The 72,089-nt window shown below is 40.4% G+C and overlaps 1 protein-coding gene across 1 annotated transcript; it reads left to right on the forward strand.

Moving 5' to 3' along the window:
* Positions 1-9,745: 9,745 nt before the first annotated feature.
* Positions 9,746-39,529, forward strand: LOC133636389 (potassium channel subfamily K member 9-like). The gene is made up of 2 exons (XM_062030382.1): positions 9,746-10,499; positions 37,679-39,529. Exons 1-2 carry the CDS (start codon positions 9,746-9,748, stop codon positions 38,506-38,508), a joined length of 1,584 nt encoding a protein of 527 aa, XP_061886366.1. The 3' UTR covers positions 38,509-39,529.
* The last annotated feature ends 32,560 nt before the right edge of the window (positions 39,530-72,089 follow it).

Raw genomic sequence — 72,089 nt, forward strand, 5'->3', positions numbered from 1 at the left:
CATGCACTGATAGACATTTTAATTATCAGCAGCATACCATGCACTGATAGACGTTTTAATTATCAGCAGCATACCATGCACTGATAGACGTTTTAATTATCAGCAGCATACCATGCACTGATAGACGTTTTAATTATCAGCAGCATACCATGCACTGATAGACGTTTTAATTATCAGCAGCATACCATGTACTGATAGACGTTTTAATTATCAGCAGCATACCATGCGCTGATAGAGGTTTTAATTATCAGCAGCATACCATGCACTGATAGACATTTTAATTATCAGCAGCATACCATGCACTGATAGACGTTTTAATTATCAGCAGCATACCATGCACTGATAGACGTTTTAATTATCAGCAGCATACCATGCACTGATAGACGTTTTAATTATCAGCAGCATACCATGCGCTGATAGAGGTTTTAATTATCAGCAGCATACCATGCACTGATAGACGTTTTAATTATCAGCAGCATACCATGCGCTGATAGAGGTTTTAATTATCAGCAGCATACCATGCACTGATAGACGTTTTAATTATCAGCAGCATACCATGCACTGATAGACGTTTTAATTTTCAGCAGCATACCATGTACTGATAGACGTTTTAATTATCAGCAGCATACCATGCACTGATAGACATTTTAATTATCAGCAGCATACCATGCACTGATAGACGTTTTAATTATCAGCAGCATACCATGCACTGATAGACGTTTTAATTATCAGCAGCATACCATGCACTGATAGACGTTTTAATTATCAGCAGCATACCATGCACTGATAGACGTTTTAATTATCAGCAGCATACCATGCACTGATAGACGTTTTAATTATCAGCAGCATACCATGCACTGATAGACGTTTTAATTATCAGCAGCATACCATGCACTGATAGACGTTTTAATTATCAGCAGCATACCATGCGCTGATAGAGGTTTTAATTATCAGCAGCATACCATGCACTGATAGACGTTTTAATTATCAGCAGCATACCATGCACTGATAGACGTTTTAATTTTCAGCAGCATACCATGTACTGATAGACGTTTTAATTATCAGCAGCATACCATGCACTGATAGACATTTCAATTATCAGCAGCATACCATGCACTGATAGACGTTTTAATTATCAGCAGCATACCATGCACTGATAGACGTTTTAATTATCAGCAGCATACCATGCACTGATAGACGTTTTAATTATCAGCAGCATACCATGCACTGATAGACGTTTTAATTATCAGCAGCATACCATGTACTGATAGACGTTTTAATTATCAGCAGCATACCATGCGCTGATAGAGGTTTTAATTATCAGCAGCATACCATGCACTGATAGACATTTTAATTATCAGCAGCATACCATGCACTGATAGACGTTTTAATTATCAGCAGCATACCATGCACTGATAGACGTTTTAATTATCAGCAGCATACCATGCACTGATAGACGTTTTAATTATCAGCAGCATACCATGCACTGATAGACGTTTTAATTATCAGCAGCATACCATGCACTGATAGACGTTTTAATTATCAGCAGCATACCATGCACTGATAGACGTTTTAATTATCAGCAGCATACCATGCACTGATAGACGTTTTAATTATCAGCAGCATACCATGCACTGATAGACGTTTTAATTATCAGCAGCATACCATGTACTGATAGACGTTTTAATTATCAGCAGCATACCATGCGCTGATAGAGGTTTTAATTATCAGCAGCATACCATGCACTGATAGACGTTTTAATTATCAGCAGCATACCATGCACTGATAGACGTTTTAATTATCAGCAGCATACCATGCACTGATAGACGTTTTAATTTTCAGCAGCATACCATGTACTGATAGACGTTTTAATTATCAGCAGCATACCATGCACTGATAGACATTTTAATTATCAGCAGCATACCATGCACTGATAGACGTTTTAATTATCAGCAGCATACCATGCACTGATAGACGTTTTAATTATCAGCAGCATACCATGCACTGATAGACGTTTTAATTATCAGCAGCATACCATGCACTGATAGACGTTTTAATTATCAGCAGCATACCATGTACTGATAGACGTTTTAATTATCAGCAGCATACCATGCGCTGATAGAGGTTTTAATTATCAGCAGCATACCATGCACTGATAGACGTTTTAATTATCAGCAGCATACCATGCGCTGATAGAGGTTTTAATTATCAGCAGCATACCATGCACTGATAGACGTTTTAATTATCAGCAGCATACCATGTACTGATAGACGTTTTAATTATCAGCAGCATACCATGCGCTGATAGAGGTTTTAATTATCAGCAGCATACCATGCGCTGATAGACGTTTTAAATATCAGCCGCATACCATGCACTGATAGACGTTTTAATTATCAGCAGCATACCATGCACTGATAGACGTTTTAATTATCAGCAGCATACCATGCACTGATAGACGTTTTAATTATCAGCAGCATACCATGCACTGATAGACGTTTTAATTATCAGCAGCATACCATGCGCTGATAGAGGTTTTAATTATCAGCAGCATACCATGCACTGATAGACGTTTTAATTATCAGCAGCATACCATGCGCTGATAGAGGTTTTAATTATCAGCAGCATACCATGCACTGATAGACGTTTTAATTATCAGCAGCATACCATGCACTGATAGACGTTTTAATTATCAGCAGCATACCATGCACTGATAGACGTTTTAATTATCAGCAGCATACCATGTACTGATAGACTCTTTAAGTATCAGCAGCATACCATGCACTGATAGACGTTTTAATTATCAGCAGCATACCATGCACTGATAGACGTTTTAATTATCAGCAGCATACCATGCACTGATAGACGTTTTAATTATCAGCAGCATACCATGTACTGATAGACGTTTTAATTATCAGCAGCATACCATGCGCTGATAGAGGTTTTAATTATCAGCAGCATACCATGCACTGATAGACGTTTTAAATATCAGCAGCATACCATGCACTGATAGACGTTTTAATTATCAGCAGCATACCATGCACTGATAGACGTTTTAATTATCAGCAGCATACCATGTACTGATAGACGTTTTAATTATCAGCAGCATACCATGCGCTGATAGAGGTTTTAATTATCAGCAGCATACCATGCACTGATAGACATTTTAATTATCAGCAGCATACCATGCACTGATAGACGTTTTAATTATCAGCAGCATACCATGCACTGATAGACGTTTTAATTATCAGCAGCATACCATGCACTGATAGACGTTTTAATTATCAGCAGCATACCATGCACTGATAGACGTTTTAATTATCAGCAGCATACCATGCACTGATAGACGTTTTAATTATCAGCAGCATACCATGCACTGATAGACGTTTTAATTATCAGCAGCATACCATGCACTGATAGACGTTTTAATTATCAGCAGCATACCATGCACTGATAGACGTTTTAATTATCAGCAGCATACCATGTACTGATAGACGTTTTAATTATCAGCAGCATACCATGCGCTGATAGAGGTTTTAATTATCAGCAGCATACCATGCACTGATAGACGTTTTAATTATCAGCAGCATACCATGCACTGATAGACGTTTTAATTATCAGCAGCATACCATGCACTGATAGACGTTTTAATTTTCAGCAGCATACCATGTACTGATAGACGTTTTAATTATCAGCAGCATACCATGCACTGATAGACATTTTAATTATCAGCAGCATACCATGCACTGATAGACGTTTTAATTATCAGCAGCATACCATGCACTGATAGACGTTTTAATTATCAGCAGCATACCATGCACTGATAGACGTTTTAATTATCAGCAGCATACCATGCACTGATAGACGTTTTAATTATCAGCAGCATACCATGTACTGATAGACGTTTTAATTATCAGCAGCATACCATGCGCTGATAGAGGTTTTAATTATCAGCAGCATACCATGCACTGATAGACGTTTTAATTATCAGCAGCATACCATGCGCTGATAGAGGTTTTAATTATCAGCAGCATACCATGCACTGATAGACGTTTTAATTATCAGCAGCATACCATGTACTGATAGACGTTTTAATTATCAGCAGCATACCATGCGCTGATAGAGGTTTTAATTATCAGCAGCATACCATGCGCTGATAGACGTTTTAAATATCAGCCGCATACCATGCACTGATAGACGTTTTAATTATCAGCAGCATACCATGCACTGATAGACGTTTTAATTATCAGCAGCATACCATGCACTGATAGACGTTTTAATTATCAGCAGCATACCATGCACTGATAGACGTTTTAATTATCAGCAGCATACCATGCGCTGATAGAGGTTTTAATTATCAGCAGCATACCATGCACTGATAGACGTTTTAATTATCAGCAGCATACCATGCGCTGATAGAGGTTTTAATTATCAGCAGCATACCATGCACTGATAGACGTTTTAATTATCAGCAGCATACCATGCACTGATAGACGTTTTAATTATCAGCAGCATACCATGCACTGATAGACGTTTTAATTATCAGCAGCATACCATGTACTGATAGACTCTTTAAGTATCAGCAGCATACCATGCACTGATAGACGTTTTAATTATCAGCAGCATACCATGCACTGATAGACGTTTTAATTATCAGCAGCATACCATGCACTGATAGACGTTTTAATTATCAGCAGCATACCATGTACTGATAGACGTTTTAATTATCAGCAGCATACCATGCGCTGATAGAGGTTTTAATTATCAGCAGCATACCATGCACTGATAGACGTTTTAAATATCAGCAGCATACCATGCACTGATAGACGTTTTAATTATCAGCAGCATACCATGCACTGATAGACGTTTTAATTATCAGCAGCATACCATGCGCTGATAGAGGTTTTAATTATCAGCAGCATACCATGCACTGATAGACGTTTTAATTATCAGCAGCATACCATGCGCTGATAGAGGTTTTAATTATCAGCAGCATACCATGCACTGATAGACGTTTTAATTATCAGCAGCATACCATGCACTGATAGACGTTTTAATTATCAGCAGCATACCATGCACTGATAGACGTTTTAATTATCAGCAGCATACCATGTACTGATAGACTCTTTAAGTATCAGCAGCATACCATGCACTGATAGACGTTTTAATTATCAGCAGCATACCATGCACTGATAGACGTTTTAATTATCAGCAGCATACCATGCACTGATAGACGTTTTAATTATCAGCAGCATACCATGTACTGATAGACGTTTTAATTATCAGCAGCATACCATGCGCTGATAGAGGTTTTAATTATCAGCAGCATACCATGCGCTGATAGACGTTTTAAATATCAGCAGCATACCATGCACTGATAGACGTTTTAAATATCAGCAGCATACCATGCACTGATAGACGTTTTAATTATCAGCAGCATACCATGCACTGATAGACGTTTTAATTATCAGCAGCATACCATGCACTGATAGACGTTTTAATTATCAGCAGCATACCATGCGCTGATAGAGGTTTTAATTATCAGCAGCATACCATGCACTGATAGACGTTTTAATTATCAGCAGCATACCATGCGCTGATAGAGGTTTTAATTATCAGCAGCATACCATGCACTGATAGACGTTTTAATTATCAGCAGCATACCATGCACTGATAGACGTTTTAATTATCAGCAGCATACCATGCACTGATAGACGTTTTAATTATCAGCAGCATACCATGTACTGATAGACTCTTTAATTATCAGCAGCATACCATGCACTGATAGACGTTTTAATTATCAGCAGCATACCATGCACTGATAGACTCTTTAATTATCAGCAGCATACCATGCACTGATAGACTCTTTAAATATCAGCAGCATACCATGCACTGATAGTTTTAATTATCAGCAGCATACCATGCACTGATAGACGTTTTAATTATCAGCAGCATACCATGCACTGATAGACGTTTTAATTATCAGCAGCATACCATGCACTGATAGACGTTTTAATTATCAGCAGCATACCATGTACTGATACTCTTTAATTATCAGCAGCATACCATGCACTGATAGACGTTTTAATTATCAGCAGCATACCATGCACTGATAGACTCTTTAATTATCAGCAGCATACCATGCACTGATAGACTCTTTAAATATCAGCAGCATACCATGCACTGATAGTTTTAATTATCAGCAGCATACCATGCACTGATAGACTCTTTAAATATCAGCAGCATACCATGCACTGATAGTTTTAATTATCAGCAGCATACCATGCACTGATAGACGTTTTAATTATCAGCAGCATACCATGTACTGATAGACGTTTTAATTATCAGCAGCATACCATGCACTGATAGACGTTTTAATTGTCAGCAGCATACCATGCACTGATACTCTTTAATTATCAGCAGCATACCATGCACTGATAGACTCTTTAAATATCAGCAGCATACCATGCACTGATAGTTTTAATTATCAGCAGCATACCATGCACTGATAGACTCTTTAAATATCAGCAGCATACCATGCACTGATAGTTTTAATTATCAGCAGCATACCATGCACTGATAGACGTTTTAATTATCAGCAGCATACCATGTACTGATAGACGTTTTAATTATCAGCAGCATACCATGCACTGATAGACGTTTTAATTGTCAGCAGCATACCATGCACTGATACTCTTTAATTATCAGCAGCATACCATGCACTGATACTCTTTAATTATCAGCAGCATACCATGCACTGACAACTGCCTTTCATCTTCTTACGTTTCAGTCCTCTTTGTTGCTCCCTTGCAAGATTTGCACAAGTTTAGCACAACTTCCCATCATTTGTGGGGATGTTGGCACTTCTTTTGCTCAAAACCAATCAGACAATCCTTTCAGGTTTCGGAAAGTTGCATACCATGCACTATCATGAGTATTCCAGCATAGTAGCACAAAAAGTCTTTCATTCTTCTTTTTTCTATTTTTTGTTTTGTTTATTTTGTTTGTCTTTGTGGCCACTTTCAACACTTGCATAGCAGCAAACAGCACAGCATACCATGCCGTGGTATCTTCTTTTGACACGTATCGTCACTCCATGATGAGCCCTCTTAGCCATTTTACTGCCATAGACTTCAACTTTGCGACTGCCTTTGTGATAGTTTTAACACGTGTGTGTGTGTGTGTGTGTGTGTGTGTGTGTGTGTGTGTGTGTGTGTGTGTGTGTGTGTGTGTGTGTGTGTGTGTGTGTGTGTGTGTGTGTGTGTGTGTGTGTGTGTGTGTGTGTGTGTGTGTGTGTGTGTGTGTGTGTGTGTGTGTGTGTGTGTGTGTGTGTGTGTGTGTGTGTGTGTGTGTGTGATGCTGTAATAAACAGCACATGGACTGTAGAGCCACTAAAGGCCGCTAGGATGCATAAACCTGGACCACTTTAGGCTGACTTGATTGTGCTGTAAGCTTCTTGTACATAACGTGCATCTAAGATGTACATAACGTGCATCTAAGATGTACATAACGTGCATCTAAGATGTACATAACGTGCATCTAAGATGTACATAACGTGCATCTAGCACTTCACTATTGTATGTTACATTCCAAAATGGAATACATTCATTGTTATCCTCAAAATTCTACACACAATACCCCGTAAGGACAACGTGAAAACTTTTTTTTTTTTTAATGTTTGCAAATGTAATACAAATACAAATATAATGTGCACAATAGGGATGGTCGATACCACACTTTTAGGATTCGATACGATACCGATACTTTTTCCTTGCATTTTCATCGATACCGATACCGATACCATTAATTTCTTATTGGCAATTTTTGTCAGTCAAAAATATTATTACTATTATTATTTAAGACAAATCACAAGACAAATACAGACCATTTATACCACATGTATTATGGTCAATATATAATAAAAGTACAATTAAAATAAATAACATAAATATGAAAAATAAATTAAATATTATATATAATAATAATTATATATTATATATAATAATAATTAGATATTAGGGCTTTCCAATTAACTGTCAAATCCGAATCGCAAGAAGCTGCAGTTATTTTTTAAAGTTTTGTGATATAATTAGCAATTTATGAAATATGAAATAGGCTAATGTTTTCTAAATGTAAGAAATCATGTTACAGATTAAAACCAAAATCACATTCAATCATATATTTCAAGATTTTCTTGGAAAAAATTAAAACTGTAATGCAAAGATGAAGAATCTCCAAATTGTATCTCTTTCTTATCTTGTTTTAAATACTCAAGACATTTTCAACTAACAGTAAATTCCCCTGTGTGGAAATTATTTGAATTTAGGATAATCATTTAAACAAAAATATTCAGTAAAAAAACTCAAATAAACAATGCCTGACACTGGATATGCCTGGCTGCATCGCTACAGTCGGCTGGCTGTGTGTGTGTGTTGCACGTTGACGACGCTCATTCGCTGTCACCTGTCACGTGACTGGGCCAGCTCGGGTACAGGGGTGTCCCAGCACGTAGTAAGTCATCAAAAACATCTGAAAGTGATGCTTGCACCCCCCACACGCCGTTTTTTGGTTTATATCCATACTTTTTTCAGAAAAGTGATGCCAAATGAGTAGCGTGTGAGTATCGATATATCGATACCACAGGATCGATACGCACATCCCTAGTGCACAAGTATTTTGGCAGCAATTACAGCCTCAGGTTTTTTTGTATAAGATGACAATCCTGTCTCCACAATTACTTCGACTACATTTTTTGTCTATTGTCAACTGTGGGACCTTTTTTATATACGGACAGATGTGTGCCTCTCCAAATCATATCCAACCAACTGAATTTACCACAGGTGGACTCCAATGAAGGTGTATATAACATCTCAAGGATGCACCAGGCTGTGAATACTTATGTACATGTGATTTATTTGATAGATTTGCAAATATTTCAAAATATGTTTTTTCACGTTGTTATTATGGGGGTATTGCATGTAGAATTTTGAGGACAAAAATGAATGTATTCCATTGTGGAATACGGTTGTAACATAAGCAAGGGTGGAAGAAGTGAATAGTTGAAGCTAACATGTGCAGTTGGGGAAAAGAAGAAGGTCTGCATAAGCAGTGAGGAGTCGTCCTTTCACTCACTTGGAACAGCTCGTCCTCGCCGGCCACGGCCACATTTCACTTTGGGGTCTCGATTATTCAGGAGTGAGAGCCTTTTTGATTGAATGATTTATTGGCTCCCTCACATTTGATTTTCTGCGACATAACTCAGCATCTGCTTTAGTCTAATTGAGGCCCCTCGACGTGTTTATGCAATATACTGAAGGGGAGAAGGACGGCAACAACACCCAATGAATGAATTACAAGATGGCAAAAACACTATTTGTGTAGCACAAGGACTCCTGGGAGCACCAGACTTGATATCATGCAAGTTAGAAGCGTTACTTCCTGGTTGATGGGAGGATGAGACACTAATCAGGGACAGGTATTGCCCATCTGGCTCCCTTAATGAAATGCCTCAGCATACCATGCACTGTTGTGACTTCACATCTTCCTAAGATGCACTTTGTCTTTGGATACCTTCTATTCGGATTTTCCGACAAGTGACATGTATGAGATTTTGATGTATTTATTAGGGCGGTGTGAACACCACAATTGTGATATTTCCAAATGGGACCCAGGTCACACTGCAAGGTACCAAGATGCCAGGTCACACTGCAAGGTACCAAGATGCCAGGTCACACTGCAAGGTACCAAGATGCCAGGTCAAACTGCAAGGTACCAAGATGCCAGGTCACACTGCAAGGTACCAGGTCACCCTGCAATTGGGACCCAGGTCACACTGCAAGGTACCAAGATGGCAGGTCACACTGCAAGGTACCAAGATGCCAGGTCACACTGTAAGGTACCAGGTCACCCTGCAATTGGGACCCAGGTCACCCTGCAATTGGGACCCAAGTCACACTGCAAGGTACCAAGATGCCAGGTCGTACTGCAAGATACCAAGATGCCAGGTCACACTGCAAGGTACCAGGTCACCCTGCAATTGGGACCCAGGTCACCCTGCAATTGGGACCCAGGTCACACTGCAAGGTACCAAGATGCCAGGTCGTACTGCAAGATACCAAGATGCCAGGTCACACTGCAAGGTACCAGGTCACCCTGCAATTGGGACCCAGGTCACACTGCAAGGTACCATGATGCCAGGTCACACTGCAAGGTACCAGGTCACCCTGCAATTGGGACCCAGGTCACACTGCAAGGTACCAAGATGCCAGGTCACACTGCAAGGTACCAGGTCACCCTGCGATTGGGACCCAGGTCACACTGCAAGGTACCAAGATGCCAGGTCACACTGCAAGGTACCAAGATGCCAGGTCACACTGTAAGGTACCAGGTCACCCTGCAATTGGGACCCAGGTCACCCTGCAATTGGGACCCAAGTCACACTGCAAGGTACCAAGATGCCAGGTCGTACTGCAAGATACCAAGATGCCAGGTCACACTGCAAGGTACCAGGTCACCCTGCAATTGGGACCCAGGTCACACTGCAAGGTACCAGGTCACCCTGCGATTGGGACCCAGGTCACACTGGAAGGTACCAAGATGACCCCCATCTTTCTATGTAGTTCTTCATATTCCTATAGAAGTGTTACTTGTTAAACTGGGTATAACACATGGCACACTGACAAAGCTTATTAACCTATTGTTACTATAACAATGTACAAGGTTAATGTAGGTTGCTTCTCTTTCTTCCCCTCCATTTTTCTGCATTCTTTTGTATCTCTAGTTATCATGATGTATATGTATTGTTGCATTTGAACAACTGTATTGTTGATATTAGAGGTCAATTATTGGTATTGTTCATTATCAATAGTGATATTTCTATTGGTATTTGTATTGATCTATTTGTAGTGTAATAATGCTCATTGTCATTTTTGTATTATTATTTATTTCACTAACTGCTTATTTGCTATTACTTTTACCATCATATTTGTACTTATCTTATTTGCTGATGTTGCTCTATTGTTGTTGTTGTTATTGTTGTTGTTATTGTTGTCTCTGTCTTATCCCCCTCTTGTCCCCACAATTTCTCTCTCTGTCTTTAGAGATGTCCGATAATGGCTTTTTTGCCGATATTGTCCAACTCTTAATTACCGATTCCAATATCAAGCGATACCGATATATACAGTGGTGGAATGAACACATTGTTATGTCTAAGTTTGTTGTGATGCCCCGCTGGATGCATTAAACAATGTAACTTTACCATGAATTGATTAACGTGGACCTAGACTTAAACAAGTGGAAAAACGTATTGGGGTGTTACCATTTAGTGGTCAATTGTACGGAATATGTACTGTACTGTGCAATCTACTAATAAAAGTTTCAATCAATCAAAAAACAGGTTTTCCAAAATAAATCAACTCCAGTTAAGTAAAAAAGTGCCAACATGGCACTGCCATTTTTATTATTGAAGTCACAAAGTGCATCATTTTTTTTAACATGCCTCAAAAGAGCAGTTTGGAATGTGGGACATGCTCTCCCTGAGATAATCCTGATACCCACTACAACTATGGCAAATACTATACTTTGACTTTAACAAAGTGCATTATTTCTTTTAAACATGCCTCCAAACAACAGCTACAAAAACAAAGAAGGCACACAGCTTCAGTCCAGAGTATACTGGCCTACGTCCGTGTTTTACCCGATATGTACCGCTCCGTACAGCGGCGTTTGAAAAAGTCATTCATTTTACTTTTTGAAACCGATACCGGTAATTTCTGATATTACATTTTAAAGCATTTATCGGACATCTCTATCTGTCTTACTTTTTTTCCTCTTTCTATCCCCTCCTGCTCCGGCCCGGCTGCACCAAATGATAATATAAATACATTTAATCAAGTCAAATACAAATAAGGCAACAAGAGAAGTATCCTACACTTCTCTTTTGGAAAGTCAATGTGAACAACCGATATGGGCATCTACATCTACATCTACATCTACATCAACACCTACACCTACATCTACATCTACATCTACATCTCCATCTCCATCTACATCTACATCTACATCTACATCTCCATCTAGAGGTCTCATTGGATTCCACACACTCTCCTTTTTCTATTGTGGATCACGGATTTGTATTTTAAACCACCTGGGATACTATATCCTCTTGAAAATGAGAGTCGAGAACACGAAATGGACATTCACAGTGACTTTTATCTCCACGACAATACATCGGCGAAGCACTTTAGCTACGGAGCTAACGTGATAGCATCGGGCTCAAATGCAGATAGAAACAAAATTTAAAAAAACCCTGACTGGAAGGATAGACAGAAGATCAACAATACTATTAAACCATGAACATGTAAATACACGGTTAATAATTTCCAGCTTGGCGAAGCTTAACAATTGAAGCTAACTACGGAGCGGCGGCGGCGGCGGGCGTTGTAGCTTTCGACGACACCCCGGCCGCCATCAGAGTCGGCAAGAAACATATATTTCCCCAAAGTTACGTACGTGACATGCACATAGCGACACGCACGTACGGGCAAGCGATCAAATGTTTGGAAGCCAAAGCTGTACTCACGGTAGCACGTCTGCTATCCAACTCAAACACAACACAACCTCCTGATTGTGTTGCTGTAGTCCGCCGCTAATACACCGATCGCACCTACAACTTTCTTCTTTGCAGTCTCCATTGTTCATTAAACAAATTGCAAAAGATTCACCAACACAGATGTCCAGAATACTGTGGAATTGTTCGATGAAAACAGAGCAGTTTGTATGGTGACACATTGGGTACGAATACTTCCGTTGCCGTCGTGACGTCACGCGCATACGTCATCATACATAGACGTTTCCAACCGGAAGTTTAGCGGGAAATGTAAAATGTCACTTTATAAGTTAACCCGGCCGTATTGGCATGTGTTGCAATGTTAAGATTTCATCATTGATATATAAACTATCAGACTGCGTGGTCGCTAGTAGTGGCTTTCAGTAGGCCTTTAAATGATGAGTCTATTCCGCGACCAGTAAGCAGCATACCATGCACTGGCCTGACTATTCCTCCCTCTTGCCCTCAACACCTGATGCTGGAGGCGAGCAGCATACTATCCTCCCACACTTGGTGATCAATGGCGTGCAGCAGGTCAGCCTCCCGTGTTGCCGTTTGTCTTGTGGCGCCAATGAAATCTCACTTTGCCAGTTGATTTATTCCTTAGCACCATTGGCCGTTCTCAGTGTGAGATAAGTGTATGGTATTCTAATATCATAATGGGGTTTGCCCTTCCCGTGCCGTGTCACTTTCAATTCAGCATCAATGACTCAACGTCCAATGTGTGCCTGCATGGCGGTGTGGGAGTGGGAAGATGCTCCAAATAAGTGCTTGTGAAGTGAAGAAGCAGCCAAACAAACCTTGACTCACACAGTCCTTGTGCACGCGTGCAACAGTGGTGTGGACCATAGGGGGCGCTCTCAGATATCTGCTGCAAAATGTTGTTATTTTCTATCAATGTGGAGGCCTGTATCACCACAGATCATAGCATGCCCACTTACTGCACCCTACTATGGATTGTAAGGAATAAAGGTACACTTTAGCACCTTTTTCCACTGCAAGAACTTCCTATTTACCTGAGATGTACTGCTAGCAAGGTGGCCTTCTTTTAAACCCCCATATACACCGATATCGGAGCCTTGAGTGTTGACCAATCCCCATAGTAGTCAGATACGATATCAGCAGGAATCATACGTACTTGTATCATATAGTAGTGTGGAATGTTAGAAAAGGTTTGATCAAGGGAAATGAGTCAAACAGAGAACAATGCTAGGTATGGAAAACGCTAACTGGTTGATAGTGGACGTATGCTGTCTTGAAGCTGAAGTGGGGTGGCAATTGTTTATTTTGGCGACTCCTAGTGGCCACAGTAGTTCTTTAGACAGTAAGTTGAATGATGAGACGTTTGATACTGGATACTTTCTAACACACTTCTGCCTTGGAGACTCTGTATGTGTAAGTAATATGACACGTGTTAATATTCAAGATGCTTTATTATTGTCCATTCTTTAACATGTACAAGACACATAAGAACTGAAATTTAATTTTCGGCACAGTCCCACTAAGAGCAGACTAACGTTACAAGGGGGACAAGACGGGACCGCCAACGGATCAGCCACTTCCGGCGCTCCTTAAAAAAGGTGGGAAAAAGGTGACATTGGGAAAGGGGGAAGAGTAAAAAAAGTATCAGTCTAAGGCTGGACCCTCGGGAGGGGTCCAGACTGAGTCCAAGGAAAAAACCTCACATAGCAAAGCACACATAAACATGATATATGTAATCACAACAACTCGCAACAGAGGGGGGCGTGGGGGATTTGGGGCCCTGGAGGCCGGCTGCCGCTATAAAGCGCTACTCAGCCGTCCACAACCCTTAAGAGGAATTAAGGAGTGGTGAAGGCGTTGATTGGGGAAGGGGCGGGTGCATGCATGTATGCCCAATTAACTTGGGGGAGATGTTGAAATGTTTTTGTGGACTGGGGCCGATCTCAAAGTTCGACACCAGGTGTTATTGAAAAAAAGGAAGGTCAAAAGCGTCCATCGTTGAGGAGTCCTCAGGGGAGTTTTTCAGAACAGCCTGTTCCTGATAGCATCAAGGCCATTCGAGGGAGTCAAATCGTAGATTAAGATGTTTTCTTCGAGCAGTCAAAACAATGACCTGCCTGCTCTGTGTGTCCGTGCTGGATCTCTCAAGTTCAATTTAATTCTTCCTTCTCAGCAAGCTTCTCCAAGATGAGATCCATTTTGCGATTCAAATCAGAAATCGCCACAGTCTGTGTTCCCACAGCCCGACCCAATCCTTCCATTGCGATGAACAACATGACACATGTGTGACGACTATTACGTACGTCTAGCTTGTGTGCTGTTATGCTGTTATGTGCTCAGCAGTTGTGTAGCTGCTAGCTCCTAGTAGCCTATAGCCTAGCATGTTTACCTTTTTTAAATGACTTGACTAAAACAGAGGAAAAGTCCAACCTACAGTAGGAAGGGGATTCACATGGCCCTGTTTGTCACGGTTGACCTGACACAGGAAACGTGACGAATTGTGGCGTGAACTATGGACTTTAGCCGCCAGATGGCAGTAGAGTGTTTAATATCTTAAAATGTGTTCTGCGGCAATTCTAACTTTTACCGCAGCGTCAGTAGCTATGTAGAGTGGCACTTTCCATCATTTTCAGCAGACTGTATTGTAAAATGATTAAACCCCCTCCGCCCCCTTCCTCTCATGCGAGATCCACCCAGGAATGGGGCCATATGAATCACGTCCCTACTGTAGAATCCCCATGCTTTTGTTTGCTGGGATTGGGACATTAATACAAATGACTTAAAACAATCCACTTTATTAATACAGCACTTTAAAATGTAGTTTCACAGAAAGTGAAAACACATTTAGAGGCAGGGTAAAACTAAGGACAACAACCAAACAAACAAACAAAAAACATAATAAATTAAAAATTAACTAAAATAATACATTAAAATGGACTGGTTCAAAAGACAAGGAGTATAAATATGTTTTAAAATGTGATTTAAAAGTCATTAAAGAGGCGGATTGTTTCGGAGCCACAGAAAAAAATCACAATCTCCTCTGGATTTTAAGCGGGTTATTGGGACCACAAGGAGAAATTGATCAGATGACCTCACAGATTCTGAAAAGGTCTGACATACTGTAATTTCCGGACTATAAGCCGCACCTGACTATAAGCCGCACCAGCTAAACTTAGGGGAAAATACAGATTGCTCCATATATAAGCCGCACCCTTGTATAAGCCGCAGGGTTTTGATGTGTAATTACCGTAGTATATAGGGGTTCCTGCTACCACGGAGGGGATTGTCGGGACAGAGATGACTGTTTGGGAACGCAAAGCGTCCCATTTATTAACAATAAATCTTTCAATCATTCAATCAAACTTTCACATCTTTGACATGGCGAACAGCATTCGTGCAGAGTACAAATAATACAACGCTGCAAAGTAATACAAAGTGCTCGCCTGTACGTTATCAAAATAACCAGCCTACCGGTATATGAAAAGTCAGTCTTTAATCATTGTGTCGTCTTCCTCCTGCGTACTAAAACCACCCAAATCCTCTTTGTCGGTGTCGGAGAAGAACAGGCCGTAAATAAGCCGCACCCTTGTATAAGCCGCAGGGACCAGAACGAGGGGGAAAAGTAGCGGCTTATAGTCCGGAAATTACGGTATATTGTGGCGCTAATCCGCTGAGAGGTTTAAAAACAATAACATTTTAGAACAATTTTGCGCTAGTAAATTTGATCTTTGTAATGAAAAATGTTTTTGTTAGTTTCATTCAGATGTCCACAAGAGATAGTTTGCTGGACACTTGGAAGCAACTAAAAGTGACTGTTTTTAATTCAGCTTTGTTGGAGTGTTTGTTGTTTAAAGCACTTTTTATCTACCATTACAAATAGGAATATGTTCCACTTTGTCATCCCCTAATATTTGTAGACGTCGCTGCAGCCATGTCCATGATGTAATGATCCTACATGTCACACACACACACACACACACACGCACACACACACACACACACACACACACACACACACACACACACACACACACAGGCTTCACCAGTGCACACAAAGGGCACAAAAGCACCTGTGTGAAAAAGCAAACACAACACATAATTGAGTCATCACAAGACACCAAATAGATTGCATACAAATATTATACATTCATTTGTAAAAATATAAGGCAAGGCAGCTTTATTTGTAGAGCACTTTTCATACACAAGGCAGACTCAAAGTGCTTCACAGACAACAAAGTGAAATGAAAGAAAATAAAAGCAAAATTCAAATGCAGACAATGAAAATAAAAACAGTGCGGACGTTAAAAGTTAAAAGATTAAAAGATCTAGCTGAAAGCTAAGGTGAACATAAAAGTCTTCAGTCTAGTTTTAAAAGTAGTCAGAGTTGGGGAAAGTCAGGAAGTTTATTCCAGCTATTTGTTGCATAGTGACTGAATGATGCTCTCCCTTGATTGGACTTTACTCTGGGACCCGCTAACAGATTGCTCTCAGAAGATCTTAGTGATCTACAGGGCTTATATAGTGGGAGCATATCAGTGATATACTAGACCATGTAGTGATTTATATGTGAGCAGATCAATTCTCTGGTGTACAGGGAGCCAATGGAAGGATTTAAGAATTGCTGTAATGTGCTCCCATGTTTTGGTCTTTGTTAGAACTCTAGCAGCAGCGTTCTGAACAAGCTGTAGCTGCCTGACACTTTTTTTGGGAAGACCTGCAAGGAGACCATTACAATAGTCTAGCCTACTGGTAATAAAGGCATGTACAAGTTTTTCTAAGTCTTGAGCTGACATGAGCCCTCTAAGTCTTGTTACATTTTTGAGGTGATAGTAGGCCGATTTTGTTACTGATTTGATGTGACTGTTGAAATGTAAATCAGAATCTAAAATAACCCCAAGATTTCTGGCTTTATTTGAGGTTTTCAGGGACAGTGATTGAAGGTGTTGGACGACTTTAAACCTTTCTTTTTTAGCAGCAAAAACAATGATCTCACTTTTATCTTCATTTAGTTGTAGGACATGTTGGCACGTCCAGTGTTTGACTTGCTCAATGCACTGGCACACAAGATCTATGGGGCGATAGTCATTTGGTGATAGCGCTACATAGATTTGGGTGTCATCGGCATAGCAATGATGGTCAATGTTATTATTTTGCATGATTTGTCCTAGTGGGAGCATATAGATGTTAAATAAAGTGGGCCCCAAGATTGAACCTTGGGGGACTCCACACGTTACGTTGGTTGGTCACCAATGGAAACTAAATAGTTCCTATCTTGTAGATATGACTTGAACCAGCTTAAAACTGTGCCTGAGATCCCTACCCAGTTTTCCAACCTGTCCAAAAGTATTGAGTGGTGGACAATGTCAAATGCAGCACTGAGGTCCAAAAGCATTAATACTGAAGTTTTGCCAGAGTCTGTGTTTAGACGGATGTCATTTATAACTTGAAGAAGGGCCGTCTCTGTGCTATGAAGAGGTCGAAATCCTGACTGGAAGTTGTTGTGGCAGCCAAGAAGTGATTTAGTTGTTGGAGGAAAACTTTCTCAATGATTTTACTTATGAATGGTAGATTGTAAATTGGTCTGTAGTTGTTGCTAACAGAGGCACCTAGGCTCTGCTTTTTTAGAAGAGGTTTAATGACTGCAGTTTTGAAAGCCTTCGGGAAATTGCCCGATTGAATAGAATTATGAACTATTTGCAAGACGTCTGTTGATAGGCAGTCAAAAACATTCTTAAAGAAGTTGGTAGGTAAAACATCAAGGCAGCAGGTGGATGACTTTAGAGCTGTCACCGTTTCCACTAGAGTTTTAGAGTCTATGGCATTAAAGCTTGCCATCATTGCTGTGTTACTTTTGCCTAAATGGGGTGGTGATCCAACTTTTTTGCTTGAGATATTGATGGTGCGTCTGATGCCTTCAATTTTATCAGTATAAAAGAATGCAAACTCATTGCATTTCTGCGTGGAATGGAGTTCGGCTGGTATTTGTGTTGGGGGGTTGGTCAGTCTGTCAACGGTTGCGAATAAGGTTTTGCCCTTGTTAGTGTTGCTGTTTATGATATTGGAGAATGTTTCTCTAGCACTTTTTAAAACTAAATTGTATGCCTGGAGGCTCTCTATATAGATGTCATGGTGAATATGAAGTTTGTATTCCGCCAGATTCATTCAGCCTTCCTGCACTCTCTTCTCTGGGCTGTTACAGCAGCAGATTTTCTCCAGGGTGCCTTTTGCTTGTCAGAAATCGTTTTAACTGTAACAGGAGCAATGATATCTATGATATTCACAATTTTGGAATTAAAGTTGCTTACAAGATCATCAGCATGACATGGGTTTAGAGGTGGTAGTGAGGAGATGGCCTTTTTAAAGAGGACATTAGCATGTTCATTTATGTACCGCTTTTTGACATTCTTTGATTCTGTTTGTGTGTCCGGAATTACAGAAATATTCAAGAAAACACTTAAATGATCAGACAATGAAGGATCAATCACAAGAGCATCAGAAACATTGAGACCTTTTGTGATAATCAGGTCCAGAGTGTGTCCCTTACTTCTGTTTCCCCTGAAACATGTTTTTAAATATAGCAGCACCTCTTTTCCCCGATCTACATATATCAATAAAGTTATAGTTGGGGGGTTGCTGTCTCCATCAGAATGCTTGCACTGTTATTTTGTTCCAGCCATGTTTCCGTTAAAAACATAAAGTCAAGTTTAGAAGTGGTAATAAAATCATTGACTAAAAATGATTTGCTATTCAGAGACCTGACATTGAGCAGACCCATCCTGATGGTGTTATTGACAGGCTTCCATGTTGGCTTTGGTTTGGAGAGAATAGGAATGAGATTGTTTAGGTTAGCAGGGTGGCTAAGTTTCCCAATATTTACTCTCTTGGTAGTCACAACAGGAATGTAGAAGGTGCCATCATTTGATGTAGGCACCCTTGGGCCCAGCTGATAATGTGGTCTACTGCTGAACCCTTTTCTGTATCAGAAATATTCAGGACTGCTGTCAGGGCGTTTGCCGTAAGGGGGAGGGGGAGTGAGCAGCGTCAGAGCTGGGACGAACTACTGAAGGTGGACGTTGAGGGCGTGTAAGGGGTTGGCGGGAGAAGGGTGAAGTATGGCTGGGGGGTTGTGGAGCACGCCTTCGTGGAGGGGGTGGTGGAGGTGACTCCAGTCAAGCCAAGTGCTACATAGACACAAATGCTTTTGTCTTCCCTGGTGGAGTTGTTTGGCCGTTGTCCATCAAAACTTAATTGTGTGTCTTTAACGGATACGTACACACACACACACACACCTGGCACCTCCCCTCACCATCGAAACCTTTTGAAGATACAATGTGTGTGTGTATTTGCAAAGATAAAAATCCAGGGTGTATTCGTAATCTTTAATCCTGGAACAGAAGGAAGTGGGACTCCCTATGCATTCCACTCCGCGTTGAGGTGGAAAGTATTAGCATGCTACATGCTACTAAAAAGTTGTCCTGCCAAACATTTGTCACCTTGATTGTCGCGGCGATAATGACGCCGACCTTAGCTGCCTTGTTGTTGTCAATATAGGTCTTGTCTCAAAGTAGGTGTACTGTATCAATATAGGTCTTGTCTCAAAGTAGGTGTACTGTATCAATATAGGTCTTGTCTCAAAGTAGGTGTACTGTATCAATATAGCTCTTGTCTCAAAGTAGGTGTACTGTATCAATATAGCTCTTGTCTCAAAGTAGGTGTACTGTATCAATATAGGTCTTGTCTCAAAGTAGATGTACTGTATCACTATAGGTCTTGTCTCAAAGTAGGTGTACTGTATCAAAATAGGTCTTGTTTTAAAGTAGATGTACTGTATCAATATAGGTCTTGTCTCAAAGTAGGTGTACTGTATCAAAATAGGTCTTGTCTCAAAGTAGGTGTACTGTATCAAAATAGGTCTTGTCTCAAAGTAGGTGTACTGTATCAATATAGGTCTTGTCTCAAAGTAGATGTACTGTATCAATATAGGTCTTGTCTCAAAGTAGGTGTACTGTATCAATATAGGTCTTGTCTCAAAGTAGATGTACTGTATCAATATAGGTCTTGTCTCAAAGTAGGTGTACTGTATCAATATAGGTCTTGTCTCAAAGTAGGTGTACTGTATCAATATAGGTCTTGTCTCAAAGTAGGTGTACTGTATCAAAATAGGTCTTGTCTCAAAGTAGGTGTACTGTATCAATATAGGTCTTGTCTCAAAGTAGATGTACTGTATCAATATAGGTCTTGTCTCAAAGTAGGTGTACTGTATCAATATAGGTCTTGTCTCAAAGTAGGTGTACTGTATCAATATAGGTCTTGTCTCAAAGTAGGTGTACTGTATCAAAATAGGTCTTGTCTCAAAGTAGGTGTACTGTATCAATATAGGTCTTGTCTCAAAGTAGATGTACTGTATCAATATAGGTCTTGTCTCAAAGTAGGTGTACTGTATCAATATAGGTCTTGTCTCAAAGTAGGTGTACTGTATCAATATAGGTCTTGTCTCAAAGTAGATGTACTGTATCAATATAGGTCTTGTCTCAAAGTAGATGTACTGTATCAATATAGGTCTTGTCTCAAAGTAGGTGTACTGTATCAATATAGGTCTTGTCTCAAAGTAGATGTACTGTATCAATATAGGTCTTGTCTCAAAGTAGGTGTACTGTATCAATATAGGTCTTGTCTCAAAGTAGATGTACTGTATCAATATAGGTCTTGTCTCAAAGTAGATGTACTGTATCAATATAGGTCTTGTCTCAAAGTAGATGTACTGTATCAATATAGGTCTTGTCTCAAAGTAGGTGTACTGTATCAATATAGGTCTTGTCTCAAAGTAGGTGTACTGTATCAAAATAGGTATTGTCTCAAAGTAGGTGTACTGTATCAATATAGGTCTTGTCTCAAAGTAGGTGTACTGTATCAATATAGGTCTTGTCTCAAAGTAGGTGTACTGTATCAAAATAGGTCTTGTCTCAAAGTAGGTGTACTGTATCAATATAGTTCTTGTTTCAAAGTAGGTGTACTGTATCAATATAGGTCTTGTCTCAAAGTAGATGTACTGTATCAATATAGGTCTTGTCTCAAAGTAGATGTACTGTATCAATATAGGTCTTGTCTCAAAGTAGATGTACTGTATCAATATAGGTCTTGTCTCAAAGTAGGTGTACTGTATCAAAATAGGTCTTGTCTCAAAGTAGATGTACTGTATCAATATAGGTCTTGTCTCAAAGTAGGTGTACTGTATCAATATAGGTCTTGTCTCAAAGTAGATGTACTGTATCAATATAGGTCTTGTCTCAAAGTAGGTGTACTGTATCAATATATGTCTTGTCTCAAAGTAGATGTACTGTATCAATATAGGTCTTGTCTCAAAGTAGATGTACTGTATCAATACAGCTCTTGTCTCAAAGTAGATGTACTGTATCAATATAGGTCTTGTCTCAAAGTAGATGTACTGTATCAATATAGGTCTTGTCTCAAAGTAGGTGTACTGTATCAATATAGTTCTTGTTTCAAAGTAGGTGTACTGTATCAATATAGGTCTTGTCTCAAAGTAGATGTACTGTATCAATATAGGTCTTGTCTCAAAGTAGATGTACTGTATCAATATAGGTCTTGTCTCAAAGTAGGTGTACTGTATCAATATAGGTCTTGTCTCAAAGTAGATGTACTGTATCAATATAGGTCTTGTCTCAAAGTAGGTGTACTGTATCAATATAGGTCTTGTCTCAAAGTAGATGTACTGTATCAAAATAGGTCTTGTCTCAAAGTAGGTGTACTGTATCAATATAGCTCTTGTCTCAAAGTAGGTGTACTGTATCAATATAGGTCTTGTCTCAAAGTAGGTGTACTGTATCAATATAGGTCTTGTCTCAAAGTAGATGTACTGTATCAATATAGGTCTTGTCTCAAAGTAGGTTTACTGTATCAATATAGGTCCTGTCTCAAAGTAGGTGTACTGTATCAATATAGGTCCTGTCTCAAAGTAGGTGTACTGTATCAATATAGTTCTTGTCTCAAAGTAGGTGTACTGTATCAATATAGTTCTTGTTTCAAAGTAGGTGTACTGTATCAATATAGGTCTTGTCTCAAAGTAGGTGTACTGTATCAATATAGGTCCTGTCTCAAAGTAGGTGTACTGTATCAATATAGTTCTTGTCTCAAAGTAGGTGTACTGTATCAATATAGTTCTTGTTTCAAAGTAGGTGTACTGTATCAATATAGGTCTTGTCTCAAAGTAGATGTACTGTATCAATATAGGTCTTGTCTCAAAGTAGATGTACTGTATCAATATAGGTCTTGTCTCAAAGTAGGTGTACTGTATCAATATAGGTCTTGTCTCAAAGTAGGTGTATTGTATCAATATAGGTCTTGTCTCAAAGTAGATGTACTGTATCAATATAGGTCTTGTCTCAAAGTAGGTGTACTGTATCAATATAGGTCTTGTCTCAAAGTAGGTGTACTGTATCAATATAGGTCTTGTCTCAAAGTAGGTGTAATGTATCAATATAGGTCTTGTCTCAAAGTAGGTGTACTGTATCAATATAGGTCTTGTCTCAAAGTAGGTGTACTGTATCAATATAGGTCTTGTCTCAAAGTAGATGTACTGTATCAATATAGGTCTTGTCTCAAAGTAGGTGTACTGTATCAATATAGTTCTTGTTTCAAAGTAGGTGTACTGTATCAATATAGGTCTTGTCTCAAAGTAGATGTACTGTATCAATATAGGTCTTGTCTCAAAGTAGGTGTACTGTATCAATATAGGTCTTGTCTCAAAGTAGGTGTACTGTATCAATATAGGTCTTGTCTCAAAGTAGGTGTACTGTATCAATATAGGTCTTGTCTCAAAGTAGATGTACTGTATCAATATAGGTCTTGTCTCAAAGTAGGTGTACTGTATCAAAATAGGTCTTGTCTCAAAGTAGATGTACTGTATCAAAATAGGTCTTGTCTCAAAGTAGGTGTACTGTATCAATATAGCTCTTGTCTCAAAGTAGGTGTACTGTATCAATATAGGTCTTGTCTCAAAGTAGGTGTACTGTATCAATATAGGTCTTGTCTCAAAGTAGGTGTACTGTATCAAAATAGGTCTTGTCTCAAAGTAGATGTACTGTATCAATATAGGTCTTGTCTCAAAGTAGGTGTACTGTATCAAAATAGGTCTTGTCTCAAAGTAGGTGTACTGTATCAATATAGCTCTTGTCTCAAAGTAGGTGTACTGTATCAATATAGGTCTTGTCTCAAAGTAGGTGTACTGTATCAATATAGGTCTTGTCTCAAAGTAGGTGTACTGTATCAATATAGGTCTTGTCTCAAAGTAGATGTACTGTATCAATATAGGTCTTGTCTCAAAGTAGGTGCACTGTATCAATATAGGTCTTGTCTCAAAGTAGATGCACTGTATCAATATAGCTCTTGTCTCAAAGTAGGTGTACTGTATCAATATAGCTCTTGTCTCAAAGTAGGTGTACTGTATCAATATAGGTCTTGTCTCGAAGTAGATGTACTGTATCAATATAGCTCTTGTCTCAAAGTAGGTGTACTGTATCAATATAGGTCTTGTCTCAAAGTAGATGTACTGTATCAATATAGGTCTTGTCTCAAAGTAGGTGTACTGTATCAATATAGGTCTTGTCTCAAAGTAGGTGTACTGTATCAATATAGGTCTTGTCTCAAAGTAGGTGTACTGTATCAATATAGCTCTTGTCTCAAAGTAGGTGTACTGTATCAATATAGGTCTTGTCTCAAAGTAGATGTACTGTTTCAATATAGGTCTTGTCTCAAAGTAGGTGTACTGTATCAATATAGGTCTTGTCTCAAAGTAGGTGTACTGTATCAATATAGGTCTTGTCTCAAAGTAGGTGTACTGTATCAATATAGGTCTTGTCTCAAAGTAGGTGTACTGTATCAATATAGGTCTTGTCTCAAAGTAGATGTACTGTATCAATATAGGTCTTGTCTCAAAGTAGGTGTACTGTATCAATATAGGTCTTGTCTCAAAGTAGATGTACTGTATCAATATAGGTATTGTCTCAAAGTAGATGTACTGTATCAATATAGCTCTTGTCTCAAAGTAGATGTACTGTATCAATATAGCTCTTGTCTCAAAGTAGATGTACTGTATCAATATAGGTCTTGTCTCAAAGTAGATGTACTGTATCAATATAGGTCTTGTCTCAAAGTAGGTGTACTGTATCAATATAGGTCTTGTCTCAAAGTAGGTGTACTGTATCAAAATAGGTCTTGTCTCAAAGTAGGTGTACTGTATCAATATAGCTCTTGTCTCAAAGTAGGTGTACTGTATCAATATAGGTCTTGTCTCAAAGTAGGTGTACTGTATCAATATAGGTCTTGTCTCAAAGTAGGTGTACTGTATCAATATAGGTCTTGTCTCAAAGTAGGTGTACTGTATCAATATAGGTCCTGTCTCAAAGTAGGTGTACTGTATCAATATAGTTCTTGTCTCAAAGTAGGTGTACTGTATCAATATAGTTCTTGTTTCAAAGTAGGTGTACTGTATCAATATAGGTCTTGTCTCAAAGTAGGTGTACTGTATCAATATAGGTCCTGTCTCAAAGTAGGTGTACTGTATCAATATAGTTCTTGTCTCAAAGTAGGTGTACTGTATCAATATAGTTCTTGTTTCAAAGTAGGTGTACTGTATCAATATAGGTCTTGTCTCAAAGTAGATGTACTGTATCAATATAGGTCTTGTCTCAAAGTAGATGTACTGTATCAATATAGGTCTTGTCTCAAAGTAGGTGTACTGTATCAATATAGGTCTTGTCTCAAAGTAGGTGTACTGTATCAATATAGGTCTTGTCTCAAAGTAGATGTACTGTATCAATATAGGTCTTGTCTCAAAGTAGGTGTACTGTATCAATATAGGTCCTGTCTCAAAGTAGGTGTACTGTATCAATATAGTTCTTGTCTCAAAGTAGGTGTACTGTATCAATATAGTTCTTGTTTCAAAGTAGGTGTACTGTATCAATATAGGTCTTGTCTCAAAGTAGATGTACTGTATCAAAATAGGTCTTGTCTCAAAGTAGATGTACTGTATCAATATAGGTCTTGTCTCAAAGTAGGTGTACTGTATCAATATAGGTCTTGTCTCAAAGTAGGTGTATTGTATCAATATAGGTCTTGTCTCAAAGTAGATGTACTGTATCAATATAGTTCTTGTCTCAAAGTAGGTGTACTGTATCAATATAGTTCTTGTTTCAAAGTAGGTGTACTGTATCAATATAGGTCTTGTCTCAAAGTAGATGTACTGTATCAATATAGGTCTTGTCTCAAAGTAGATGTACTGTATCAATATAGGTCTTGTCTCAAAGTAGGTGTACTGTATCAATATAGGTCTTGTCTCAAAGTAGGTGTACTGTATCAATATAGGTCTTGTCTCAAAGTAGATGTACTGTATCAATATAGGTCTTGTCTCAAAGTAGGTGTACTGTATCAATATAGGTCCTGTCTCAAAGTAGGTGTACTGTATCAATATAGTTCTTGTCTCAAAGTAGGTGTACTGTATCAATATAGTTCTTGTTTCAAAGTAGGTGTACTGTATCAATATAGGTCTTGTCTCAAAGTAGATGTACTGTATCAATATAGGTCTTGTCTCAAAGTAGATGTACTGTATCAATATAGGTCTTGTCTCAAAGTAGGTGTACTGTATCAATATAGGTCTTGTCTCAAAGTAGGTGTATTGTATCAATATAGGTCTTGTCTCAAAGTAGATGTACTGTATCAATATAGGTCTTGTCTCAAAGTAGGTGTACTGTATCAATATAGGTCTTGTCTCAAAGTAGGTGTACTGTATCAATATAGGTCTTGTCTCAAAGTAGGTGTAATGTATCAATATAGGTCTTGTCTCAAAGTAGGTGTACTGTATCAATATAGGTCTTGTCTCAAAGTAGGTGTACTGTATCAATATAGGTCTTGTCTCAAAGTAGATGTACTGTATCAATATAGGTCTTGTCTCAAAGTAGGTGTACTGTATCAATATAGTTCTTGTTTCAAAGTAGGTGTACTGTATCAATATAGGTCTTGTCTCAAAGTAGATGTACTGTATCAATATAGGTCTTGTCTCAAAGTAGGTGTACTGTATCAATATAGGTCTTGTCTCAAAGTAGGTGTACTGTATCAATATAGGTCTTGTCTCAAAGTAGGTGTACTGTATCAATATAGGTCTTGTCTCAAAGTAGATGTACTGTATCAATATAGGTCTTGTCTCAAAGTAGGTGTACTGTATCAAAATAGGTCTTGTCTCAAAGTAGATGTACTGTATCAAAATAGGTCTTGTCTCAAAGTAGGTGTACTGTATCAATATAGCTCTTGTCTCAAAGTAGGTGTACTGTATCAATATAGGTCTTGTCTCAAAGTAGGTGTACTGTATCAATATAGGTCTTGTCTCAAAGTAGGTGTACTGTATCAAAATAGGTCTTGTCTCAAAGTAGATGTACTGTATCAATATAGGTCTTGTCTCAAAGTAGGTGTACTGTATCAAAATAGGTCTTGTCTCAAAGTAGGTGTACTGTATCAATATAGCTCTTGTCTCAAAGTAGGTGTACTGTATCAATATAGGTCTTGTCTCAAAGTAGGTGTACTGTATCAATATAGGTCTTGTCTCAAAGTAGGTGTACTGTATCAATATAGGTCTTGTCTCAAAGTAGATGTACTGTATCAATATAGGTCTTGTCTCAAAGTAGGTGCACTGTATCAATATAGGTCTTGTCTCAAAGTAGATGCACTGTATCAATATAGCTCTTGTCTCAAAGTAGGTGTACTGTATCAATATAGCTCTTGTCTCAAAGTAGGTGTACTGTATCAATATAGGTCTTGTCTCGAAGTAGATGTACTGTATCAATATAGCTCTTGTCTCAAAGTAGGTGTACTGTATCAATATAGGTCTTGTCTCAAAGTAGATGTACTGTATCAATATAGGTCTTGTCTCAAAGTAGGTGTACTGTATCAATATAGGTCTTGTCTCAAAGTAGGTGTACTGTATCAATATAGGTCTTGTCTCAAAGTAGGTGTACTGTATCAATATAGGCTCTTGTCTCAAAGTAGGTGTACTGTATCAATATAGGTCTTGTCTCAAAGTAGATGTACTGTTTCAATATAGGTCTTGTCTCAAAGAGTAGTTAGGGTACTGTATCAATATAGGTCTTGTCTCAAAGTAGGTGTACTGTATCAATATAGGTCTTGTCTCAAAGTAGGTGTACTGTATCAATATAGGTCTTGTCTCAAAGTAGGTGTACTGTATCAATATAGGTCTTGTCTCAAAGTAGATGTACTGTATCAATATAGGTCTTGTCTCAAAGTAGGTGTACTGTATCAATATAGGTCTTGTCTCAAAGTAGATGTACTGTATCAATATAGGTATTGTCTCAAAGTAGATGTACTGTATCAATATAGCTCTTGTCTCAAAGTAGATGTACTGTATCAATATAGCTCTTGTCTCAAAGTAGATGTACTGTATCAATATAGCTCTTGTCTCAAAGTAGATGTACTGTATCAATATAGGTCTTGTCTCAAAGTAGGTGTACTGTATCAATATAGGTCTTGTCTCAAAGTAGGTGTACTGTATCAAAATAGGTCTTGTCTCAAAGTAGGTGTACTGTATCAATATAGCTCTTGTCTCAAAGTAGGTGTACTGTATCAATATAGGTCTTGTCTCAAAGTAGGTGTACTGTATCAATATAGGTCTTGTCTCAAAGTAGGTGTACTGTATCAATATAGGTCTTGTCTCAAAGTAGGTGTACTGTATCAATATAGGTCCTGTCTCAAAGTAGGTGTACTGTATCAATATAGTTCTTGTCTCAAAGTAGGTGTACTGTATCAATATAGTTCTTGTTTCAAAGTAGGTGTACTGTATCAATATAGGTCTTGTCTCAAAGTAGGTGTACTGTATCAATATAGGTCCTGTCTCAAAGTAGGTGTACTGTATCAATATAGTTCTTGTCTCAAAGTAGGTGTACTGTATCAATATAGTTCTTGTTTCAAAGTAGGTGTACTGTATCAATATAGGTCTTGTCTCAAAGTAGATGTACTGTATCAATATAGGTCTTGTCTCAAAGTAGATGTACTGTATCAATATAGGTCTTGTCTCAAAGTAGGTGTACTGTATCAATATAGGTCTTGTCTCAAAGTAGGTGTACTGTATCAATATAGGTCTTGTCTCAAAGTAGATGTACTGTATCAATATAGGTCTTGTCTCAAAGTAGGTGCACTGTATCAATATAGGTCTTGTCTCAAAGTAGGTGTACTGTATCAATATAGGTCTTGTCTCAAAGTAGGTGTACTGTATCAATATAGGTCTTGTCTCAAAGTAGGTGTACTGTATCAATATAGGTCTTGTCTCAAAGTAGATGTACTGTATCAATATAGGTCTTGTCTCAAAGTAGATGTACTGTATCAATATAGTTCTTGTTTCAAAGTAGGTGTACTGTATCAATATAGTTCTTGTTTCAAAGTAGGTGTACTGTATCAATATAGGTCTTGTCTCAAAGTAGGTGTACTGTATCAATATAGGTCTTGTCTCAAAGTAGGTGTACTGTATCAATATAGGTCTTGTCTCAAAGTAGGTGTACTGTATCAATATAGGTCTTGTCTCAAAGTAGGTGTACTGTATCAATATAGGTCTTGTCTCAAAGTAGATGTACTGTATCAATATAGGTCTTGTCTCAAAGTAGGTGTACTGTATCAAAATAGGTCTTGTCTCAAAGTAGATGTACTGTATCAATATAGGTCTTGTCTCAAAGTAGGTGTACTGTATCAATATAGGTCTTGTCTCAAAGTAGATGTACTGTATCAATATAGGTCTTGTCTCAAAGTAGGTGTACTGTATCAATATATGTCTTGTCTCAAAGTAGATGTACTGTATCAATATAGGTCTTGTCTCAAAGTAGATGTACTGTATCAATATAGGTCTTGTCTCAAAGTAGATGTACTGTATCAATATAGGTCTTGTCTCAAAGTAGGTGTACTGTATCAATATAGGTCTTGTTTCAAAGTAGGTGTACTGTATCAATATAGGTCTTGTCTCAAAGTAGATGTACTGTATCAATATAGGTCTTGTCTCAAAGTAGATGTACTGTATCAATATAGGTCTTGTCTCAAAGTAGGTGTACTGTATCAAAATAGGTCTTGTCTCAAAGTAGGTGTACTGTATCAATATAGGTCTTGTCTCAAAGTAGATGTACTGTATCAATATAGGTCTTGTCTCAAAGTAGGTGTACTGTATCAATATAGGTCTTGTCTCAAAGTAGATGTACTGTATCAATATAGGTCTTGTCTCAAAGTAGATGTACTGTATCAATATAGCTCTTGTCTCAAAGTAGATGTACTGTATCAATATAGGTCTTGTCTCAAAGTAGATGTACTGTATCAATATAGGTCTTGTCTCAAAGTAGGTGTACTGTATCAATATAGGTCTTGTCTCAAAGTAGGTGTACTGTATCAAAATAGGTCTTGTCTCAAAGTAGGTGTACTGTATCAATATAGCTCTTGTCTCAAAGTAGGTGTACTGTATCAATATAGGTCTTGTCTCAAAGTAGGTGTACTGTATCAATATAGGTCTTGTCTCAAAGTAGATGTACTGTATCAATATAGGTCTTGTCTCAAAGTAGGTGTACTGTATCAATATAGGTCCTGTCTCAAAGTAGGTGTACTGTATCAATATAGTTCTTGTCTCAAAGTAGGTGTACTGTATCAATATAGTTCTTGTTTCAAAGTAGGTGTACTGTATCAATATAGGTCTTGTCTCAAAGTAGGTGTACTGTATCAATATAGGTCCTGTCTCAAAGTAGGTGTACTGTATCAATATAGTTCTTGTCTCAAAGTAGGTGTACTGTATCAATATAGTTCTTGTTTCAAAGTAGGTGTACTGTATCAATATAGGTCTTGTCTCAAAGTAGATGTACTGTATCAATATAGGTCTTGTCTCGAAATAGATGTACTGTATCAATATAGGTCTTGTCTCAAAGTAGGTGTACTGTATCAATATAGGTCTTGTCTCAAAGTAGGTGTACTGTATCAATATAGGTCTTGTCTCAAAGTAGATGTACTGTATCAATATAGGTCTTGTCTCAAAGTAGGTGCACTGTATCAATATAGGTCTTGTCTCAAAGTAGGTGTACTGTATCAATATAGGTCTTGTCTCAAAGTAGGTGTACTGTATCAATATAGGTCTTGTCTCAAAGTAGGTGTACTGTATCAATATAGGTCTTGTCTCAAAGTAGGTGTACTGTATCAATATAGGTCTTGTCTCAAAGTAGGTGTACTGTATCAATATAGGTCTTGTCTCAAAGTAGGTGTACTGTATCAATATAGTTCTTGTTTCAAAGTAGGTGTACTGTATCAATATAGGTCTTGTCTCAAAGTAGATGTACTGTATCAATTTAGGTCTTGTCTCAAAGTAGGTGTACTGTATCAATATAGGTCTTGTCTCAAAGTAGGTGTACTGTATCAATATAGGTCTTGTCTCAAAGTAGGTGTACTGTATCAATATAGGTCTTGTCTCAAAGTAGATGTACTGTATCAATATAGGTCTTGTCTCAAAGTAGATGTACTGTATCAATATAGGTCTTGTCTCAAAGTAGGTGTACTGTATCAAAATAGGTCTTGTCTCAAAGTAGATGTACTGTATCAATATAGGTCTTGTCTCAAAGTAGGTGTACTGTATCAATATAGGTCTTGTCTCAAAGTAGATGTACTGTATCAATATAGGTCTTGTCTCAAAGTAGGTGTACTGTATCAATATATGTCTTGTCTCAAAGTAGATGTACTGTATCAATATAGGTCTTGTCTCAAAGTAGATGTACTGTATCAATACAGCTCTTGTCTCAAAGTAGATGTACTGTATCAATATAGGTCTTGTCTCAAAGTAGATGTACTGTATCAATATAGGTCTTGTCTCAAAGTAGGTGTACTGTATCAATATAGTTCTTGTTTCAAAGTAGGTGTACTGTATCAATATAGGTCTTGTCTCAAAGTAGATGTACTGTATCAATATAGGTCTTGTCTCAAAGTAGATGTACTGTATCAATATAGGTCTTGTCTCAAAGTAGGTGTACTGTATCAAAATAGGTCTTGTCTCAAAGTAGGTGTACTGTATCAATATAGGTCTTGTCTCAAAGTAGATGTACTGTATCAATATAGGTCTTGTCTCAAAGTAGGTGTACTGTATCAATATAGGTCTTGTCTCAAAGTAGATGTACTGTATCAAAATAGGTCTTGTCTCAAAGTAGGTGTACTGTATCAATATAGCTCTTGTCTCAAAGTAGGTGTACTGTATCAATATAGGTCTTGTCTCAAAGTAGGTGTACTGTATCAATAGGTCTTGTCTCAAAGTAGATGTACTGTATCAATATAGGTCTTGTCTCAAAGTAGGTGTACTGTATCAATATAGGTCCTGTCTCAAAGTAGGTGTACTGTATCAATATAGTTCTTGTCTCAAAGTAGGTGTACTGTATCAATATAGTTCTTGTTTCAAAGTAGGTGTACTGTATCAATATAGGTCTTGTCTCAAAGTAGGTGTACTGTATCAATATAGGTCCTGTCTCAAAGTAGGTGTACTGTATCAATATAGTTCTTGTCTCAAAGTAGGTGTACTGTATCAATATAGTTCTTGTTTCAAAGTAGGTGTACTGTATCAATATAGGTCTTGTCTCAAAGTAGATGTACTGTATCAATATAGGTCTTGTCTCAAAGTAGATGTACTGTATCAATATAGGTCTTGTCTCAAAGTAGGTGTACTGTATCAATATAGGTCTTGTCTCAAAGTAGGTGTATTGTATCAATATAGGTCTTGTCTCAAAGTAGATGTACTGTATCAATATAGGTCTTGTCTCAAAGTAGGTGTACTGTATCAATATAGGTCTTGTCTCAAAGTAGGTGTACTGTATCAATATAGGTCTTGTCTCAAAGTAGGTGTACTGTATCAATATAGGTCTTGTCTCAAAGTAGGTGTACTGTATCAATATAGGTCTTGTCTCAAAGTAGGTGTACTGTATCAATATAGGTCTTGTCTCAAAGTAGATGTACTGTATCAATATAGGTCTTGTCTCAAAGTAGGTGTACTGTATCAATATAGTTCTTGTTTCAAAGTAGGTGTACTGTATCAATATAGGTCTTGTCTCAAAGTAGATGTACTGTATCAATATAGGTCTTGTCTCAAAGTAGGTGTACTGTATCAATATAGGTCTTGTCTCAAAGTAGGTGTACTGTATCAGTATAGGTCTTGTCTCAAAGTAGGTGTACTGTATCAATATAGGTCTTGTCTCAAAGTAGGTGTACTGTATCAATATAGGTCTTGTCTCAAAGTAGATGTACTGTATCAATATAGGTCTTGTCTCAAAGTAGATGTACTGTATCAATATAGGTCTTGTCTCAAAGTAGGTGTACTGTATCAAAATAGGTCTTGTCTCAAAGTAGATGTACTGTATCAATATAGGTCTTGTCTCAAAGTAGGTGTACTGTATCAATATAGGTCTTGTCTCAAAGTAGATGTACTGTATCAATATAGGTCTTGTCTCAAAGTAGGTGTACTGTATCAATATAGGTCTTGTCTCAAAGTAGATGTACTGTATCAATATAGGTCTTGTCTCAAAGTAGATGTACTGTATCAATACAGCTCTTGTCTCAAAGTAGATGTACTGTATCAATATAGGTCTTGTCTCAAAGTAGATGTACTGTATCAAAATAGGTCTTGTCTCAAAGTAGGTGTACTGTATCAATATAGCTCTTGTCTCAAAGTAGGTGTACTGTATCAATATAGGTCTTGTCTCAAAGTAGGTGTACTGTATCAATATAGGTCTTGTCTCAAAGTAGGTGTACTGTATCAAAATAGGTCTTGTCTCAAAGTAGATGTACTGTATCAATATAGGTCTTGTCTCAAAGTAGGTGTACTGTATCAAAATAGGTCTTGTCTCAAAGTAGGTGTACTGTATCAATATAGCTCTTGTCTCAAAGTAGGTGTACTGTATCAATATAGGTCTTGTCTCAAAGTAGGCGTACTGTATCAATATAGGTCTTGTCTCAAAGTAGGCGTACTGTATCAAAATAGGTCTTGTCTCAAAGTAGATGTACTGTATCAATATAGGTCTTGTCTCAAAGTAGGTGTACTGTATCAATATAGGTCTTGTCTCAAAGTAGGTGTACTGTATCAATATAGCTCTTGTCTCAAAGTAGGTGTACTGTATCAATATAGGTCTTGTCTCAAAGTAGATGTACTGTATCAATATAGGTCTTGTCTCAAAGTAGGTGTACTGTATCAATATAGGTCTTGTCTCAAAGTAGATGTACTGTATCAAAATAGGTCTTGTCTCAAAGTAGGTGTACTGTATCAATATAGCTCTTGTCTCAAAGTAGGTGTACTGTATCAATATAGGTCTTGTCTCAAAGTAGGTGTACTGTATCAATAGGTCTTGTCTCAAAGTAGATGTACTGTATCAATATAGGTCTTGTCTCAAAGTAGGTGTACTGTATCAATATAGGTCCTGTCTCAAAGTAGGTGTACTGTATCAATATAGTTCTTGTCTCAAAGTAGGTGTACTGTATCAATATAGTTCTTGTTTCAAAGTAGGTGTACTGTATCAATATAGGTCTTGTCTCAAAGTAGGTGTACTGTATCAATATAGGTCCTGTCTCAAAGTAGGTGTACTGTATCAATATAGTTCTTGTCTCAAAGTAGGTGTACTGTATCAATATAGTTCTTGTTTCAAAGTAGGTGTACTGTATCAATATAGGTCTTGTCTCAAAGTAGATGTACTGTATCAATATAGGTCTTGTCTCAAAGTAGATGTACTGTATCAATATAGGTCTTGTCTCAAAGTAGGTGTACTGTATCAATATAGGTCTTGTCTCAAAGTAGGTGTATTGTATCAATATAGGTCTTGTCTCAAAGTAGATGTACTGTATCAATATAGGTCTTGTCTCAAAGTAGGTGTACTGTATCAATATAGGTCTTGTCTCAAAGTAGGTGTACTGTATCAATATAGGTCTTGTCTCAAAGTAGGTGTACTGTATCAATATAGGTCTTGTCTCAAAGTAGGTGTACTGTATCAATATAGGTCTTGTCTCAAAGTAGGTGTACTGTATCAATATAGGTCTTGTCTCAAAGTAGATGTACTGTATCAATATAGGTCTTGTCTCAAAGTAGGTGTACTGTATCAATATAGTTCTTGTTTCAAAGTAGGTGTACTGTATCAATATAGGTCTTGTCTCAAAGTAGATGTACTGTATCAATATAGGTCTTGTCTCAAAGTAGGTGTACTGTATCAATATAGGTCTTGTCTCAAAGTAGGTGTACTGTATCAGTATAGGTCTTGTCTCAAAGTAGGTGTACTGTATCAATATAGGTCTTGTCTCAAAGTAGGTGTACTGTATCAATATAGGTCTTGTCTCAAAGTAGATGTACTGTATCAATATAGGTCTTGTCTCAAAGTAGATGTACTGTATCAATATAGGTCTTGTCTCAAAGTAGGTGTACTGTATCAAAATAGGTCTTGTCTCAAAGTAGGTGTACTGTATCAATATAGGTCTTGTCTCAAAGTAGATGTACTGTATCAATATAGGTCTTGTCTCAAAGTAGGTGTACTGTATCAATATAGGTCTTGTCTCAAAGTAGATGTACTGTATCAATATAGGTCTTGTCTCAAAGTAGATGTACTGTATCAATACAGCTCTTGTCTCAAAGTAGATGTACTGTATCAATATAGGTCTTGTCTCAAAGTAGATGTACTGTATCAAAATAGGTCTTGTCTCAAAGTAGGTGTACTGTATCAATATAGCTCTTGTCTCAAAGTAGGTGTACTGTATCAATATAGGTCTTGTCTCAAAGTAGGTGTACTGTATCAATATAGGTCTTGTCTCAAAGTAGGTGTACTGTATCAAAATAGGTCTTGTCTCAAAGTAGATGTACTGTATCAATATAGGTCTTGTCTCAAAGTAGGTGTACTGTATCAAAATAGGTCTTGTCTCAAAGTAGGTGTACTGTATCAATATAGCTCTTGTCTCAAAGTAGGTGTACTGTATCAATATAGGTCTTGTCTCAAAGTAGGCGTACTGTATCAATATAGGTCTTGTCTCAAAGTAGGCGTACTGTATCAAAATAGGTCTTGTCTCAAAGTAGATGTACTGTATCAATATAGGTCTTGTCTCAAAGTAGATGTACTGTATCAATACAGCTCTTGTCTCAAAGTAGATGTACTGTATCAATATAGGTCTTGTCTCAAAGTAGATGTACTGTATCAAAATAGGTCTTGTCTCAAAGTAGGTGTACTGTATCAATATAGCTCTTGTCTCAAAGTAGGTGTACTGTATCAATATAGGTCTTGTCTCAAAGTAGGTGTACTGTATCAATATAGGTCTTGTCTCAAAGTAGGTGTACTGTATCAAAATAGGTCTTGTCTCAAAGTAGATGTACTGTATCAATATAGGTCTTGTCTCAAAGTAGGTGTACTGTATCAAAATAGGTCTTGTCTCAAAGTAGGTGTACTGTATCAATATAGCTCTTGTCTCAAAGTAGGTGTACTGTATCAATATAGGTCTTGTCTCAAAGTAGGCGTACTGTATCAATATAGGTCTTGTCTCAAAGTAGGCGTACTGTATCAAAATAGGTCTTGTCTCAAAGTAGATGTACTGTATCAATATAGGTCTTGTCTCAAAGTAGGTGTACTGTATCAATATAGGTCTTGTCTCAAAGTAGGTGTACTGTATCAATATAGGTCTTGTCTCAAAGTAGATGTACTGTATCAATATAGGTCTTGTCTCAAAGTAGGTGTACTGTATCAATATAGGTCTTGTCTCAAAGTAGGTGTACTGTATCAATATAGGTCTTGTCTCAAAGTAGGTGTACTGTATCAATATAGCTCTAGTCTCAAAGTAGGTGTACTGTATCAATATAGGTCTTGTCTCAAAGTAGGTGTACTGTATCAATATAGGTCTTGTCTCAAAGTAAATGTACTGTATCAATATAGGTCTTGTCTCAAAGTAGGTGTACTGTATCAATATAGGTCTTGTCTCAAAGTAGGTGTACTGTATCAATATAGGTCTTGTCTCAAAGTAGATGTACTCTATCAATATAGGTCTTGTCTCAAAGTAGGTGTACTGTATCAATATAGGTCTTGTTTAAAGTAGGTGTACTGTATCAATATAGGTCTTGTCTCAAAGTAGATGTACTGTCACCACCTGTCACATCACACCCTGACTTATTTTGAGTTGTTTGCTGTTTTCCTGTGTGTAATATTTTAGTTCTTGTCTTGCGCTTCTATTTTTGGTGGCTTTTTCTCTTTTGGTATTTTCTTTTAGCAGTTTCATGTCTTCCTTTGAGCGATATTTCCCGCATCTACTTTGTTTTAGCAATCAAGAATATTTCAGTTGTTTTTATCCTTCTTTGTGGGGACATTGTTGATTGTCATGTCATGTTCGGATGTACATTGTGGACGCCGTCTTTGCTCCACAGTAAGTCTTTGCTGTCGTCCAGCATTCTGTTTTTGTTTACTTTGTAGCCAGTTCAGTTTTAGTTTAGTTCTGCATAGCCTTCCCTAAGCTTGAATGCCTTTTCTTAGGGGCACTCACCTTTTGTTTATTTTTAGTTTAAGCATTAGACACCTTTTTACCTGCACTCTGCCTCCCACTGTTTACGACATCTACAAAGCAATTAGCTACCTGCTGCCACCTACTGATATGGAGGAGTATAACCTGGTAAGTCTGCCGTTTTCCAGACAGCACAGACACGCAACAACAACACATCATTTGCAGACTAGAATTACTGCTTTGCAAAAATGTTTTTAACCCAAATAGGCGAAATTAGATCATCTCCCACGGCACACCAGACTGTATCTCACAGCACAGTGGTTGAAAAACACTGCCCTAGGGGGCGCTGCTAGTGTCATTTAGGGTTGTGAAACTATTAGGACCGCCCCAGGTGTGTGTGTGTGTGTGTGTGAGTCAGCAGCTAAAGTTTAATTAGCTAAAAGCGTCAGTGGCTCACAAAGTAATTAGATAAGGCTCCTCACCCCACTGTGCCAATTCACTATATTCCTTTTTGGCAGACATGGCCGTCAACAAAAGTCCTGAAGTTGTTCTCTTTGCTTGCAGGCTACGGCCACGCGGCGCCAGGCACGGACGCGGGCAAGGCCTTCTGCATGTTCTACGCCGTGCTGGGCATCCCCCTGACCCTGGTCATGTTCCAGAGCCTGGGCGAGCGCATGAACACCTTCGTCAAGTCCCTGCTGAAGCGCATCAAGAAGTGCTGCGGCATGAGCGCCACCGACGTCTCCATGGAGAACATGGTGACCGTGGGCTTCTTCTCCTGCGTGGGCACGCTGTGCATCGGCGCCGCCGCCTTCTCGCACTACGAGGACTGGAGCTTCTTCCAGTCGTACTACTACTGCTTCATCACGCTGACCACCATCGGCTTCGGGGACTTTGTGGCGCTGCAGAAGAACCGGGCGCTCCAGAAGAAGCCGCTCTACGTGGCCTTCAGCTTCATGTACATCCTGGTGGGCCTCACCGTCATCGGCGCCTTCCTCAACCTGGTGGTGCTGCGCTTCTTGACCATGAACAGCGAGGACGAGCGGCGCGACGCCGAGGAGCGAGCCTCGCTGGCCGGGAACCGGAGCAGCACGATGGTCCGCGTCCAGGACGAGTCTCTGCAGCGAGGGCGGCGGCGGCGCCAGCCTCGCCGCCAGGAGACCAGCGACCTGCACTCGGTGTGCTCCTGCATGCGCTACAACTCGCACGACTTCTCCCACCGGAACTCGCTGTGCCCCGGTCACTACTTCCACGCCATCTCCTACAAGATGGAGGAGATCTCGCCCAGCACGCTGAAGAACAGCTTCTTCCCCTCGCCCGTCAGCTCGCTGTCGCCGGGCCTCCGCAGCTTGACGGACGACCGGCAGCTGATGAGGAGGAGGAAGTCCATCTAGGACATCAGAAGATGCTGCTTTGCCAAATCTCATTCCAGCACTTTCCCTTTGTTCTCCGCTTCTGCTCCTCATGGAGAACATTCCAGCAGGAAGCCAAGCATGAAGCATGGATGTCTATTTTTCCAAGGGATTAGCAGAAACTTTGGTCCACACGCGGGAGAAGATATTTTTCATAACTTGAAGAACAGGAGGATGTTTTCTACAAGCCATCACCATCACCATCATCACCATCATCATCATCATCATCACGCCAAAACAAAATGTCTTCTTGTGTCTGCAGTCTGAAAGGATCATGCTGCTCCTACTCAGTTCTTCTCCTGGCAAAGCTTCAATTGCACAACAATCCATGTTTCCCCCAACATGAACCTACTCAGTGGCCTAGTGGTTAGAGTGTCCGCCCTGAGGTGGGTAGGTCGTGAGTTCGAACCCCGGCCGAGTCATACCAAAGACTATACAAATGGGAGCCATTACCTCCCTGCTTGGCACTCAGCATCAAGGCTTGGAATTGGGGGTTAAATCGCCAAAAGCTGCTGCTCACTGCTCCCCTCACCTCCCAGGGGGTGATCAAGGGTGATGGGTCAAATGCAGAGAATAATTTGGCCACACCTAGTGTGTGTGTGTGACAATCATTGCTACTTTCCCTTGAACATTACCAGCAAACATGTGAATCTGTTCATCAAGTCCAGCTTGCGTTATTTCCTCCCTTCTCAGTTAACATCAAATGGCCTTACAAATATTTCCAATTTCTATCCATATTTTATTTTTCAATACTCAAACACTATCCATATTCTGACATATTTTCAATAATTTCGTTTAAAAAAGATTTCGACAATCGATATTTGAATGTATTTGTTCAAAAAACCTTTAAAAATTAAAATCTAACCGTTTTTCATCTTTTTTTTTTATTACAAATTCAACTCTACACATATTTTTATTTTTATAATTCCAACTGTATACATATTTTAATGTGTTTTTATTTAAAAAGTCAACTACATCATCCATACTTTAATGTATATATTTTAAAAAAGTCAACTCTTCATATTTTGATGTATTTATTTTATTTTTAAAAAGTCAGCTACATCCATATTTTTAAGAATTTTTTATTTTCAAAAAGTCAACTATATCCATATTAGATTTTTTTAAGCCATCTCAATCTATATTGTAATGTATTTTATTTGTAAAACATCCAACATTCTAACACATTTTCATTTAATTTTTTAAAAATTCCATCTCTGTCAATATTTGAATGTATTTTATTTTTAAAAAGTCAAGGCTGTCCATATTTTATTGTATATTTTTTTAATAAGTTCCAACACTATCCATTTTTTTTAAATGTATTTCATGTGTAAAAAGTCATCTCAATCCATATTTTTTAATGTAGTTTTATTTATTTTATTCAAACCATTCCAACATTTTCCATATTTTAATATATTTTCATTTATTTAATTATACAAATTCAAATATATCCATATTTGGTTTTATTTTTTATTTTTTTATTATTTTATTTTTAAAATTCCAACTGTATCCATATTTTAATGTATATATTGTTTTATATATTCCAACACTATTCTTTTTTTTTTTTAAATGGATTTCATGTGTAAAAAGTAATCTCAATCCATATTTTAATGTAGTTTTATTTATTTTATTCAAAACATTCCAACATTTTCCATATTTTAATATATTTTCATTTATTTAATTTTACAAATTGAAATCTATCCATATTTGGTCGTTTTATTATTAATTTTTTTCTTATTTTATTTTTAAAATTCCAACTCTCATCCATATTTTAATGTATTTTGATTTTAAAAAGTCAACGACGTCTATTTTATTTTTAAAAAGTTAAATTTTTTCAAATTTTTATGTATTTCCATTTTATTTTTAAAAAGTCAACTCAAACCATATTTTTCTGTATTTTATTTATAAGCCAACATTACCCATATTTTAATGTAACATTATTTGAAATAATTCCAACACTATCCATTTTTTAATGCATTTTATTTTTAAAAAGTCCAACATTATTCATATTCTACCACTTTTTAATGTTTCCTTTAAACATTTCAACTGGATCAACATTTGAATGTATTTTATTTTTAAAAAGTCAAGGCTATCCATGTTTGAATGTATTTTATTTTTTTAAAAAATCCCGACACTATCCATATCTGAATGTATTTTATTTTTATGAAGTCAACCCTATTTTAATATATTTGTATTTATTTTATTTATTAAATTTTAATTTATTTAATAAAAAAACAAAAAATCTAATCTACTAGTATTTAATCCATTTTTAGAGGAATTCAACTCTATGCATTTTTTCAAATTATTGTATTGTATTTCTAAAATTTAACTCTTTGCATATTTTAGTATATTTTGTTTAAATTGGATTGGCCATATTTTAATGTATTTTTTATTTCATAAGAAAAATTCCAGCTCTGTTGATGCTTAAATGTATTTTTATTTATTTGATGTCCTTTCCCCCTCTTTTTATTTATTTATGGCAAAATAAGTACGTAATATATTTATTTTATTTTTACACAATCCAGCAAACAAACATTTCTAGCATTATATTACAAAAACATAAAATAACTTAAACAGAATATGTTTAGGATTATTAATATAAAAACATGAAGAAATAAAAGAACCTAAAATGTGTAATAATTTCAAATAAAATCAAATGTAAAGTGGTTTTAATTCCATCCGATTTCTACCGCTTGTCATTTATTAATAACATATTTAATTGAACTTGATACATGAAATATTAACCACTGAAGCGGGTTTCTTTGTTGATGGCGAAACATTTCATGAAGTTTGAAGTTGCTTATGGAGAAAAAAGTTGTATTGTAACATCCAGTCAGTGATGATAAAGCCAGAAAAAAAAAGGATGCCTAACTCCACCTCAGCATGATCCTTTCAGTAGTAATCATCTTTATTATTTCATGCTTGATTCATTTCATGTCCACCTGGTCAAACTTATCAATAATGTTTGCTCTCAGGTTTGAACCAATCGCCTTCTTCTTCTTCTTCTTCTTCTTCTTCGTCTTTGCTGGTGAAGTTACTGACACCATGTACAGTATTTATCCTGACATATTTCTTCCAAGAAAGACCACTGAGGTGCATCATCTCGCCAGGCCCCGCCTCCTTTCTAATGTACAATACATCATAATTATATGGATATTCCAGACCACTCCGGCCTGTTTTAATGCCCAATCTGCCTTTTCTCTCACACACAAAGAAAGCATGCCCACTTTATTCTTTCTAGACAATTTCTGCTGACCCCAACACACACACACACACACACACACACACACACACACACACACACACACACACACACACAGACTAAGCTAATCCGGTTTCATTAAGGGAACATAACATGTTTGTATCAATCTTTGGAACAAAAGAGAAAAAGCCGGAAGTATTTTTGACACAGTTGCAAACGTGCCTTGAGGAAAACAAAAGTTTCAATGTGACAACTTTCACTTTCCATTGACTCTCATTTCATGTCTACACAACTCCAGTTTTCATAACACAAGAAAAGATCACATGACCTCGCCGCCGCACAGCTGATTGGATTGGTCAATTTTTTATTTTAGTCCACCTTCATAGCCATGATTTTTCTCCATCTTGGACGTTTGTTACAACAACAAAGTACATGTTATACAAATATATATATATGCTCTACACATATATATGTATATATATATTGTGTATACAGTAGATATTTATATATATGTATGTATATATATGTGTATATATGTATGTGTATATATATATGTGTATTTATATGTATGTATATATATAATATGTATGTATATATACACTACCGTTCAAAAGTTTGGGGTCACATGTAAATGTCCTTATTTTAGAAGGAAAAGCACTGTACTTTTCAATGAATATAACTTTAAACTAGTCTTAACTTTACAGAAATACACTCTATACATTGCTAATGTGCTAAATGACTATTCTAGCTGCAAATGTCTGCTTTTTGGTGCAATATCTACATAGGTGTATAGAGGCCCATTTCCAGCAACTATCACTCCAGTGTTCTAATGGTACAATGTGTTTGCTCATTGGCTCAGAAGGCTAATTGATGATTAGAAAAGCCTTGTGCAATCATGTTCACACATCTGAAAACACTTTAGCTCGTTACAGAAGCTACAAAACTGACCTTCCTTTGAGCAGATTGAGTTTCTGGAGCATCACATTTGTGGGCTCAATTAAACGCTCAAAATGGCCAGAAAAAGAGAACTTTCATCTGAAACTCCACAGTCTATTCTTGTTCTTAGAAATGAAGGCTATTCCACTAAATTGTTTGGGTGACCCCAAACTTTTGAACGGTAGTGTATATATATGTATGTATATATATATATGTGTATGTATGTTTATATATATATGTATGTATATATATATATGTGTATGTATGTTTATATATATATGTGTGTATATATGTATACATATATGTATTTATGTATGTATATACATACATATATATATACACATACATATAATACAACAAAGGAGTATTTTAGGGCCACGCTGAAAAGGAAAATGATTGTGTGTTGAGATTTATGAGAATAAAGTTGTAATCTACTTCTTAGTTTGGTTTTATTGTGGTAAAATCATGACTTTTTTTTTTCCCCATGACAGTCACTTAATTTTCTTTATATATATATATATATATATATATATATATATATATATATATATATATATATATATATATATATATATATATATATATATATATATATATATATGTTTTAAATATAATTTTGTGACACATTTTTCTTAACACTGAAAAATAATTCCGACTTAATTTCGTTTAAGTTTTGAGTGGATTCTTGTATCAACTTCAATCTTTGTAACAGCAAAGATATTTCTTTCACACACAATTATGTCGTTATCCTTGAAACATTCTGAACTTCCTATTACTTTGTAACTTTTTCGGGTAAAAGCTACAACTTCGGACTTGACGACTTTTTCTGATAAAGTTCTGATTTTATCTTTGGACCCTTTTTTTCCTAAACAGCACGATGTTGTTCCTGGTAACGTGCACAGGTGATTTTGTTACTTGTAAGCGAAACACGGTTGATGCCAATTTACACGTTTGTTCTCCCTTTTTCCCCCCCCACAAATGACAACCCATAAAGAACCAAATCGTCAAGCAGAATCGAAAATGGAACCAAAATCGGAAAAATATCCTTCTCATTCCTAGTTTTTCGTGATAAAACTTAATTCTCATAAAATGAAGAAATAAAATGAGACTTCATGTTTACAACATACACATTTTATTGTCAAGTTTTATTGGTGTTGTGTTAAAACTTATTTTTTGTAACATGAAAGTGTTTTCATTACGATGTTTTTCTTGTGAAATGACAAGTTCTGTTGAAACATTACGTAAGATAAGCCAACATCATAATACACATGTTGCTCCTAGTTTTTCGTGATAAAACTTTATTCTTGTAAAATCATGACTTTTTCTCGTAAAACTTACGACTTCACATTGGCAACATTGGACTTTTCTCTCAAAGTTCTGTCATCTTGGTAACATGACATTGTCTTACTTTGCCATGTTTTCCTGTCAAATGACAACTTCCCATGTTTTGGGGGGAACATTACAAAAGAAAAAAACAACGTTAGACAACTTTTTTTTCCCATACAACAATATTTATTGTCGTAAAGTTGATTTTATACGTTCATGTTCCTTGTAAACAAAACAAAGTTGATCCTTTTTTACGAATGACAATCCATAAAGACCCAAATCGTTGACTTCTCATTCGTAGTTTTTCCTGACAAAACAATTTAATTCTCATAAAAGTTATGACTTCATATTTGCAACATACAAGTTTTTTCTCGTAAAGTTATATATATACTAAAATATGCATAGAGTTAAACTTTAAAAATACAATAAAATTATTCAAAATAGGAACAGAATTTGAAAAAATGCATAGAGTTGAATTCCTCTAAAAATTGATTAAATACTAATAGATTAGATTTTTTTGTTTTTTTATTAAATAAATGAAAATGTAATAAATAAAATAAATACAAATATATTAAAATATGGATAGGGTTGACTTCATAAAAATACAATACATTCAGATATGGATAGTGTCGGAATTTTTTTTAAATAAAATACATTCAAACATGGATAGCCTTGACTTTTTAAAAATAAAATACATTCAAATGTTGATCCAGTTGAAATGTTTAAAGGAAACATTAAAAAATGGTAGAATATGGATAATGTTGGACTTTTTAAAAATAAAATGCATAAAAAATGGATAGTGTTGGAATTATTTCAAATAATGTTACATTAAAATATGGATAATGTTGACTTATAAATAAAATACAGAAAAATATGGTTTGAGTAGGCTTTTTAAAAATAAAATAGAAATACATTAAAATATGGATAAGAGATGGAATTTTAAAAATAAAATAAGAAAAAAAATGAATAATAAAACGACCAAATATGGATAGATTTCAATTTGTTATCTGCGTGATTTTACCAGGTATTTTTTTGCGTGACCATGTATTTGAAGTTTGTGTGTAACATCTTAGATTACGACGTTTGTTTGTTTTTTGTTAAATGACAAGTTCTTAAAAAAGAAAAGAATCAACATTTAAATAAAAAATGTTCAATGTCGTTTTCCACCGTGACAAACTGTCAGGAGAATAAAGTCCTAATGTTACGATAAAAGACAATGTTTTTGTTGTAAAATTCCATCCATCCATTTTCTACCGCTTATCCCTTTCGGGGTGGCGGGGGGTGCTGGAGCCTATCTCAGCTACAATCGGGCGGTAGGCGGGGGGTGCTGGAGCCTATCTCAGCTACAATCGGGCGGTAGGCGGGGTACACCCTTTTCTTGTCAAATGTCAACTTTTAAATTCTTTCAACCCACTTTTGTCCGTTTCGAACTTTCCCCTCAACAACACCAAATTTCCAACATTTTAATGTCTTTTCTATTGTCTTTCTCTGCAGTTTGGCTGTCAAAACTCCTTTGTTGTCTTTTTGGACCAATCCCGTTCATTCCTTACAGGGTTCCATCTTTCAACACAAGGGGAAGACAAAGCTGAGGGTAAAAAAAAATACAATTTCTCCTTTGCACCTTTTTGTAGTTGTTGAAAGGGTGTGAGCATGACTTGGTGCACATAACACACTTTATTAATAAAACCAACACAAGCTTCTCAAGGCTTTGGGTGTCTTCTGTCTTTTCAAGTGCTTAGTCTGGATGAGCATCCTTTGCTTAGTCTGGATGAGCATCCTTCTTTGCTTAGTCTGGATGAGCATCCTTCTTGGCTTTGTCTGGATGAGCATCCTACTTTGCTTAGTCTGGATGAGCATCCTTCTTTGCTTAGTCTGGATGAGCATCCTTCTTTACTTTGTCTGCGTGTGGATGGATGAGCATCCTTCTTTTGCAGCTGCAGCTTCTATCCTGCACTAATTATACTTCCACATCATGACGGGCCTTCTTGTGCCGGCCTAAGCTGTAATTTGGCTTCCTCGGTCGAGCCAAGTCCAACATGGAGCTCTGGAATAAGAAGGTACACACACACAAACACACAAGACACACACACACACACAATGTCAAACTTTCTTTCATTTTGGGTGTGAAACTTGTCTTTATCAGGGGCCACATTGCAATCATGGCCGCCCTCAGAGGGCTGATTAAATAATAGTGTATGAAAATAAAACCTTGGTCACACAATCAGCATAGTTTTGGATGAAGATGTACTTTGTCAGATTGATGTATCATTTCATGTCAAATGGTGAAGGTGGCCAGCAGATATTGCAAAATAAAAGATGGAGAACAAATGCATGCAGGACATTTTTCTGTCCAAATTGAAAGAACAAAACACATTTAACCGGAAAATGCTTTGTTTCCCCATAAATGAGATGACAGGCTTCTTCAAATAATGTGGCCAACCACATAAAAAGGTGTGGCAGGGCACATGAAATGAGGTTGTAGGCCACATTAATGACATGGTGGTCCACATTAATGACATGGTGGTCCACATTAATGACATGGTGGTCCACATTAATGACATGGTGGTCCACATTAATGACGTGGTGGTCCACATTAATGACGTGGTGGTCCACATTAATGACATGGTGGTCCACATTAATGACGTGGTGGTCCACATTAATGACGTGGTGGTCCACATTAATGACGTGGTGGTCCACATTAATGACGTGGTGGTCCACATTAATGACGTGGTGGTCCACATTAATGACACAGTGGTCCACATTAATGACGTGGTGGTCCACATTAATGACGTGGTGGTCCACATTAATGACGTGGTGGTCCACATTAATGACATGGTGGTCCACATTAATGACACGGTGGTCCACATTAATGACGTGGTGGTCCACATTAATGACGTGGTGGTCCACATTAATGACGTGGTGGTCCACATTAATGACGTGGTGGTCCACATTAATGACGTGGTGGTCCACATTAATGACATGGTGGTCCACATTAATGACATGGTGGTCCACATTAATGACATGGTGGTCCACATTAATGACGTGGTGGTCCACATTAATGACGTGGTGGTCCACATTAATGACATGGTGGTCCACATTAATGACGTGGTGGTCCACATTAATGACGTGGTGGTCCACATTAATGACGTGGTGGTCCACATTAATGACGTGGTGGTCCACATTAATGACATGGTGGTCCACATTAATGACGTGGTGGTCCACGTTAATGACATGGTGGTCCACATTAATGACACGGTGGTCCACATTAATGACGTGGTGGTCCACATTAATGACGTGGTGGTCCACATTAATGACGTGGTGGTCCACATTAATGACATGGTGGTCCACATTAATGACATGGTGGTCCACATTAATGACATGGTGGTCCACATTAATGACATGGTGGTCCACATTAATGACATGGTGGTCCACATTAATGACGTGGTGGTCCACATTAATGACGTGGTGGTCCACATTAATGACATGGTGGTCCACATTAATGACGTGGTGGTCCACATTAATGACGTGGTGGTCCACATTAATGACGTGGTGGTCCACATTAATGACGTGGTGGTCCACATTAATGACGTGGTGGTCCACATTAATGACACAGTGGTCCACATTAATGACGTGGTGGTCCACATTAATGACGTGGTGGTCCACATTAATGACGTGGTGGTCCACATTAATGACATGGTGGTCCACATTAATGACACGGTGGTCCACATTAATGACGTGGTGGTCCACATTAATGACGTGGTGGTCCACATTAATGACGTGGTGGTCCACATTAATGACATGGTGGTCCACATTAATGACATGGTGGTCCACATTAATGACATGGTGGTCCACATTAATGACATGGTGGTCCACATTAATGACATGGTGGTCCACATTAATGACGTGGTGGTCCACATTAATGACGTGGTGGTCCACATTAATGACGTGGTGGTCCACATTAATGACATGGTGGTCCACATTAAGGACATGGTGGTCCACATTAATGACGTGGTGGTCCACATTAATGACGTGGTGGTCCACATTAATGACATGGTGGTCCACATTAATGACATGGTGGTCCACATTAATGACATGGTGGTCCACATTAATGACGTGGTGGTCCACATTAATGACATGGTGGTCCACATTAATGACGTGGTGGTCCACATTAATGACGTGGTGGTCCACATTAATGACGTGGTGGTCCACATTAATGACGTGGTGGTCCACATTAATGACATGGTGGTCCACATTAATAACATGGTGGTCCACATTAATGACATGGTGGTCCACATTAATGACGTGGTGGTCCACATTAATGACATGGTGGTCCACATTAATGACATGGTGGTCCACATTAATGACGTGGTGGTCCACATTAATGACGTGGTGGTCCACATTAATGACATGGTGGTCCACATTAATGACGTGGTGGTCCACATTAATGACATGGTGGTCCACGTTAATGACATGGTGGTCCACGTTAATGACGTGGTGGTCCACATTAATGACGTGGTGGTCCACATTAATGACGTGGTGGTCCACATTAATGACGTGGTGGTCCACATTAATGACGTGGTGGTCCACATTAATGACGTGGTGGTCCACGTTAATGACATGGTGGTCCACGTTAATGACATGGTGGTCCACGTTAATGACATGGTGGTCCACATTAATGACATGGTGGTCCACATTAATGACATGGTGGTCCACATTAATGACATGGTGGTCCACATTAATGACGTGGTGGTCCACATTAATGACGTGGTGGTCCACATTAATGACATGGTGGTCCACATTAATGACATGGTGGTCCACATTAATGACGTGGTGGTCCACATTAATGACGTGGTGGTCCACATTAATGACGTGGTGGTCCACATTAATGACGTGGTGGTCCACATTAATGACGTGGTGGTCCACATTAATGACGTGGTGGTCCACATTAATGACGTGGTGGTCCACATTAATGACGTGGTGGTCCACATTAATGACATGGTGGTCCACATTAATGACATGGTGGTCCACATTAATGACGTGGTGGTCCACATTAATGACGTGGTGGTCCACATTAATGACGTGGTGGTCCACATTAATGACGTGGTGGTCCACGTTAATGACGTGGTGGTCCACGTTAATGACGTGGTGGTCCACGTTAATGACGTGGTGGTCCACATTAATGACGTGGTGGTCCACAATAATGACGTGGTGGTCCACATTAATGACGTGGTGGTCCACATTGACATGGTGGTCCACATTAATGACATGGTGGTCCACATTAATGACGTGGTGGTCCACATTAATGACATGGTGGTCCACATTAATGACATGGTGGTCCACATTAATGACGTGGTGGTCCACATTAATGACATGGTGGTCCACATTAATGACATGGTGGTCCACATTAATGACGTGGTGGTCCACATTAATGACATGGTGGTCCACATTAATGACGTGGTGGTCCACATTGACATGGTGGTCCACATTAATGACATGGTGGTCCACGTTAATGACATGGTGGTCCACATTAATGACATGGTGGTCCACATTAATGACGTGGTGGTCCACATTAATGACGTGGTGGTCCACATTAATGACGTGGTGGTCCACACTAATGACGTGGTGGTCCACATTAATGACATGGTGGTCCACATTAATGACGTGGTGGTCCACATTAATGACATGGTGGTCCACATTAATGACATGGTGGTCCACATTAATGACATGGTGGTCCACATTAATGACATGGTGGTCCACATTAATGACGTGGTGGTCCACATTAATGACGTGGTGGTCCACATTAATGACGTGGTGGTCCACATTAATGACGTGGTGGTCCACATTAATGACATGGTGGTCCACATTAATGACATGGTGGTCCACATTAATGACATGGTGGTCCACATTAATGACATGGTGGTCCACATTAATAACATGGTGGTCCACATTAATGACATGGTGGTCCACATTAATGACGTGGTGGTCCACATTAATGACATGGTGGTCCACATTAATGACATGGTGGTCCACATTAATGACGTGGTGGTCCACATTAATGACGTGGTGGTCCACATTAATGACATGGTGGTCCACATTAATGATGTGGTGGTCCACATTAATGACGTGGTGGTCCACATTAATGACATGGTGGTCCACGTTAATGACATGGTGGTCCACGTTAATGACGTGGTGGTCCACATTAATGACGTGGTGGTCCACATTAATGACGTGGTGGTCCACATTAATGACGTGGTGGTCCACATTAATGACATGGTGGTCCACATTAATGACATGGTGGTCCACATTAATGACGTGGTGGTCCACATTAATGACGTGGTGGTCCACATTAATGACGTGGTGGTCCACATTAATGACGTGGTGGTCCACATTAATGACATGGTGGTCCACATTAATGACGTGGTGGTCCACATTAATGACGTGGTGGTCCACATTAATGACGTGGTGGTCCACATTAATGATGTGGTGGTCCACATTAATGACGTGGTGGTCCACATTAATGACGTGGTGGTCCACATTAATGACGTGGTGGTCCACATTAATGACGTGGTGGTCCACATTAATGACGTGGTGGTCCACATTAATGACGTGGTGGTCCACATTAATGACGTGGTGGTCCACATTAATGACATGGTGGTCCACATTAATGACGTGGTGGTCCACATTAATGACGTGGTGGTCCACATTAATGACGTGGTGGTCCACATTAATGACGTGGTGGTCCACATTAATGACGTGGTGGTCCACATTAATGACGTGGTGGTCCACATTAATGACATGGTGGTCCACATTAATGACGTGGTGGTCCACATTAATGACGTGGTGGTCCACATTAATGACGTGGTGGTCCACATTAATGACATGGTGGTCCACATTAATGATGTGGTGGTCCACATTAATGACGTGGTGGTCCACATTAATGACATGGTGGTCCACGTTAATGACATGGTGGTCCACGTTAATGACGTGGTGGTCCACATTAATAACGTGGTGGTCCACATTAATGACGTGGTGGTCCACATTAATGACGTGGTGGTCCACATTAATGACATGGTGGTCCACATTAATGACATGGTGGTCCACATTAATGACGTGGTGGTCCACATTAATGACGTGGTGGTCCACATTAATGACGTGGTGGTCCACATTAATGACGTGGTGGTCCACATTAATGACATGGTGGTCCACATTAATGACGTGGTGGTCCACATTAATGACGTGGTGGTCCACATTAATGACGTGGTGGTCCACATTAATGATGTGGTGGTCCACATTAATGACGTGGTGGTCCACATTAATGACGTGGTGGTCCACATTAATGACGTGGTGGTCCACATTAATGACGTGGTGGTCCACATTAATGACGTGGTGGTCCACATTAATGACGTGGTGGTCCACATTAATGACGTGGTGGTCCACATTAATGACATGGTGGTCCACATTAATGACGTGGTGGTCCACATTAATGACGTGGTGGTCCACATTAATGACGTGGTGGTCCACATTAATGACGTGGTGGTCACATTAATGACGTGGTGGTCCACATTAATGACGTGGTGGTCCACATTAATGACGTGGTGGTCCACATTAATGACGTGGTGGTCCACATTAATGACGTGGTGGTCCACATTAATGACGTGGTGGTCCACATTAATGACGTGGTGGTCCACATTAATGACGTGGTGGTCCACATTAATGACATGGTGGTCCACATTAATGACGTGGTGGTCCACATTAATGACGTGGTGGTCCACATTAATGACGTGGTGGTCCACATTAATGACGTGGTGGTCCACATTAATGACGTGGTGGTCCACATTAATGACGTGGTGGTCCACATTAATGACGTGGTGGTCCACATTAATGACATGGCGGTCCACATTAATGACATGGCGGTCCACATTAATGACATGGAGGTCCACATTAATGACGTGGTGGTCCACATTAATGACGTGGTGGTCCACATTAATGACGTGGTGGTCCACATTAATGACATGGTGGTCCACATTAATGACGTGGTGGTCCACATTAATGACATGGTGGTCCACATTAATGACATGGTGGTCCACATTAATGACGTGGTGGTCCACATTAATGACGTGGTGGTCCACATTAATGACATGGTGGTCCACATTAATGACATGGTGGTCCACATTAATGACGTGGTGGTCCACATTAATGACATGGTGGTCCACATTAATGACGTGGTGGTCCACATTAATGACATGGTGGTCCACATTAATGACATGGTGGTCCACATTAATGACGTGGTGGTCCACATTAATGACATGGTGGTCCACATTAATGACGTGGTGGTCCACATTAATGACGTGGTGGTCCACATTAATGACATGGTGGTCCACATTAATGACGTGGTGGTCCACATTAATGACGTGGTGGTCCACATTAATGACGTGGTGGTCCACATTAATGACGTGGTGGTCCACATTAATGACGTGGTGGTCCACATTAATGACGTGGTGGTCCACATTAATGACATGGTGGTCCACATTAATGACGTGGTGGTCCACATTAATGACATGGTGGTCCACATTAATGACGTGGTGGTCCACATTAATGACATGGTGGTCCACATTAATGACATGGTGGTCCACATTAATGACGTGGTGGTCCACATTAATGACATGGTGGTCCACATTAATGACGTGGTGGTCCACATTAATGACGTGGTGGTCCACATTAATGACATGGTGGTCCACATTAATGACATGGTGGTCCACATTAATGACGTGGTGATCCACATTAATGACGTGGTGGTCCACATTAATGACGTGGTGGTCCACATTAATGACGTGGTGGTCCACATTAATGACATGGTGGTCCACATTAATGACGTGGTGGTCCACATTAATGACGTGGTGGTCCACATTAATGACATGGTGGTCCACATTAATGACATGGTGGTCCACATTAATGACATGGTGGTCCACATTAATGACATGGTGGTCCACATTAATGACGTGGTGGTCCACATTAATGACGTGGTGGTCCACATTAATGACATGGTGGTCCACATTAATGACGTGGTGGTCCACATTAATGACGTGGTGGTCCACATTAATGACGTGGTGGTCCACATTAATGACGTGGTGGTCCACATTAATGACGTGGTGGTCCACATTAATGACACAGTGGTCCACATTAATGACGTGGTGGTCCACATTAATGACGTGGTGGTCCACATTAATGACGTGGTGGTCCACATTAATGACATGGTGGTCCACATTAATGACACGGTGGTCCACATTAATGACGTGGTGGTCCACATTAATGACGTGGTGGTCCACATTAATGACGTGGTGGTCCACATTAATGACGTGGTGGTCCACATTAATGACGTGGTGGTCCACATTAATGACATGGTGGTCCACATTAATGACATGGTGGTCCACATTAATGACATGGTGGTCCACATTAATGACGTGGTGGTCCACATTAATGACGTGGTGGTCCACATTAATGACATGGTGGTCCACATTAATGACGTGGTGGTCCACATTAATGACGTGGTGGTCCACATTAATGACGTGGTGGTCCACATTAATGACGTGGTGGTCCACATTAATGACATGGTGGTCCACATTAATGACGTGGTGGTCCACGTTAATGACATGGTGGTCCACATTAATGACACGGTGGTCCACATTAATGACGTGGTGGTCCACATTAATGACGTGGTGGTCCACATTAATGACGTGGTGGTCCACATTAATGACATGGTGGTCCACATTAATGACATGGTGGTCCACATTAATGACATGGTGGTCCACATTAATGACATGGTGGTCCACATTAATGACATGGTGGTCCACATTAATGACGTGGTGGTCCACATTAATGACGTGGTGGTCCACATTAATGACATGGTGGTCCACATTAATGACGTGGTGGTCCACATTAATGACGTGGTGGTCCACATTAATGACGTGGTGGTCCACATTAATGACGTGGTGGTCCACATTAATGACGTGGTGGTCCACATTAATGACACAGTGGTCCACATTAATGACGTGGTGGTCCACATTAATGACGTGGTGGTCCACATTAATGACGTGGTGGTCCACATTAATGACATGGTGGTCCACATTAATGACACGGTGGTCCACATTAATGACGTGGTGGTCCACATTAATGACGTGGTGGTCCACATTAATGACGTGGTGGTCCACATTAATGACGTGGTGGTCCACATTAATGACGTGGTGGTCCACATTAATGACATGGTGGTCCACATTAATGACATGGTGGTCCACATTAATGACATGGTGGTCCACATTAATGACGTGGTGGTCCACATTAATGACGTGGTGGTCCACATTAATGACATGGTGGTCCACATTAATGACGTGGTGGTCCACATTAATGACGTGGTGGTCCACATTAATGACGTGGTGGTCCACATTAATGACGTGGTGGTCCACATTAATGACATGGTGGTCCACATTAATGACGTGGTGGTCCACGTTAATGACATGGTGGTCCACATTAATGACACGGTGGTCCACATTAATGACGTGGTGGTCCACATTAATGACGTGGTGGTCCACATTAATGACGTGGTGGTCCACATTAATGACATGGTGGTCCACATTAATGACATGGTGGTCCACATTAATGACATGGTGGTCCACATTAATGACATGGTGGTCCACATTAATGACATGGTGGTCCACATTAATGACGTGGTGGTCCACATTAATGACGTGGTGGTCCACATTAATGACATGGTGGTCCACATTAATGACGTGGTGGTCCACATTAATGACGTGGTGGTCCACATTAATGACGTGGTGGTCCACATTAATGACGTGGTGGTCCACATTAATGACGTGGTGGTCCACATTAATGACACAGTGGTCCACATTAATGACGTGGTGGTCCACATTAATGACGTGGTGGTCCACATTAATGACGTGGTGGTCCACATTAATGACATGGTGGTCCACATTAATGACACGGTGGTCCACATTAATGACGTGGTGGTCCACATTAATGACGTGGTGGTCCACATTAATGACGTGGTGGTCCACATTAATGACATGGTGGTCCACATTAATGACATGGTGGTCCACATTAATGACATGGTGGTCCACATTAATGACATGGTGGTCCACATTAATGACATGGTGGTCCACATTAATGACGTGGTGGTCCACATTAATGACGTGGTGGTCCACATTAATGACGTGGTGGTCCACATTAATGACATGGTGGTCCACATTAAGGACATGGTGGTCCACATTAATGACGTGGTGGTCCACATTAATGACGTGGTGGTCCACATTAATGACATGGTGGTCCACATTAATGACATGGTGGTCCACATTAATGACATGGTGGTCCACATTAATGACGTGGTGGTCCACATTAATGACATGGTGGTCCACATTAATGACGTGGTGGTCCACATTAATGACGTGGTGGTCCACATTAATGACGTGGTGGTCCACATTAATGACGTGGTGGTCCACATTAATGACATGGTGGTCCACATTAATAACATGGTGGTCCACATTAATGACATGGTGGTCCACATTAATGACGTGGTGGTCCACATTAATGACATGGTGGTCCACATTAATGACATGGTGGTCCACATTAATGACGTGGTGGTCCACATTAATGACGTGGTGGTCCACATTAATGACATGGTGGTCACATTAATGACGTGGTGGTCCACATTAATGACATGGTGGTCCACGTTAATGACATGGTGGTCCACGTTAATGACGTGGTGGTCCACATTAATGACGTGGTGGTCCACATTAATGAGGTGGTGGTCCACATTAATGACGTGGTGGTCCACATTAATGACGTGGTGGTCCACATTAATGACGTGGTGGTCCACGTTAATGACATGGTGGTCCACGTTAATGACATGGTGGTCCACATTAATGACATGGTGGTCCACATTAATGACATGGTGGTCCACATTAATGACATGGTGGTCCACATTAATGACGTGGTGGTCCACATTAATGACGTGGTGGTCCACATTAATGACATGGTGGTCCACATTAATGACATGGTGGTCCACATTAATGACGTGGTGGTCCACATTAATGACGTGGTGGTCCACATTAATGACGTGGTGGTCCACATTAATGACGTGGTGGTCCACATTAATGACGTGGTGGTCCACATTAATGACGTGGTGGTCCACATTAATGACGTGGTGGTCCACATTAATGACGTGGTGGTCCACATTAATGACATGGTGGTCCACATTAATGACATGGTGGTCCACATTAATGACGTGGTGGTCCACATTAATGACGTGGTGGTCCACATTAATGACGTGGTGGTCCACATTAATGACGTGGTGGTCCACGTTAATGACGTGGTGGTCCACGTTAATGACGTGGTGGTCCACGTTAATGACGTGGTGGTCCACATTAATGACGTGGTGGTCCACAATAATGACGTGGTGGTCCACATTAATGACGTGGTGGTCCACATTGACATGGTGGTCCACATTAATGACATGGTGGTCCACATTAATGACGTGGTGGTCCACATTAATGACATGGTGGTCCACATTAATGACATGGTGGTCCACATTAATGACGTGGTGGTCCACATTAATGACATGGTGGTCCACATTAATGACATGGTGGTCCACATTAATGACGTGGTGGTCCACATTAATGACATGGTGGTCCACATTAATGACGTGGTGGTCCACATTGACATGGTGGTCCACATTAATGACATGGTGGTCCACGTTAATGACATGGTGGTCCACATTAATGACATGGTGGTCCACATTAATGACGTGGTGGTCCACATTAATGACGTGGTGGTCCACATTAATGACGTGGTGGTCCACACTAATGACGTGGTGGTCCACATTAATGACATGGTGGTCCACATTAATGACGTGGTGGTCCACATTAATGACATGGTGGTCCACATTAATGACATGGTGGTCCACATTAATGACATGGTGGTCCACATTAATGACATGGTGGTCCACATTAATGACGTGGTGGTCCACATTAATGACGTGGTGGTCCACATTAATGACGTGGTGGTCCACATTAATGACGTGGTGGTCCACATTAATGACATGGTGGTCCACATTAATGACATGGTGGTCCACATTAATGACATGGTGGTCCACATTAATGACATGGTGGTCCACATTAATAACATGGTGGTCCACATTAATGACATGGTGGTCCACATTAATGACGTGGTGGTCCACATTAATGACATGGTGGTCCACATTAATGACATGGTGGTCCACATTAATGACGTGGTGGTCCACATTAATGACGTGGTGGTCCACATTAATGACATGGTGGTCCACATTAATGATGTGGTGGTCCACATTAATGACGTGGTGGTCCACATTAATGACATGGTGGTCCACGTTAATGACATGGTGGTCCACGTTAATGACGTGGTGGTCCACATTAATGACGTGGTGGTCCACATTAATGACGTGGTGGTCCACATTAATGACGTGGTGGTCCACATTAATGACATGGTGGTCCACATTAATGACATGGTGGTCCACATTAATGACGTGGTGGTCCACATTAATGACGTGGTGGTCCACATTAATGACGTGGTGGTCCACATTAATGACGTGGTGGTCCACATTAATGACATGGTGGTCCACATTAATGACGTGGTGGTCCACATTAATGACGTGGTGGTCCACATTAATGACGTGGTGGTCCACATTAATGATGTGGTGGTCCACATTAATGACGTGGTGGTCCACATTAATGACGTGGTGGTCCACATTAATGACGTGGTGGTCCACATTAATGACGTGGTGGTCCACATTAATGACGTGGTGGTCCACATTAATGACGTGGTGGTCCACATTAATGACGTGGTGGTCCACATTAATGACATGGTGGTCCACATTAATGACGTGGTGGTCCACATTAATGACGTGGTGGTCCACATTAATGACATGGTGGTCCACATTAATGACGTGGTGGTCCACATTAATGACGTGGTGGTCCACATTAATGACGTGGTGGTCCACATTAATGACGTGGTGGTCCACATTAATGACGTGGTGGTCCACATTAATGACGTGGTGGTCCACATTAATGACATGGTGGTCCACATTAATGACGTGGTGGTCCACATTAATGACATGGTGGTCCACATTAATGACGTGGTGGTCCACATTAATGACATGGTGGTCCACATTAATGACATGGTGGTCCACATTAATGACGTGGTGGTCCACATTAATGACATGGTGGTCCACATTAATGACGTGGTGGTCCACATTAATGACGTGGTGGTCCACATTAATGACATGGTGGTCCACATTAATGACATGGTGGTCCACATTAATGACGTGGTGATCCACATTAATGACGTGGTGGTCCACATTAATGACGTGGTGGTCCACATTAATGACGTGGTGGTCCACATTAATGACATGGTGGTCCACATTAATGACGTGGTGGTCCACATTAATGACGTGGTGGTCCACATTAATGACATGGTGGTCCACATTAATGACATGGTGGTCCACATTAATGACATGGTGGTCCACATTAATGACATGGTGGTCCACATTAATGACGTGGTGGTCCACATTAATGACGTGGTGGTCCACATTAATGACATGGTGGTCCACATTAATGACGTGGTGGTCCACATTAATGACGTGGTGGTCCACATTAATGACGTGGTGGTCCACATTAATGACGTGGTGGTCCACATTAATGACGTGGTGGTCCACATTAATGACACAGTGGTCCACATTAATGACGTGGTGGTCCACATTAATGACGTGGTGGTCCACATTAATGACGTGGTGGTCCACATTAATGACGTGGTGGTCCACATTAATGACATGGTGGTCCACATTAATGACACGGTGGTCCACATTAATGACGTGGTGGTCCACATTAATGACGTGGTGGTCCACATTAATGACGTGGTGGTCCACATTAATGACGTGGTGGTCCACATTAATGACGTGGTGGTCCACATTAATGACATGGTGGTCCACATTAATGACATGGTGGTCCACATTAATGACATGGTGGTCCACATTAATGACGTGGTGGTCCACATTAATGACGTGGTGGTCCACATTAATGACATGGTGGTCCACATTAATGACGTGGTGGTCCACATTAATGACGTGGTGGTCCACATTAATGACGTGGTGGTCCACATTAATGACGTGGTGGTCCACATTAATGACATGGTGGTCCACATTAATGACGTGGTGGTCCACGTTAATGACATGGTGGTCCACATTAATGACACGGTGGTCCACATTAATGACGTGGTGGTCCACATTAATGACGTGGTGGTCCACATTAATGACGTGGTGGTCCACATTAATGACATGGTGGTCCACATTAATGACATGGTGGTCCACATTAATGACATGGTGGTCCACATTAATGACATGGTGGTCCACATTAATGACATGGTGGTCCACATTAATGACGTGGTGGTCCACATTAATGACGTGGTGGTCCACATTAATGACATGGTGGTCCACATTAATGACGTGGTGGTCCACATTAATGACGTGGTGGTCCACATTAATGACGTGGTGGTCCACATTAATGACGTGGTGGTCCACATTAATGACACAGTGGTCCACATTAATGACACAGTGGTCCACATTAATGACGTGGTGGTCCACATTAATGACGTGGTGGTCCACATTAATGACGTGGTGGTCCACATTAATGACATGGTGGTCCACATTAATGACACGGTGGTCCACATTAATGACGTGGTGGTCCACATTAATGACGTGGTGGTCCACATTAATGACGTGGTGGTCCACATTAATGACGTGGTGGTCCACATTAATGACGTGGTGGTCCACATTAATGACATGGTGGTCCACATTAATGACATGGTGGTCCACATTAATGACATGGTGGTCCACATTAATGACGTGGTGGTCCACATTAATGACGTGGTGGTCCACATTAATGACATGGTGGTCCACATTAATGACGTGGTGGTCCACATTAATGACGTGGTGGTCCACATTAATGACGTGGTGGTCCACATTAATGACGTGGTGGTCCACATTAATGACATGGTGGTCCACATTAATGACGTGGTGGTCCACGTTAATGACATGGTGGTCCACATTAATGACACGGTGGTCCACATTAATGACGTGGTGGTCCACATTAATGACGTGGTGGTCCACATTAATGACGTGGTGGTCCACATTAATGACATGGTGGTCCACATTAATGACATGGTGGTCCACATTAATGACATGGTGGTCCACATTAATGACATGGTGGTCCACATTAATGACATGGTGGTCCACATTAATGACGTGGTGGTCCACATTAATGACGTGGTGGTCCACATTAATGACATGGTGGTCCACATTAATGACGTGGTGGTCCACATTAATGACGTGGTGGTCCACATTAATGACGTGGTGGTCCACATTAATGACGTGGTGGTCCACATTAATGACACAGTGGTCCACATTAATGACGTGGTGGTCCACATTAATGACGTGGTGGTCCACATTAATGACGTGGTGGTCCACATTAATGACATGGTGGTCCACATTAATGACACGGTGGTCCACATTAATGACGTGGTGGTCCACATTAATGACGTGGTGGTCCACATTAATGACGTGGTGGTCCACATTAATGACATGGTGGTCCACATTAATGACATGGTGGTCCACATTAATGACATGGTGGTCCACATTAATGACATGGTGGTCCACATTAATGACATGGTGGTCCACATTAATGACGTGGTGGTCCACATTAATGACGTGGTGGTCCACATTAATGACGTGGTGGTCCACATTAATGACATGGTGGTCCACATTAAGGACATGGTGGTCCACATTAATGACGTGGTGGTCCACATTAATGACGTGGTGGTCCACATTAATGACATGGTGGTCCACATTAATGACATGGTGGTCCACATTAATGACATGGTGGTCCACATTAATGACGTGGTGGTCCACATTAATGACATGGTGGTCCACATTAATGACGTGGTGGTCCACATTAATGACGTGGTGGTCCACATTAATGACGTGGTGGTCCACATTAATGACGTGGTGGTCCACATTAATGACATGGTGGTCCACATTAATAACATGGTGGTCCACATTAATGACATGGTGGTCCACATTAATGACGTGGTGGTCCACATTAATGACATGGTGGTCCACATTAATGACATGGTGGTCCACATTAATGACGTGGTGGTCCACATTAATGACGTGGTGGTCCACATTAATGACATGGTGGTCCACATTAATGACGTGGTGGTCCACATTAATGACATGGTGGTCCACGTTAATGACATGGTGGTCCACGTTAATGACGTGGTGGTCCACATTAATGACGTGGTGGTCCACATTAATGACGTGGTGGTCCACATTAATGACGTGGTGGTCCACATTAATGACGTGGTGGTCCACATTAATGACGTGGTGGTCCACGTTAATGACATGGTGGTCCACGTTAATGACATGGTGGTCCACGTTAATGACATGGTGGTCCACATTAATGACATGGTGGTCCACATTAATGACATGGTGGTCCACATTAATGACATGGTGGTCCACATTAATGACGTGGTGGTCCACATTAATGACGTGGTGGTCCACATTAATGACATGGTGGTCCACATTAATGACATGGTGGTCCACATTAATGACGTGGTGGTCCACATTAATGACGTGGTGGTCCACATTAATGACGTGGTGGTCCACATTAATGACGTGGTGGTCCACATTAATGACGTGGTGGTCCACATTAATGACGTGGTGGTCCACATTAATGACGTGGTGGTCCACATTAATGACGTGGTGGTCCACATTAATGACATGGTGGTCCACATTAATGACATGGTGGTCCACATTAATGACGTGGTGGTCCACATTAATGACGTGGTGGTCCACATTAATGACGTGGTGGTCCACATTAATGACGTGGTGGTCCACGTTAATGACGTGGTGGTCCACGTTAATGACGTGGTGGTCCACGTTAATGACGTGGTGGTCCACATTAATGACGTGGTGGTCCACAATAATGACGTGGTGGTCCACATTAATGACGTGGTGGTCCACATTGACATGGTGGTCCACATTAATGACATGGTGGTCCACATTAATGACGTGGTGGTCCACATTAATGACATGGTGGTCCACATTAATGACATGGTGGTCCACATTAATGACGTGGTGGTCCACATTAATGACATGGTGGTCCACATTAATGACATGGTGGTCCACATTAATGACGTGGTGGTCCACATTAATGACATGGTGGTCCACATTAATGACGTGGTGGTCCACATTGACATGGTGGTCCACATTAATGACATGGTGGTCCACGTTAATGACATGGTGGTCCACATTAATGACATGGTGGTCCACATTAATGACGTGGTGGTCCACATTAATGACGTGGTGGTCCACATTAATGACGTGGTGGTCCACACTAATGACGTGGTGGTCCACATTAATGACATGGTGGTCCACATTAATGACGTGGTGGTCCACATTAATGACATGGTGGTCCACATTAATGACATGGTGGTCCACATTAATGACATGGTGGTCCACATTAATGACATGGTGGTCCACATTAATGACGTGGTGGTCCACATTAATGACGTGGTGGTCCACATTAATGACGTGGTGGTCCACATTAATGACGTGGTGGTCCACATTAATGACATGGTGGTCCACATTAATGACATGGTGGTCCACATTAATGACATGGTGGTCCACATTAATGACATGGTGGTCCACATTAATAACATGGTGGTCCACATTAATGACATGGTGGTCCACATTAATGACGTGGTGGTCCACATTAATGACATGGTGGTCCACATTAATGACATGGTGGTCCACATTAATGACGTGGTGGTCCACATTAATGACGTGGTGGTCCACATTAATGACATGGTGGTCCACATTAATGATGTGGTGGTCCACATTAATGACGTGGTGGTCCACATTAATGACATGGTGGTCCACGTTAATGACATGGTGGTCCACGTTAATGACGTGGTGGTCCACATTAATGACGTGGTGGTCCACATTAATGACGTGGTGGTCCACATTAATGACGTGGTGGTCCACATTAATGACATGGTGGTCCACATTAATGACATGGTGGTCCACATTAATGACGTGGTGGTCCACATTAATGACGTGGTGGTCCACATTAATGACGTGGTGGTCCACATTAATGACGTGGTGGTCCACATTAATGACATGGTGGTCCACATTAATGACGTGGTGGTCCACATTAATGACGTGGTGGTCCACATTAATGACGTGGTGGTCCACATTAATGATGTGGTGGTCCACATTAATGACGTGGTGGTCCACATTAATGACGTGGTGGTCCACATTAATGACGTGGTGGTCCACATTAATGACGTGGTGGTCCACATTAATGACGTGGTGGTCCACATTAATGACGTGGTGGTCCACATTAATGACGTGGTGGTCCACATTAATGACATGGTGGTCCACATTAATGACGTGGTGGTCCACATTAATGACGTGGTGGTCCACATTAATGACGTGGTGGTCCACATTAATGACGTGGTGGTCCACATTAATGACGTGGTGGTCCACATTAATGACGTGGTGGTCCACATTAATGACATGGTGGTCCACATTAATGACGTGGTGGTCCACATTAATGACGTGGTGGTCCACATTAATGACGTGGTGGTCCACATTAATGACATGGTGGTCCACATTAATGATGTGGTGGTCCACATTAATGACGTGGTGGTCCACATTAATGACATGGTGGTCCACGTTAATGACATGGTGGTCCACGTTAATGACGTGGTGGTCCACATTAATGACGTGGTGGTCCACATTAATGACGTGGTGGTCCACATTAATGACGTGGTGGTCCACATTAATGACATGGTGGTCCACATTAATGACATGGTGGTCCACATTAATGACGTGGTGGTCCACATTAATGACGTGGTGGTCCACATTAATGACGTGGTGGTCCACATTAATGACGTGGTGGTCCACATTAATGACATGGTGGTCCACATTAATGACGTGGTGGTCCACATTAATGACGTGGTGGTCCACATTAATGACGTGGTGGTCCACATTAATGATGTGGTGGTCCACATTAATGACGTGGTGGTCCACATTAATGACGTGGTGGTCCACATTAATGACGTGGTGGTCCACATTAATGACGTGGTGGTCCACATTAATGACGTGGTGGTCCACATTAATGACGTGGTGGTCCACATTAATGACGTGGTGGTCCACATTAATGACATGGTGGTCCACATTAATGACGTGGTGGTCCACATTAATGACGTGGTGGTCCACATTAATGACGTGGTGGTCCACATTAATGACGTGGTGGTCCACATTAATGACGTGGTGGTCCACATTAATGACGTGGTGGTCCACATTAATGACGTGGTGGTCCACATTAATGACGTGGTGGTCCACATTAATGACGTGGTGGTCCACATTAATGATGTGGTGGTCCACATTAATGACGTGGTGGTCCACATTAATGACGTGGTGGTCCACATTAATGACATGGTGGTCCACATTAATGACGTGGTGGTCCACATTAATGACGTGGTGGTCCACATTAATGACGTGGTGGTCCACATTAATGACGTGGTGGTCCACATTAATGACGTGGTGGTCCACATTAATGACGTGGTGGTCCACATTAATGACGTGGTGGTCCACATTAATGACATGGCGGTCCACATTAATGACATGGCGGTCCACATTAATGACATGGAGGTCCACATTAATGACGTGGTGGTCCACATTAATGACGTGGTGGTCCACATTAATGACGTGGTGGTCCACATTAATGACATGGTGGTCCACATTAATGACGTGGTGGTCCACATTAATGACATGGTGGTCCACATTAATGACATGGTGGTCCACATTAATGACGTGGTGGTCCACATTAATGACGTGGTGGTCCACATTAATGACATGGTGGTCCACATTAATGACATGGTGGTCCACATTAATGACGTGGTGGTCCACATTAATGACATGGTGGTCCACATTAATGACGTGGTGGTCCACATTAATGACATGGTGGTCCACATTAATGACATGGTGGTCCACATTAATGACGTGGTGGTCCACATTAATGACATGGTGGTCCACATTAATGACGTGGTGGTCCACATTAATGACGTGGTGGTCCACATTAATGACATGGTGGTCCACATTAATGACGTGGTGGTCCACATTAATGACGTGGTGGTCCACATTAATGACGTGGTGGTCCACATTAATGACGTGGTGGTCCACATTAATGACGTGGTGGTCCACATTAATGACGTGGTGGTCCACATTAATGACATGGTGGTCCACATTAATGACGTGGTGGTCCACATTAATGACATGGTGGTCCACATTAATGACGTGGTGGTCCACATTAATGACATGGTGGTCCACATTAATGACATGGTGGTCCACATTAATGACGTGGTGGTCCACATTAATGACATGGTGGTCCACATTAATGACGTGGTGGTCCACATTAATGACGTGGTGGTCCACATTAATGACATGGTGGTCCACATTAATGACATGGTGGTCCACATTAATGACGTGGTGATCCACATTAATGACGTGGTGGTCCACATTAATGACGTGGTGGTCCACATTAATGACGTGGTGGTCCACATTAATGACATGGTGGTCCACATTAATGACGTGGTGGTCCACATTAATGACGTGGTGGTCCACATTAATGACATGGTGGTCCACATTAATGACATGGTGGTCCACATTAATGACATGGTGGTCCACATTAATGACATGGTGGTCCACATTAATGACGTGGTGGTCCACATTAATGACGTGGTGGTCCACATTAATGACATGGTGGTCCACATTAATGACGTGGTGGTCCACATTAATGACGTGGTGGTCCACATTAATGACGTGGTGGTCCACATTAATGACGTGGTGGTCCACATTAATGACGTGGTGGTCCACATTAATGACACAGTGGTCCACATTAATGACGTGGTGGTCCACATTAATGACGTGGTGGTCCACATTAATGACGTGGTGGTCCACATTAATGACATGGTGGTCCACATTAATGACACGGTGGTCCACATTAATGACGTGGTGGTCCACATTAATGACGTGGTGGTCCACATTAATGACGTGGTGGTCCACATTAATGACGTGGTGGTCCACATTAATGACGTGGTGGTCCACATTAATGACATGGTGGTCCACATTAATGACATGGTGGTCCACATTAATGACATGGTGGTCCACATTAATGACGTGGTGGTCCACATTAATGACGTGGTGGTCCACATTAATGACATGGTGGTCCACATTAATGACGTGGTGGTCCACATTAATGACGTGGTGGTCCACATTAATGACGTGGTGGTCCACATTAATGACGTGGTGGTCCACATTAATGACATGGTGGTCCACATTAATGACGTGGTGGTCCACGTTAATGACATGGTGGTCCACATTAATGACACGGTGGTCCACATTAATGACGTGGTGGTCCACATTAATGACGTGGTGGTCCACATTAATGACGTGGTGGTCCACATTAATGACATGGTGGTCCACATTAATGACATGGTGGTCCACATTAATGACATGGTGGTCCACATTAATGACATGGTGGTCCACATTAATGACATGGTGGTCCACATTAATGACGTGGTGGTCCACATTAATGACGTGGTGGTCCACATTAATGACATGGTGGTCCACATTAATGACGTGGTGGTCCACATTAATGACGTGGTGGTCCACATTAATGACGTGGTGGTCCACATTAATGACGTGGTGGTCCACATTAATGACGTGGTGGTCCACATTAATGACACAGTGGTCCACATTAATGACGTGGTGGTCCACATTAATGACGTGGTGGTCCACATTAATGACGTGGTGGTCCACATTAATGACATGGTGGTCCACATTAATGACACGGTGGTCCACATTAATGACGTGGTGGTCCACATTAATGACGTGGTGGTCCACATTAATGACGTGGTGGTCCACATTAATGACGTGGTGGTCCACATTAATGACGTGGTGGTCCACATTAATGACATGGTGGTCCACATTAATGACATGGTGGTCCACATTAATGACATGGTGGTCCACATTAATGACGTGGTGGTCCACATTAATGACGTGGTGGTCCACATTAATGACATGGTGGTCCACATTAATGACGTGGTGGTCCACATTAATGACGTGGTGGTCCACATTAATGACGTGGTGGTCCACATTAATGACGTGGTGGTCCACATTAATGACATGGTGGTCCACATTAATGACGTGGTGGTCCACGTTAATGACATGGTGGTCCACATTAATGACACGGTGGTCCACATTAATGACGTGGTGGTCCACATTAATGACGTGGTGGTCCACATTAATGACGTGGTGGTCCACATTAATGACATGGTGGTCCACATTAATGACATGGTGGTCCACATTAATGACATGGTGGTCCACATTAATGACATGGTGGTCCACATTAATGACATGGTGGTCCACATTAATGACGTGGTGGTCCACATTAATGACGTGGTGGTCCACATTAATGACATGGTGGTCCACATTAATGACGTGGTGGTCCACATTAATGACGTGGTGGTCCACATTAATGACGTGGTGGTCCACATTAATGACGTGGTGGTCCACATTAATGACGTGGTGGTCCACATTAATGACACAGTGGTCCACATTAATGACGTGGTGGTCCACATTAATGACGTGGTGGTCCACATTAATGACGTGGTGGTCCACATTAATGACATGGTGGTCCACATTAATGACACGGTGGTCCACATTAATGACGTGGTGGTCCACATTAATGACGTGGTGGTCCACATTAATGACGTGGTGGTCCACATTAATGACATGGTGGTCCACATTAATGACATGGTGGTCCACATTAATGACATGGTGGTCCACATTAATGACATGGTGGTCCACATTAATGACATGGTGGTCCACATTAATGACGTGGTGGTCCACATTAATGACGTGGTGGTCCACATTAATGACGTGGTGGTCCACATTAATGACATGGTGGTCCACATTAAGGACATGGTGGTCCACATTAATGACGTGGTGGTCCACATTAATGACGTGGTGGTCCACATTAATGACATGGTGGTCCACATTAATGACATGGTGGTCCACATTAATGACATGGTGGTCCACATTAATGACGTGGAGGTCCACATTAATGACGTGGTGGTCCACATTAATGACGTGGTGGTCCACATTAATGACGTGGTGGTCCACATTAATGACGTGGTGGTCCACATTAATGACGTGGTGGTCCACATTAATGACGTGGTGGTCCACATTAATGACGTGGTGGTCCACATTAATGACGTGGTGGTCCACATTAATGACGTGGTGGTCCACATTAATGACGTGGTGGTCCACGTTAATGACATGGTGGTCCACGTTAATGACGTGGTGGTCCACATTAATGACGTGGTGGTCCACATTAATGACGTGGTGGTCCACATTAATGACGTGGTGGTCCACATTAATGACATGGTGGTCCACATTAATGACATGGTGGTCCACGTTAATGACGTGGTGGTCCACGTTAATGACGTGGTGGTCCACATTAATGACGTGGTGGTCCACATTAATGACGTGGTGGTCCACATTAATGACGTGGTGGTCCACATTAATGACGTGGTGGTCCACATTAATGACGTGGTGGTCCACATTAATGACATGGTGGTCCACATTAATGATGTGGTGGTCCACATTAATGACGTGGTGGTCCACATTAATGACATGGTGGTCCACATTAATGACGTGGTGGTCCACATTAATGACATGGTGGTCCACATTAATGACATGGCGGTCCACATTAATGACATGGCGGTCCACATTAATGACATGGCGGTCCACATTAATGACATGGCGGTCCACATTAATGACGTGGAGGTCCACATTAATGACGTGGTGGTCCACATTAATGACGTGGTGGTCCACATTAATGACGTGGTGGTCCACATTAATGACGTGGTGGTCCACACTAATGACGTGGTGGTCCACATTAATGACGTGGTGGTCCACATTAATGACGTGGTGGTCCACATTAATGACATGGTGGTCCACATTAATGACATGGTGGTCCACATTAATGACATGGTGGTCCACATTAATGACATGGTGGTCCACATTAATGACATGGTGGTCCACATTAATGACATGGTGGTCCACATTAATGACATGGTGGTCCACATTAATGACATGGTGGTCCACGTTAATGACGTGTTGGTCCACATTAATGACATGGTGGTCCACATTAATGACGTGGTGGTCCACGTTAATGACGTGGTGGTCCACATTAATGACATGGTGGTCCACATTAATGACATGGTGGTCCACATTAATGACATGGTGGTCCACATTAATGACGTGGTGGTCCACATTAATGACGTGGTGGTCCACATTAATGACATGGTGGTCCACATTAATGACGTGGTGGTCCACATTAATGACGTGGTGGTCCACATTAATGACGTGGTGGTCCACATTAATGACGTGGTGGTCCACATTAATGACATGGTGGTCCACATTAATGACGTGGTGGTCCACGTTAATGACATGGTGGTCCACATTAATGACACGGTGGTCCACATTAATGACGTGGTGGTCCACATTAATGACGTGGTGGTCCACATTAATGACGTGGTGGTCCACATTAATGACATGGTGGTCCACATTAATGACATGGTGGTCCACATTAATGACATGGTGGTCCACATTAATGACATGGTGGTCCACATTAATGACATGGTGGTCCACATTAATGACGTGGTGGTCCACATTAATGACGTGGTGGTCCACATTAATGACATGGTGGTCCACATTAATGACGTGGTGGTCCACATTAATGACGTGGTGGTCCACATTAATGACGTGGTGGTCCACATTAATGACGTGGTGGTCCACATTAATGACGTGGTGGTCCACATTAATGACACAGTGGTCCACATTAATGACGTGGTGGTCCACATTAATGACGTGGTGGTCCACATTAATGACGTGGTGGTCCACATTAATGACATGGTGGTCCACATTAATGACACGGTGGTCCACATTAATGACGTGGTGGTCCACATTAATGACGTGGTGGTCCACATTAATGACGTGGTGGTCCACATTAATGACATGGTGGTCCACATTAATGACATGGTGGTCCACATTAATGACATGGTGGTCCACATTAATGACATGGTGGTCCACATTAATGACATGGTGGTCCACATTAATGACGTGGTGGTCCACATTAATGACGTGGTGGTCCACATTAATGACGTGGTGGTCCACATTAATGACATGGTGGTCCACATTAAGGACATGGTGGTCCACATTAATGACGTGGTGGTCCACATTAATGACGTGGTGGTCCACATTAATGACATGGTGGTCCACATTAATGACATGGTGGTCCACATTAATGACATGGTGGTCCACATTAATGACGTGGAGGTCCACATTAATGACGTGGTGGTCCACATTAATGACGTGGTGGTCCACATTAATGACGTGGTGGTCCACATTAATGACGTGGTGGTCCACATTAATGACGTGGTGGTCCACATTAATGACGTGGTGGTCCACATTAATGACGTGGTGGTCCACATTAATGACGTGGTGGTCCACATTAATGACGTGGTGGTCCACATTAATGACGTGGTGGTCCACGTTAATGACATGGTGGTCCACGTTAATGACGTGGTGGTCCACATTAATGACGTGGTGGTCCACATTAATGACGTGGTGGTCCACATTAATGACGTGGTGGTCCACATTAATGACATGGTGGTCCACATTAATGACATGGTGGTCCACGTTAATGACGTGGTGGTCCACGTTAATGACGTGGTGGTCCACATTAATGACGTGGTGGTCCACATTAATGACGTGGTGGTCCACATTAATGACGTGGTGGTCCACATTAATGACGTGGTGGTCCACATTAATGACGTGGTGGTCCACATTAATGACATGGTGGTCCACATTAATGATGTGGTGGTCCACATTAATGACGTGGTGGTCCACATTAATGACATGGTGGTCCACATTAATGACGTGGTGGTCCACATTAATGACATGGTGGTCCACATTAATGACATGGCGGTCCACATTAATGACATGGCGGTCCACATTAATGACATGGCGGTCCACATTAATGACATGGCGGTCCACATTAATGACGTGGAGGTCCACATTAATGACGTGGTGGTCCACATTAATGACGTGGTGGTCCACATTAATGACGTGGTGGTCCACATTAATGACGTGGTGGTCCACACTAATGACGTGGTGGTCCACATTAATGACGTGGTGGTCCACATTAATGACGTGGTGGTCCACATTAATGACATGGTGGTCCACATTAATGACATGGTGGTCCACATTAATGACATGGTGGTCCACATTAATGACATGGTGGTCCACATTAATGACATGGTGGTCCACATTAATGACATGGTGGTCCACATTAATGACATGGTGGTCCACATTAATGACATGGTGGTCCACGTTAATGACGTGTTGGTCCACATTAATGACATGGTGGTCCACATTAATGACGTGGTGGTCCACGTTAATGACGTGGTGGTCCACATTAATGACATGGTGGTCCACATTAATGACGTGGTGGTCCACATTAATGACGTGGTGGTCCACATTAATGACGTGGTGGTCCACATTAATGACGTGGTGGTCCACATTAATGACATGGTGGTCCACATTAATGACGTGGTGGTCCACATTAATGACGTGGTGGTCCACATTAATGACATGGTGGTCCACATTAATGACGTGGTGGTCCACATTAATGACGTGGTGGTCTACATTAATGACGTGGTGGTCCACATTAATGACATGGTGGTCCACATTAATGACGTGGTGGTCCACATTAATGACGTGGTGGTCCACATTAATGACGTGGTGGTCCACATTAATGACGTGGTGGTCCACATTAATGACATGGTGGTCCACATTAATGATGTGGTG

Source organism: Entelurus aequoreus, linkage group LG20 (genome assembly GCF_033978785.1).
Source record: "Entelurus aequoreus isolate RoL-2023_Sb linkage group LG20, RoL_Eaeq_v1.1, whole genome shotgun sequence".
Lineage (NCBI taxonomy): Eukaryota > Metazoa > Chordata > Actinopteri > Syngnathiformes > Syngnathidae > Entelurus > Entelurus aequoreus.

Coding starts and splice junctions, on each gene's coding strand:
- LOC133636389 (XM_062030382.1), top strand. CDS start 9,746: ATGCCAGGTCAAACTGCAAGGTACCAAGATGCCAGGTCACACTGCAAG. Junction 10,500..37,678: donor ATGCCAGGTCACACTGCAAG/GTACCAGGTCAC, acceptor CTTTGCTTGCAG/GCTACGGCCACGCGGCGCCA.